We start from the raw sequence: 70,628 nt of genomic DNA, 5'->3' as shown, positions 1-70,628 counted from the left end.
GTTCTGCAGCGGGCCGCGGTCGAACGGCGAGCGGCGCCGGCCGGCCGCCTCCGCCGACGCGAAGTGCTTGTACCGGGCGGCGTTGATGCGCTCGTTGGTGGTCATCGCCAGCCACGCCACCTGTCGGTGACACGGCCACTCAGGTCAGAGTCCTACTGAGGCCAGGTCGAGGTCCAGGGTCACACTCAGGTCAGACAGGAGAAACGCAAGCTCAGACCAGATCGAGGGCAGTGAACACACAGATCAGGCAGGAAGCAGGGTCTTGCAGGGTCAGGATCAGGGGCAAGGAGCAGGGTCAAGATCAGGGTCAGGAGCACGTTGAGGCTAGGTCCCGTTGTTTATGGTCACGCTGCGACTACATTGAGGTTGGGATCACACCTATGAACTCCGGGTAACCTCTGGACGTGACACATCTAAATGTTCGGGTCACGCACAGAGCACGTCATGTACACATAACATAAACAAGCAGCGATGGTGGCAGCGGCGGTACGTGTCCGCACGCTGCAGTCCCCGTCTTCTGCTGGCAACCGCACCGGCTTGCGTCAACCAGCCGCTGTCCGAGCCGGCGTCGAGGCGGTGAATCACAGCCGCCCCGACCCGTCAGCTGCCGCGCAGGTCACGGCCAGCCTGTGCAGTGCGCCCGATAAAAACGCTGGGCTCAGGTGTGCCCCGCCAGCAGCCGCCGACGACCTGACACCAGATGTTCACGGCGGTGACTCACGCCCGCGCTGCGTGCTTTCATTTACAAATTCTCGCAAAGCGTGGTATGTTGGGACTATAGATGAAGATATTCTGGTATCAGTATCAGTACCGTCTAGGCACGAGGGCATGGGCTCAGAGCCTGCAACCTTCGGCTGTCGCCAGCACAAATATCGACCTTTAATGCACCCGATGATGGTTGACATTTCCAGTGCACGATAACACCGCTGGTAGCAGCAGCATCCATACACCCATCCAGTACCGCTGGTACTGATTTTGCGCTGCTGCCCTTGCCGCTGTGACAATCTTGCCGTGTAGTTGAGCACATTCGACAGTACCTGCCTGAACCGATGCTACGGCTCTTCGAAATGCACTGCGGCGGCGACCGTGTGCAGTGCGACGCAACGTAACAATGGGAGGAAACCATCTACATATTACGCCTATGTATGATACTCTTTGACTTTTTGTAGTCGGAAAGTAGTGCGCGCGGTGTTTATCCCCCAGCTCCTACTGGTGAAGCAAAGGGACGGAGCACAGGAACAGCCACGCACAACGCCAGCTCACATGCAAACACACACAGGCGTTAGGCTGCTACTTAATTAGTTACACAGAGTAATAAAAGATAGCTCAAAGGTTAGAGGGCTGGATACACCATCCGAAAGCCTAGGGTTCGACTGGTCGGAGCACGATCTCATCTTCTCCGTGCCTGTCAGACGAATCCGACGTCTGCAATGCAGCAGAGCAATGTTTTTCTTCACGCCAGAGTATGGAGCTAAAGCATCACACACATCTGGTGCTGCCTCAAAATATCAGATGGGGATGGATTCAAGGATTTCTCAACAGAAGCCCCACATCAACAATGTGTCATTACCACGTAGCCGTTAAATATGTGCGCATGCGCAGTTGGAGACACGTGTGTAGAGGCATCTTGACGGATTAACGATGGTCATTCGTCCATCCAGAGCGGGAACAGACTCTTGTGCCGTTCACTATGGGCGCAAGAACCGCCAAATAAATGTCAAGGGCTATATTTCATCACCAACCAGATTAATGGTCACGCTAATTCTTGGCGGCGATACTACGAAACGGCATCGCCGCGATGACGTGCACGTGCGGTCGGACGGAGCCGTGCCCGGTCCGGCTCCACCACAAGCCCGGCAGACGGAGCCCCGGGCGCGAGCGCCGGCCGATCGGCCCACTGACCTGGTACATCTGGCAGCAGAACAGGGCCGACACCCAGACGGCGTGCACCAGCGCGTTGAGAGCGTTCCAGAACACCCACGTCTCGCACGTGGCCATGGTGGAGACGGCTGGCGGCAGACGGCAGAAGGTTCACCGCACACGGACACGCCCAGCCGGGAGGAGGCCGCGCGCCTAGGGTGACGCGCATGCAAGCTTGCCTGGCGACACTGGCGCACTAGCTCTGGTTAGCAATCAAATAGCGTTCAAATGCCCGCAAACAAAACCATTCCTACCCGGAGGCTTTTGTTCACACAACGGTAGAATTCCGACGTCGCCAGGTTATTCAATACGCTAAAGGTCCGTTCATATCTCGCCGACTGGCTGCAGAAACGCTGCAGATTCTGTACTTAGTTAGCTTTACTGCAGTTACTAGCTGTCCTTATTGGCTAACCTGCTGCAGTTATTAGCTTTTGCGGGTCAGGGGTACCCCAGTCATCCCGCGCTCGCACTAAGGCGTTAAAAAGAGCTCAAAGGTGGTAACTGTTGCTCACTTTCGAGCTCTTTCTGCCGACGGCTTGTGGGCCTGCAAGCTTAAAATTGGACATATCTAGTTCGCGACAGCTGACTGGCTGCAGCGTGCTGCAGCGGATTTTACAGCAAGTCCGCCAGGTGCGAACGGAGCACCACCAAAAAGGCAGGACCTGCTAATGTGGAGGTGCTTGCTTGGTAGAGCACCACCAATGATACGCGTCACCTGATTCTCCGTGCCCCCGGCTACTGCAGTGGCGTAGGACGTACCGTTCCAAAAACCCTGCTCCGAAATGGCGACCGCGCAGGCGCGTTGGTAGAACACGCTGCAGCCGTACAGGAAGAAGACGCACATCCCGGCCAAGAAGAGCAGGTAGTACACAAAATATTTGTGGTTTCCGGCACCTGGAGCACGGCACGCACTGTCAAACAGTCGCAGTTAGTTGCTAACATGTGATCTATAACAGAAGACATGACTGATTGAGAAATTTTGATTTAATACTGTGTCGGCATCTCGTTTCGAAACCACCATGGCATTTACGCACACAGATTGTGAGTGACAGAGAATGCCAGTCGATGGTAAAATATAAATGTCCATCCCAGGCAATGTTCCAAATTCACGGCTCACGTGCGAATTAAAACTGTGCTTCATTGTACCCGAAAGATGAAATGCGACAGTAAGCTATACTGAGGGAGAAAAAAACAAAGAGCCGAGTCAGAACAAGAACAACATAAATCTCGAAAAGTATCAGTTCAAATAGCAAACCAATGCCAATTTGTGGCGTTATAACTTAGTAAGGATAGTCCCGTACAGCTGAAAGTGACTGTGAATGGCTAATTTCGGACAATCAACTCGCGTACGTAACATGATGGACGAACAAGCAGAAGCGACACAGAAGAAGCAACAGAACAGAAGCCCGCCAGCGCCCGCACGCGTCACCCCTGCTGGCCGCCAATAGCGTGCGCCTCCAGCATCCATGACACGCACCGACACAGTTGTTGACCCAGGGGCAGTGGTGGTCGAACTTGGCCACGCAGCGGTTGCAGACGGAGCAGTGTTTGGAGCGGACCGGCCGGCGGATGAGGCACGTGCTGCAGAACTGCGCCATGTTGAAGCCCTCCGTCTCCGACAGTGACACGATTGTCTGCAGAGGTGCAAGGCCTCGCCGGTCAGCGGCGGTGCCGTCGGGGCGGTGGGGCACCGGCCGAGCGTAGCTCAGCAACAGTCCCACGCGACAACTGCGGCCGCTGGGGGCGCTTCCGGACGCGGCGCGATAGCTCCCTAACGATTACCCTGTCCAATTTTCGTTTCGATAACCAGAAAAGGCCGGCAACGTTATGTCAGATATCGTGGCACCGTTCTGCGTCAGCTGCGGAGTGAGCATCGTTGCGACTGGTGATGAGGGTGCAGCTGCGTCAACGGTCACCACTGTCCAGCCACGCACGCGCCTAGGAGCAGGGGTCATCTCGCCCGGAGCACCACCGCCCAAAAGGTTGAAGCCGAGCGACCAAAGCCAGCCAGTCTACACCAGCCAGCTGCCGCCTGTCCGCGCAGCGATCAGCCGGCGCGGCCCTGCGCCATACTCAGACCGCGGCGAGCCGCGGCCGGCCGGCCGAGCGGCGTACCTTGCACTTGTCCGTCAGCGACGAGGTCATGTGGCCGGGGTCTCCCCGCCAGCAGCGCACGAACGCCCACCACAGCAGGGACGAGCAGGCGAGGAAGGCTAGCGTGGTGCTAGCACCCACGTACGGCTGCAGCCACACCACCCAGGTGATGTAGAACCAGATCTGAGGACAGAACAGCCCCCGGTGATGTAGGAGCACGTCTAAAGGAGCTGGGAAGAACTGGGTGATGAATGGAACACATCCCAGTGATGTAAAGCCAGAGTTGAGCGGAGACAACACTGTGGTGACAATGAAGTACCACATCTGATGGGACGTACGGACAACCAGGAATGTACGGAACAAAAACACCATAGTGATACAGTCATATCTGAGGGAGGGAGAACGCCCGGGTGATTTAGAACCAGATCCCACGACAAAAAAAAACAAAAACACCCAGGCAATGCAAACCCGGTCGGAGGGAAAAGAACAGCACCCAAGCGATGTAGAATCGGATCTGAACAAAGAGCAATGCTCAGATAACATCGACCAAGTCTGAGGAAAAAAACGTCCAGGAAAGATGCACAGTCATATCTGACGACAGATTGCAACGCCCAAGCCGCACATAACCACATATGATGTGAGACACAAGCACCAGGTGATGTTATAGGATTGTGATAAGTGGGACTGTCGTGTGCGCAGACAGCTGCGGTCGTACGGGACCACACGTGAGGGTAGAACACGGCGGTGATAGGAAACGGGACGCGGAGAGATCTACGAGATGATACTCGTACGTCCAGCCGACGTGTGCCCGGATCTGGGGATCTGGATCTGTGGGGAAGCCGGATCGCGGAATACCCAAAACAACGCCGGGGGGGGGGGGAGACGGGGGCTGATCTGAAGGATAACTATGCCCACGCGATCTGAGGCGTTGGCGGACGGAGCGCTTAGGTGGTGTAGAGCCAAACATTACGGCAGAAAAACCAGCACACCACTTAGGGCCCGGGTTGAGAGCAGCGCAAGACCCGGATGGCGTAACAACGCTGCCAGCTGGCCGACAAGCCGGTGGCGTAGAGCCATCTTCCATCGAAAAGCCTCGACTGGTAGAGAGCTATATCTTAGAAACAACAGCGAAGTGTCAGAAGCACGAGGATGGTGGCTGACCAAACACCGGACGTCCGCCGCTTGCAGAAACGGGAGCAGGGGGACCGCCACGAAACACGAGAGGAATCCGGCGTCCGCCTCCTCCCACAAAGAACAATACCGGCCGAGAGGCTCGATGGCTCTGAAGGCGCCGGGCGCCGGTCCGCACCAGGCGGCGCGTCCGGTACGGATCACCAAGCTGCCCAGCAAATGTACTCTTCAGCCCTCGTACTGCGCACACGTGTTGACGTCATTTAGCCAGGGAGACAAAGCGACTAAAGCATTCTTGACAGTTATGAATTGCTCTATTAACCATGCAGATGATGGCTACTTTACCCACTTTGTTCGTTGTCACGCGTGGTGATGCACTTTATGCATTCACCGATCACTCAAGTGTGTCTCTTCGCCACCCAGCTTGTGTGGAGTACCTCGTGTGGATAAAAGCCTAGCATTGGGCGTGGCCAGCTCCCAACCAGAGTCGGGAGCCTGTGCAGGGCACGCGGCCCGACCGAAGACCGCCGCCGGTGATCAGTGACCGTTATCCAGGTCATCACTCCCTGCCTACTGACCTTGGTGGCCAGGTATATGGCCATCGGCAGCGTCTCCATGAAGTCCTTGTTGAACAGGGCCTGTCCGTAGAAGTGGCACACGATATAGACGCCAACCAGGCAGCCCAGCTTGACCAGCACGTCCATATCCAGGGCGAAGATCTGGCCGACCGCGTAGAACACCAGCAGAGGTAAGCTCATCTCCGCCCAGTACTGCACCTTCTGCAATCAGCGCCAATGGCGGCAGAGGTCAAGTGTGGGCCAGCCTGCATGTGCCATGGGTGTGCGTGCGGACAGTTCACATGTCAAATGGTTACCAGAGCAAGCGCCTCAGAACTTCAGAAGCTCCTAAGTAAGGGTCACAAGATGTAATGAACACTGCCAATGCACCGGACCCGTATTCTGACCGTGACGCCTAGACTGCACGCTCCAGCCTGAATCCTGCCGCTAGCAGAGGCAGAACGCTCCGTGGCAGCGCTGTTGGCCGTGGCTGCGGCCGACTCTGGGGTCCCAGAACGCACCGCATTGCTGGTGAACCGCTTGCAGACGTTGCGGCGCGACTGGCCGGGCTGCTCGAGCGATGTGAGCCACTCCCTGCCCATCCACTGCACCTGGTGTCGCTGCGCTATGTCGTGCGCCGTGGCTCCCTGGCGGCATAAACACACTGGCTGCCGCAAACCGAGGCCAACGCGCCATGCGGCAGTGCACGAGACACTGTCCGCTGACAATACAGGATCAGTATGCATTACCTATGTCAATCCTCATCTCAAGCTCGGAGCTAAGTAAGTGATTAGGCTAATAGGAAAAAAACACGTGGGGACCCGTTCTGACCACACCAAAACGGGTGCGTCCTACTTACGGGTGAAGAACGGTGTCCATGACTGAGTATAGGTGGCGCTGGACATTGGGGACAGCCACGGCGTTTACACCCATACGTAAATTAACAACATTATTTGCAGACGTAAGTGTGAAAGTGACAAGAACCTCTTACGTAAAACGATTTCGGGCATTCCATCACAAGTGTATCAGTGTGCCCCCAATGTGTCACGAATGGCACGCACATGTGACGTTCGTGAAGGACCAGTTTTCATTCATTCCTATCACCACTCACTACAGAAAGACTCGTGCAGCAGTTAGCCATCGAGCGGTGCCACTGTTCGCCGCTCCCCTCTTTGTTCCCAGCAAGCCACAAGCTAGACGACGCTGACTGCCCCACACTCCCGGCCATCTGCTCGTTTCTGTCTCTGTGATGGCTCACCTGTTTGTTCTTGATGCTGATGCCGGCGCCGGCTGGCCTGTGTCGGCTCACCTGTTTATTCCTGACGCTGGTGTCGGCGCCGGCTGGCCTGTGTCGGCTCACCTGTTTGTTCCTGACGCTCGTGTCAGCGCCGGCTCGCAGCAGCGTCTGCACCGCGCTGACGTTGCGCGCCGTGACGGCCCAGTGGAGCGCCGTGTTGCCGTATGTCTGGTCCTGCAGGCAGGTGCTGGCGCCGAACGTCAGCAGCAGCCGCGTCGGGTCCATCCTGCCTCGGCAGACCCGTCAGGTCAGACGCCTGGCCAATGAATCACCAAACACAAGGGCCGCGCCACTGGCAAAACGGCTCATTCTACCAGAGAATAGGGTTCATGGCAATTTTGGGAAACGCCGTTCATTGTGATTGGTACAAGCATAGCTACATGTTGGCGGATGCACCAATACATCCAAAATATGAAACACACAAATACGTACAAATGATATATCTAGGTGGTAGTGCGCGGCCCCCATAACATAAATTCATGAACATCAATGGCCGCGAACAAAACAAACAGGACCCTGGAAACCATGGGCAACACGGAACATCCCAAGCAGATGCTGGTTTATCCTCTCCCGCACCCAAGAGGTGGTCGTGTGATCTGGCCCGGCGCCGCAGTTCGCCCCGCACGCCGCCGCGGCCGTGCGGCCGTGCGGCCGTGCGGCCGGCCCGCCGGCGCACCCACCCGGTGGTCTTGTAGGCGCTCCACATGAGGGCCGTCATGCCGCTGTCGTCGGGCGCGTTGACGCCGGCGCCGCCCGTCACCGCCAGCAGGTAGGCCACGATGTTGGTGTAGCCGCACTGGGCCGCCACGTGGATGCAGGCGAAGCCCTCCACATCACGGATGGTGGGGTCGGCGCGGTGTCGGATCAGCAGCACCACCATGCTCAGGTGGCCTTGCCTGCGGCGGCAGCGGGCGCGTTGTGACCGGAGGCGCCCGCTGGCACGGCTCACTCGGATGGAAAACGGGAATATCCAACCATCTGACATGGCTGGTTCGACTGCGATGAGGTCGTGGATAACACGCCGACATTTCCAATCTAGTTGTGGACTCAAAAGAAGGCATAATGCAGAAGATTTTTGGCAATCGCATCGAAATATTAAAAAGCAACTTCCAGTGGAGCACATCCATTTCAAACACAAGAAGCGATAGGAAAATCGTTGAAAGCCCTGCTGCGTCCTCTCAGCTTTTACCGCAACCTCTGTTACCTGGTACACAAATAATATCGCATTAGTGCTATGGCATTTTGCTGTTGACCCGGACATGTGGTGACCATTTCCAATCACTAGTGCCTACCAGAGACGTTCCCAACGCATGTTCACAAAGCCACCCCCGGCGATCCAGTTTTGGAGCAGCGCTCAGTGGAGCAGTTCCCTGCAGGTGCCAGCCATGGCGGGGCGTGCGGCCCGCACGGCGAACGGCACCGGCGCCCACCTGACAGCCCAGTGGAGCGGCGTGGAGGCGAGGTCGCCACCGCGCGCGTCCACCTCCGCGCCCAGGCCGATGTAGTACGACGCCAGCGGCATCCGGTTGTTGATGGCGGCCCAGTGCAGCAGCGTGACGTCGATGTTGTCTCTCCGATTGACGTCATAGCCGTCGTCGATCAGCTGACGGCATCGCTCCAGCACGCCGTACTGCAGACGGGCGCCGAGAGCGGCCGCGCACGGACGTCAGGTGTGTGGTCGGTATCGGCGTGCATTCCACATACTTGGTTTCAGTCGGACAGCAGGTGGTTCAGGGAGCTCGTTGCAGAGCTGTTTTTGGGAGCTCCGGAAATCTAAGGCAATTCAAACACAGCCTTACATAGCCTGCTACTATTTAGCTGAAAGCAGAAATGTGTGAATATAATGATGCATGAGAACAGGCCCTGCTACATTTGGGTATAGGAAATACACACCAGCAGTATGAGGCAAAGTACACCCTGGTTGATAAACCTGAATAGGATAATGTCAGAAAGTGCTAAATGAAGAGGGTGAGGGGGGGATGAGTCATCTCTTTTGCACAAACTTTCAACTTGTTTTGTGAGGCACAGTGCATGCTCCCACTGTGCAGCACTTCTGACAAATGGTACATACCTGAGTGGCTTTGACAATGTCATATTGGGATTCCTTGCTGGCACCCACAGACTCAGTGGTAGCTCCAGAGGCATGCCCATCTGGCACGTCACCTCCAGCATGAGACATGATGTCAAAGTGACTTTTTAAAGATCAGCTTGCTCAACACCATTGAAATACCAGATTGGAGGCAGATCACCTGAAGGCAGATAACACACAGTTTCACTCTGGGCCTACCTTACAGCATGGGACATCACCCAGATTGCTCACTTTCAGCTATTAACTGGAAGCAATCCTGAAGTCCAACGGCAAAAAGGCCCAAGAGCCAGTAATTAGCACGCGTTCGGGTGCGGCGGGGTTGATTTGCCCCCCCCCCCCCCGAAGGGCTTTTCCGGAACAGTTTCGGAACGGCAGGGCTTAGCTACCCCAGATTTTGCACAGCTGTAGACAATTTAATAGCAGGTTGCTTGGGATCAAAAATTTACGTCTACCTTGCAATGCCGCTGATCTACGGCAGGTCGAAGTCAGGTCATGTATTCAGAAGGCATTTTCCAGGGAATCATTCAATCTAATGCAACACTAGAGAGTTAGACAGAGCCATACATCTTTGAGATACTTTCTTTGGAAACCCAACAATTGGAGGAACAAATTCCATTGCCCTAGGGTCAGGCATGCAGGTCAGACCAAGGTCAAAGCCTATCTGTTTTATTACTCTAGAGCTTGCTGTCTGAGGTAGTTTGTGGTGCTCATTTTGAATTCATCGATAAGAGGAATTGCATTATATATTCTCCATGGACTTGTTTGAGGTCAGCCAAGGTTACTGACCTAATATGACCCACATCAACATTTTATTCAGGAATATGCTGCCTAGCATAATATCTGTCACTTATTCAAATACAACACTCAAAGCAGTATTGTATGATTTGTCACCATGACCTTTGAAAGATCTGACAAGGTCATTGACCTTAAATGAGCATGCAACCATTTGCTTAGAACAGGTACTTAGGTTCTGGGGGCATTAAAGACACCAACCTGGAGTTTGGCCCTATTTGACCTGAAGATCATGGCCTATAAAGCTCAAACCTTGGCACTAGTGAGTTCATGTATGGGCCAATACACCCTGTGAATTTGGTGTCTCTAGCTCTTAGTTTCTGAAATCTCAGAGGGGAGGGGAGGGCACACTGACCCCCATGCAAGGGCATCTGACCCTAAGGGTATCCAACCACCCACTGGGGTGTGTATTAGCATAGCATTTGGGCCTTCTGCCTTTGCATGGCAGAGCTGGGTCCTACCAATTATCTGAGGAGTTCAAATAATATTCTCAGGATCAAATATAGCATTTGTGATCCCAAACTGACCACAAAAGACCATGGAGAGACAGATGATGAGGGATGCAAGTTTCTATCCCATTCAATGTCAGTGACCCAAATAGCATTGCAAGCATAACATTTGAGTGCATGGCCGGAGTTATGTATGTCTTATACCTACTGGTAATTTACACAGATGAGTTCAGAAAATGTGCTTAAAGGATACATAAAATGGGCTTAGAAATTTAGCTTAACCTCACTGACATCAGCACATGTCAATGATGTGGATGTTGATGTTGACACAGTTTGCAAGTGGTGTATATACATACATAATGCAATATATAAACCATTTGCATTGCAACGCAACAAAGACTACCCATCTGCACATTGTGCATGCAGGGGGAGATGGTTTCAATGGAGCATCTAGAGGCCCTTGGTCCTCTATTTGCTTCATACCTCTGGCTCAATTTCAGGTCAAATGGACATCACTTTTTGGGATGTTGCACCTAAAACAGTCCACACAGGGGAAAGGCAGGTGCCAAGAATTATGAGTGTGCAACAAGGGGGAAGGAATGTTGAAAAAGGCCAAAAATTGCATCATAATTTATAGATTGTCTGGTTTTCCAACATCACTACTACCATATTGTACATTTCCAACACCATTCCCTACCAGCACTGGTATATTTGAACTCAGAGCTCAAAAGAAAAACAAAAACTAATAACTTGTTTCACAGCACATTCTGTTATGTCCAATATCCTGCTTGGTGAAACCAAGCCTGCAATATATTTTTTAACAAAGTGCACAGCATTACAAATATACTCATCAAAAGTGAGCATGATATATTTTGTCATGGAATTATCATGGTAAACTAAAATATCCTGGGACATATTTCAACATAAATAATAACTTGGAAATCCAGCACAATCTGACTATATCTGGGTTTTGCACACACAAAGCCAAGGTTATGTGTACCAACATCATGTAGGCATTTGGTAAGGTGGATTATTTTTCTCATGTTGGTGCGCAGTCACCATACATTCCAGTTAGCATATGTATGCTTACATGGATCACATGGATAATTATGCTGTGCATGATTTCATGCAGATGGAGTCACTGAAAATGTCAGCCAACATGAATGATGAGCTATCAAATAACTGGGTTCTAAAAAAATTGAGCCAGCATGTCTCCATAACAACTAAAAGTTGGGAAACAGAGGTTCCAATAACAGGGTGAGTGATTCAGTCAGACCCCCTGATGAAGATGGCCAAGTCTTTTATTTCCTTCTTTGAATGAGCACAGCAAAGCATGACAAAACTAAGGGGCTGTGATTGGCAGAATGGGAAGTTAATATCTTCTATGCAGCCTTATCCTCATTTGGGGCAGCATCCATAATCTTAACTGTTTTCAATAACAATGCTAAGAACCAACGGGCCAACTTTTAAGACCTGGGCACAAGCATGGTGTATTACGATTTTCATCACTTGATACGCATAGTTTTTTTAGATATTCAAAAGGATTGTACGCCAACGGCGGGTCTCGACTACAAGTAAGAGAACTGGGAGGGGCACCAGCCAACACACGTATTTAGATAGATAGAGCACCCAAACTGCGCCTGGGCAAAAACACGCACACCGGACCCCCACCCGGTCATAGAGCGGTGGTCACTACTCCGCCCACCGCCGCCCGGACACGGGCCCCTATCGCTCAATAACGCATACAAACGCAGGCCCTGTAGCTCATAGGCGCAGACGCACACACACACAAACACAAACCTGACAGCGCTAAGATCGGTATTAGTGCGGCATGAATGCCGGTCTGGGGGTGAATACTTCAGAGGTGCAAACCCAGCGAACTTTGCGCCAGCCACCGGAGTGCGGCTTACAGGGCATTATCAATGCAGGACACAGGGGCTTAGCTTTGCAGAACCATGGTTTTCAAATATGTTTTCAGAGGAAGCGGACATGGTAAACCGTGCTTTAAAATACACAACGGATTTCTCCCCGGATGACACACCTTTTTATAGTCGGGGACGATGCCCGAGCCGCCCCAGCTGAAGACTTACAGTTGGTACCCTGTTCAACCGTGGTACGTCAACCCACCGCTTCTTGTACCCATACATGCGTGTGATGTATACCGTCATGCGGTGTTTGGGGCAATGCCGTGCCTCATCATTTTGCTATTCCATCTCGATCCATCTGCATAACGCGAATGTTTCAACTATCGGAGACGTACGTGCGTAGCCCCAACAGCAGAGCAACCAGGAAGCCATCGCCCCGCCTCGTGAGTGCCCCTATGAGGATACATGGGGGTACATGGGAATAATCGACTTCAAAATTGACGCGCCCTCCCTCTGGGACGTCTACATACCTGTGGAACTGTGCGCGATGCGTACTTTATGCTGTGCTTTCGGCGGCGTTATCGCCTAAGCCTTAGACAAGACGTGAGGCCCAAAAGCGCAAATGAACGAGCGAACAAACGAAACGAAACGAACTAGACTGAACAACGGGTTGGCAGCGCAGACACAGAGGAACCACCAAGAAATGGGGGGACAAATCTGAATTTGTTTGCAGCGTGCAGCACCACGTGCTAAAGCAAAAATTGGCCAACAATGGAATAAACGCGTGCTGCGTCCACTCTGGCGAACTTCCCGTCTTTACAACGGGCAGATCATGAGCTTGTGCGGGAATGACCCAATTATATTACAGATGCTGGATCAGGAAGCACCACCCCACTGGGGCAGGCCTGAGGAGGGGTTCGTGGCGCAACTATAGCTGCTCCTGGTACACATGAGCTGCCCGACAAGGTATGTTCGTTCTACCAGGGACAGGGCCTGTGCAGACCTCTGCCATCAGCAGTTATGCAATTTCACAAACGAAAAATGGCTTCACGGCGTGCTCATTCCACCGTTTAGCAAAATGCAGACACTACCTCGCCAGCAGGTATAGCACGAGAACGTCAAAACGCATCACGACCTTCCCAGATTTCAGTATGTTGCAATAAAACGTCATAAGACGAGAGCACCAAACAACAACAAGACATACAACACGGTAACAACATCGGCATTCGGCACAGGAGCAGAACGATGCTGGCACGTCAGCCCGGCAAAACGACCTAATGGACTCTTTGGCATTCGTGTCGCGTCGCCACAGATCTCGGACATTGCTCACGTCTGGCAACCACTCGGTGGCGTAACATGGAGCCGCACGCCTGGCAACACACGTCAGCCTGCCTGCGACACCCAGATTCAACACAAGAACAGTGCGTGCTACACTTGAAAACTGGCCCGTGTGCGTGCTGCGGTCGAGGCGGGACGCCAGGCCCTCGTGACAGTGCATACCCAAGCTCCTCTACCAGCTAAGCGAGCAAGTAGTTCCGGAAGACGGCGAGTTTGAGGCCTGTGGCGCCAGAGCCGGTGCCGACGCCCGGCGGCGGGCAGGCGGTCCCCGGCCGTCGCGATCGGCAGCAGACGCGCTGTGACGTCCCGCCGCCGCGGTCCGTGGACCCCCGCACACCACGACACAGACGCGGCGCACACCCAACGGCACCCACGGACACAGCGGTGAAGCACACACAACGACCGAACGGAATTACGCAAGAACTGGGCCGGACCCGGTCCGAAACAAAGGTTCATTTTCGGTCGTAAGTCCACAAGGCCACAGCCCTGCTTTTACGCTACATAGCGTAAGCCTTCCATAAGGCTTCCCAAATGAAGCTCGCTGCAAGCTGGGACAAAACCAGCGCCCATTCAACACCAGATCGTAGCAAACTCCTTGAGCCAAAGCGCGCCATTATTGAGTACAGGGGGAACGTGATCAATGCACGGGGTAACGGCCACCATGCGAGTGGACACGAAATTCCCATCTCGACGAGGTCTTCCATCTTCAAACATACGACGAATAACACGAAAATGAATCAAACAAATGCGTGCACACTAATGTACAAAACGAGCGAAAAAGTCGTGACAAGTTATTCGTAAGTAAGAACGTCACTGATGCGCGGTCGAACCTGCGAAGTGGTCGCCCACCCGTACAAAGGAGCAAACGAAATAAAACCGAAATATGCGCTGTCAGCGAAGCTTTGGTGAAACCACTTCCAAAAATGAGCCAGACAGTCATGGCATGGGATCTTCCTCATCTGACCAACTCAACAGTCACTGATGACAGCACATCCCTTGCGTGCAGCCCTTCCCCGGTAAGTGTTTGTATCGCAGCGGGAGCTGTACAGGATTCCTTACAATGTGCGGAAAGCAAATGCCTTTTAAGGTGTACCATGATAAGTACAGTCAAAAGTCAAACCGTTAATACCGAAACTTAATAAAAAACTGACCACAACACCTGACACTATCAATGACTCCCAGCACTCGCTATCATCGCAGATAAGTGATCGCCCACTCTACACTATCCCCTACTGACCAGCGAATCGGCAAGGAAAATACTGATCAACCGTTTCGGTGCAGCCAGCGGGACTTGGACGCCTTGCCCCGGACCCCGGCTTGGGACGCGGAACGCTGATGAGAGCTATGACTAGGATGTTGAAGTCACCCAGTGACCGCACACTGTGTCCCACTACCGCTCGATTCTCCACGCAGCCTAGCCGACTGTATGTCAAATGTAGCAAAGTAACCTGAAAAGCACTTCAACACCCGGATATAAAGGTTCCACGAGCTGCGACGGCGCAGCCTCTTGAGGCCAGCTGCTTCGGACCAGCGTTTTGCCCCGTCAACGCCGCCTAGCACTTACGTAATTGTCCATAAATACGCCCCCGCTCGTGCGCATGCAGGAGATCAAAGCGGCACCCCGGGCGGCGCGGCCGCGACGGTCCAGGTACAGTGGGGGCCACCGCGGGCGGCACGACCGGCCCGGCATCGCACCCGCACCGAGCCGCGGCCGCCCGCGGCGGCGGCGGCGGCGCGGCTAGGTGCTGATGACCGAGTTGTGCCGGGAGAGGCCCGGCTCGACGATGGTCGAGTTGTGGCGCGTCTTGCGCCGACACTCGGCCTCCTCCTCCGGATCGACGCGGCTGACGGCCATCGAGAGCGCGGCCGTCTTGTCGAAGTCGATGGTGGCGTACCCCTGGCCGGGCCGCGCGGTGACGGCAGCCGCCGCCGCCGCCGCCGCCGTCGCCGGCTCGGCGCGCCCGGCCGCCTGCAGGTCGAGCACGGCGTAGTTCACGAGGCGCGCGGCGCCACTCCCGGCCGCAATGTTCACGTAGCACCGCTCGGCGTCCTCGGCACTGGCGACGCCCGCCTCGGGCAGCACGTTCACGTACAGGTGGCGCCGCTCGGCCTCCTCCGCCGACTGGTAGTTGGTGTTGATGTCGCACGGCACCGTGTTCAGGTACGAGTGCGCTGGCTTGGACTTACGCTGCGCCGGCACCGGCGGCTGCTTGGCCGGCTCGGCGTCGGGCGGCGGCGCGGCGGCCTCCTCCGACCACACCTCCTCGTTGACGTACACGGCCTGGTCCGAGCCGTCTGCCGAGAAACACCAAGACGGGTCAGAACGGGGACCGGACGCGTTGCGATCCGTGGCATGGCTTACAGATGACAAGTACACAGTTAAAAAATTACGAGTTGCATCTTCGTTAGCATGACATACGTGGAATACATCAATACGACGCACACTGTTAATAGCATGTGAAAGCACCAAACACGAAAAGCGCCACCCCACCCCCACAAAAAAATCAGTTATGACCGTAAACCGGCCTAAGTGATCGCAGCAAACCCAAGCGAGCGGAAAGCCTGCGGGTTGTGTTTTTGTCATGCTCCTTCATTTCGTCACCGGAATCCAGAAATTGCCACGCACAGTCGAATTCCTCTACCCTTTACAGCTAATAATACTACTACTTCCATATCCGTGCTCTGAGCCCTGCGTATTCGTATTGCATGACCTTGTTGGGTGCCTCCCGGCCCCGTCAGTCATCCGTTGGTTTATATGTAATCCAGCCGCGGCACATGAGCGCTCCCAAACTGCGCTAATACAAAGACCTGTTCTTCACAAAGAAAGCTTCGACAGCACAGCATATGATGCGCAAAGACACAGTCGCGCACACTCCTTCCTACACAGGCACGCACATGCCTTCCGAGACAACCGCGCACGTTCCTTCCGACACAGCCGCGCACGTTCCTTCCCACACATTCGCGCACACCCCTTACACAGTCGCGCACATTCCTTCCCACACAGTCGCGCACACTCCTTCCTACACAGGCGCGCACACTCCTTCCCACACAGTCGCGCACACCACCCCCTGTACAGCCGCACACAATTCCTTCTACACCAACACACACACTCCTTCCTACATCGCCGCACACACTCCTTCTTACACCGCCGCACACACTCCTTCCTACATCGCCGCACACACTCCTGCCCACACAGTCGCGCAGACCACCCCCTATACAGCCGCACAGCCTCCTCCCTACACCGTCGCACACACTCCTTCCCACACAGTCGCGCACAACATCCCTACACCGCCGCACACACTCCTTCCTACACCGCCGCACACACTCCTTCCCACACCGCCGCACACACTCCTTCCTACATCGCCGCGCACACGCCTTATGATTCACAGACGATGTCAGCGGTCGACATCCCTTTCATTCCTTTGTCCACACACCGGCGGTGCAGAGTGGCCGGAAGTAAGCCCCTCTGACCTACCGGCGGTCCGCCCCACCCCTGCCAGTGGTCCGCCCTATCCCTGCCGGCGGTCCGCACCACCCCTGTCGGCAGCCTGTCCGCCCCTGCCGGTGGTCCGCACCACCCCCGCCAGTGGTCCGCCTTATCCCTGCCGGCGGTCCGCACCACTCCTGCCGGCAGCCCGTCCCAGCCCTGCCAGCGGTCGGCACCATCCCTGTCAGCAGCTCGCCCCACCCCTGCCGGCGGTCCGCACCACCGCTGCCGGCGGTCGGCCTCGTCTCACCTGCCGGTCCGTGCCAGGCCTCCAGGGCGGCCACGTCGCCGTTGGCCGCCGCCGTGACGTCCCCGTGCGCGGGCGTCTGGCGGCCCTCGTCCGCCGGGTTCTGGATGCACGTCTGCCGCCCCAGGGGGTGGTGTCACACTCGCACCCCAGTCCCGGCAGGGCGACAGAAGCGCACGGACATGCCGGCGCGCACATACACACACACAGACAGCTCAGCGATCAGCTGTCTCGCGACACCTTACACCCACGACTCAGTTGTAAGTTCATCGTTTACTTATCAGCACTAACATGCGTATCGGAACAAATGTGCAGTTCATGTTTCAAGTTGTAACGTTCAATGTTTCCTTCGTAACTGTCGCCAGTTCCACGTAACTTAAATGGCGGGATATCGGCATAGGGGGCACCGTGAACGGCAAGAGCGGACGCAGCAGGTTCGGGAAATACATCGACGATGGCTCAATTCCCACCAAGCGCGCCGTATATCCTAGCCCAGAAGTTGGGAACTTCAACGCTGTACAACACGTCATGGTGCCGCATACCGTTACGAATCCTCCGAACTAGTCCCCTACCGGACTACGGCACAATTATCCATTCATCATTCAGCCGGTGTGTGTAAAATCCTTTCAGCACTTGACCCCCAAGTGGACTATATACTCCCGCGCCTCACTGACCTGCAGCAGCTGGAACAGGGCCTCGGCGCGCTCACACTTGAAGGCGTACACGCCGGCGCCGGTGGGGGCGCGTCGGCCCAGCTCGAAGCTGAACACGCCCTCCGAGTAGCCGTACCGCTTCAGACAGCGGATGGGCCATCGGACGCCCGAGCGGCCTGCGCGCACAGGTCAGACGGTGACCGCATGTCAGCCGGGGTCACAGGTCAGACGGCGCAGTGGTCAGGACACACGGGTTGGACAAAGACCGTAGGTCAGAAGCGGCCGTGGCTCAGACAGCTCGGGTCAGATGGCGTGCCAGACGCAGGCCTGGGCAACGGTCGTGGCTCAGACGTGACCTCGGATCACTAGCCACGAACCTGAAAACGACACGTTCACGTGCGGGCAGCTCGCGGAACCGCGTCACGCGCCAGCAGTGTGACGTGTCACGTCACGGCCGGCGTTACAAACAGACCGCCAAATGCCTCCGCCTCCACCAGCGGCGGACGGCTGATCGCATATTTAACACCTGGGCATGCATCTCCCCAGCAGGCAGGCATTCTATGGCACACGCCCGAAAGGCAGCGGACACCTACCTCTTTGGTGGAGAATAATGTCCCGATCTGTGATCTCCAGTTTGGCCGGTCGCAGCTCCTGACCAAGGTCGTCGATGTTGACCACTTGGAAGATGTTTGGGTGACGGTCATTGATGTCCGCCTTGCTGGACATGCATCCCATGTCCCCCAGCAGTGGTCAAGAGGTGCGTGTCAAGGTCATTGGTAACCATTGCTCAGGACACACATCTTGCACATCCCTGCAAAACATAAGGTCAAGGATTAACGACTTGAGCTATGTTTCTGGGGCGTCATGGACTTGTGGAATATTTCAGATATCTACTTGTTTCATTTTTAAAAAAATGACCGGATAATACGCACATGCTATCGACGGAATTGTCTCTCTCATTTTGTCACTGATATTTGGATGTTGCTCCCTAAATAATTGCACTTTTCATGTGTTGCATAGTTCTGATTTGGCATGCAGATGACACATATGCATGCCTTCCAGCATGTGCATGACTCCCCAGCCCTCCTATCCCAAAAACCTCAGTCCCTATAATGGATGAGTTCCACTCTACAGCCAGGGATCAAAATAAATTTGTCATCATGTTCAACAGCATTGAGATTCTTGCCCTGTCTCACCTCATTCCCCCTGCCATGGCCTGGTGGGAGCTCACTATGTTATGCTGCCTTAATATATTCTAATGATTTGATGTGATTAGCCATGCGAAGTTGTCCTCAGCTCCAGAACCATTCTATTAACCAAACTTGTTCCCTTTTTACCATAGTAGGCCATGTTCGACTTATGTCCAACAGACTTGGTAACTGATAGGTAGTTAACACCTTTCCATAGATGTACCCAATCCCATCCTAACATTCCCATCCAATCATAACATTTTAATGGCTTCACTCAGCCTGCTCCTCTTACAAACCATCATTAATGATCTGTCCCTCTATCAACCTGAAGCCCATGTCATAAATGTGCTGACAGTCCTCATATTTGATTTCTAGGGAAAACCTTCCACAGCTCACTCTACTACAGAAGAGGTTCCAGTCTCTCTGTGAACCTCACCTTAATTGTCATGGCACATGGTTTATTTCCATGTGGTCTTACTACTATTTGTGCACAAAAAGCCTATGGTAGATAATGTCAACTTTGGCATCCTTATACCTGCCATGTGAGTCATTGCTTTTGAGTGGAGAGTCATATAATGACCCAGCCCCTGTTATGCACCTTGCACAGCCCATCCTCCCATAGGTCTACATCTGCCCAGGAGCCACTGGTAATGATTTGGAGAAAACACAGCATGCCACCAAAAATAACAAATTTTAGAATGCATACCACTGTAGCCTGTTGACATTGGTAGTAGCATACTCATTTCATGTATGATGTAACTTGATGTATTCATAAATGCAGTGCTGTTCCATGCATCTTGTCAGGTTACTTTCAAACATTTAAGTTAAGTGTAGCAGCACAAGGCATAGAGTTTCATTCTGCTTCACAAGAACTGATTCAAAAAATACATTCACCACATTCCATTCATGTGCACCTGCATCTATTTGACATGATTCACAAAAAGGCCACTCCTGAAATTATGAGACCCAATTTCACAAAAACCAGTTTCAGTGACTCATGTTCAAAGTTTAATGCACACCTTTGTATATACTGTATGCAAGTTAAGTAGATATGCATGCTAGGAGTGGTCATGGGTGTGGGACCATGCTGCAAGTACAGGATATTATTATGTAGCAGTGGTTTTATACTGCTTTTAACCCAGTCCTAGCATAAGAAAGAAATCCCAACACCAGTAAGATTAGTAAGCCAGCAATGCAAAATCTTCTTACTCCATACTGCAGCTTTCCAGATCCAAAATAAAACCTGAGTAATTTAAGTAAATATTATCATTTTTTACTTAGAAATCACACATGATATGCCTTCAAAGAGGTATATAATGATGGTAATGCATAATGATGGTAATGCTACCACAGACTATCCAATCATAGAGTTCACACCCAAACTTCATACAACTCTTGCATGCCTCTCAGAAACCTATAAAAAGCTCACTGGTTTACAAAATTGATACACTGCACCATGTACCTACAGGACATTGGTACCCTGAACCCGACTTCAATGAGCCAACTCAGTGCCGGGTCAAATTGCAATGATTCTGCAAATTTATGGTGACCATTTGGCAAACCCTGGGCACCTAGATCTATGGAAACATGTGCTAAAATTGTCCCAGTAATGTTGCAGTTAAGCTAAATATCTCTAACACACCATGCATGTTTTCCATTTTAGGCTACTGAGACTGATCAGCAATAATTATCTTACATTGATGCAAAAAGGGCAGCGATTGAAGCTTCTAGTGCACATGCCTAACTAAAACATGTCATAAGGCAACACAAGACAGAGCAAGGTATCACTAAATGGGTGTGACGCCCGTAAAAGTTGTATGTATTTCAGTGCATATAATTGTTTTCGTCCACCGGACCAAGTTTTTGCAAAACAGAATTGTTAACGCACGGTAGCAGCACAAGGAGACTTATTTTAAATCAAATCCCGAGGGGAAGCAACACGCACCTACTACATTCACCTGACAGCTGACAAGTGACAATAACCCACTCCCAACAAAGATGACCCTGATCTCACTTGATCTCAGCCTGCGCATTACGAAATCGGCGACGAACCGCAGCCGAAAGCGACAGCAGTCGCAGTAGTAACAAGGAGGTGGCACAAATATTGTAAGGTCGTGTGTGTCTTAAATGACAACGACCTAAAGCCATTCCAAATACCAAAAACGCATTTTTCCGTTTAACAAGACCTTCATTCTGCAACATATCAAAACTAGCTCAAATACAGCAGTAAACTGGGACAAGTACTATTTCATGTAAAGCCCGCATCAATGCTACGGTGTAAAATACTATCCCTTTAATATGCCCTTGGAAAGAATATCGAGCTTTTGTTTTTTGATGCATTTGGTTTTTGTTTTGGCAGCAGAATATTTGGAATACATTCATGGCGCAGGTTCAATTGCTAGCTGACATACTTGAGGCCTCTGAAAGCCGTATCAGGCTGCCGGGTAGTATGAGGAGGTGGCACTGTGGACGACGATTGGGAGTGGGGTAATAATTGGAGATGCGGTGCCCTGTATCTTGAGGACCTGTGCCCTATTAACCGGCAGATGAAGATTCGAAGCGGGGTAGTGAGAGCAGGATAGCTAAGGTTTGAAGTGTATGGCAACAGGGAGAGGGTCTGGGAACGGTTGCTTTTAGGTTGTCACGCGTACTTGGTTTTATTGCCCTTTGAAGTGTCAGGTTTCATTGCCATTTGCGCACATTTTTCCAGCACGATTTATCATTTTGAGTTATGCAGTTATATTTTATGAGGTGTGACATCTGTGACACCCATTCTTGGGATTCTGAGCAATCTGGAGCCTTGAGACCAATCAGGTGGGTACAACAGGTACAACTCAGTGTCATGCCCAAGGGCACTGTGATGAAAAGAACCCTCACTGTCTGCATTGTGAGCACAAGCTCACAGCTGCTCATGATGAGCTGCTGACAGTGATTTGCCTGGTATAAACATGTTTTTCTTTTGGATCTTATCTTGCAAATAAATGCAAAAATATGAACTGCTGATACTGGAAGCAAGGTTAAAAACAAACTATTAGTAGAAGTTACTTTTTATAGAAAATTTTCATCCCATTGAGGGTTTATGGCTACCAGGAGAGGCAATAGCACTGACAAGCTTAAGAAATGTTCTTGGTGTTCTCTTGCAGACCTTGGTGACCAGCACATTGCCAACATGCCTGGGGAAGACAACAATAGTGTGCCACAGAATGACAAGTCAGCAGTCATTCATGAAGTGTCTGACTTTGACTGGAGAGTAAAGGTGGGCAGCTAACCATATTTATGTGGTGGTTATCAGCTCTTGATGCCTGTTTACCTACCTCCCAACCTGAAAATTAGTTATAATGGTATGATGCTCATATTTTCCCATGTTTAGGAAACCAGAGTTTGGGTGCGTTTTCTAATGGCATCATCGGCTCATCGTTCATTTGTGAAATGGTGCTGATACATGCAAATAATTCCAGGTTATACTGGCTTCCAGCTCAGCTGGTATGATGTATGAGCCCTCACCTCTGTGAATTTCAAGACAGCAGGGGGTGAAGACATTACTTTGGAGCTGAATAAGAAACAACTGGATGAGATGATTGAAGCTATGGATGCTGCAATCAAGGCTGCTTCTGAACTGCAGTGATGACATTTAGCATTGTGATCAGCATCTACAATTCATGTGTACAGTGTGATATTGTTGGTAGTACTCTTTGGCTATCTGTGTTTGCTAAGATACAACTAATGTTGGCTTCTGGTTTGACTGCATATAATGCATACTGGTATAGTTATGGTAATTACATACACAAAAAAGTGTGGGAGCATTGGGACCATGTCCATGACTATGCTACAGTTTTACAATATTGCATGTGTCTACTGCTGTGATAAACTGTAGGTGTTTGTGCCAATGAAAGGTTGAAATATCAATTATTGTTGAAATCAGTCTGATCACAGGTGCAGCAGTAAGTGAACATTATCTCAGACACAATGCAGAGAAGGGCAGGCAAAGTATGGGTCAGTGAGTCTGTTTTAGCATTGAGCAGAAAATATTTTGGACCATAAGGGCCAGTCCTGCCTATATTGAGTGAGAATGTTTGCAGGTGGCCTGGATCTTTGCAGTCATGGCTTATGCTGCTGTGCAGTTCTCAGCAATTAACATTCCACTAGCACTATTCTGTAATGGAATTGTGACAAGGCATTGTGGAGTAGAATGCATAGAAATTATCATTCAGCTTGCTCTTTTCACTTAAGCATTTGGATAGCTTATCAAATTTGTTGAGATATTTTCAAGTCACTTGTGTCATGTGTTGAGCAGACATTGCAACATTACTGAAGTTTCATGTCTCCATTTGACTAATGCTGAAAGCTGAAATTTACCAATGGCAAGAAAGGCGAAGGAAATGGAAGAAAACTTGACAACAGGGATCGCTACCCATGACCAACACCTGACTGACCTGAGAGATGGAAATTGTGCGGAAAAAGGGGTCAGTGTGTGTGACCGGCGATGTGTCACCGAGCTCGAATCCTCTGCTCCTGGAAGTTTCCGAGGATTGATGGTAAATCTCGGCAGCCACGGAAGACCATGAACTAGGTGGTGTCTGTGAATGTAACGTCTGCGAACGTTGCGCTTGGTCAGTCCAGTCTGACCCACACCAACGCCGGAAGCCGGGCGCCGAGGCGGGCCTGGTGTCGCTGACCTGGGCCCCGGCCTAGAATATGGTACGCTGGGCCCAAACCGTGTGAGTCTTGACAGTGAACGGCATGCAGGCGTGTAACACCCAGCTCACCCAGCCCAGCTCAGACCAACATCCTATGTCTCCCATATCTAACTTTGGACGTGAACTGTACCTATGAGTCAATGTACTTGCATCAGGAACTTGTGTATGATGGGCAAAGAGTTACGGCTAACTAGTTGCAAGGTTAAATGTATGCCTCATGTATCGGTAAGAATGTTGTATTTGCACGGAGTCTTTGTGTCATCACGTGAATACTGCTTCACATGTCACCTCGCTAGTCCCACGCCGCCACTTGCGGCGTGGCCTAGCGTACTGTTACACGTTGGTAGACACACGTCAGATCTACAATCCGAAAGCGAGCATTCATATGTGTATTTTCAAGATACTGGTGGCATTGCAATTTGACATTAAAAAAAATGAACAGCACACAAGATTTGAATCCCCACTCCTCGTCAAACATGCCAACGCCCAAGTTTCTCGTAAGTTGATTTCCAAGCTAATGCATGAAATCAAATTGGTCAGCATGAGACGGCGAAACACATAGCTTAGCGGCAACTTGTGGCTGCGCACGTCAAGAGCTTGCAGCTTTTCACGCATACACACAGGCGCCAAAACCAGTGTTACACCGTGCAACACAAACAATAAAACAGTTGCACCCTCACTTCACCCCGCACCCCTACGTGTCGGAGTGTGAGATCACGAGCCACGATATCACGAAGTAGAAGAGGAAGATGGGATAGACTCCCAGAGCCTTGCGGGACGCGGGCTGGCTGTCTCCCAAGAACTTGACGGACGCTGAAACAACGCCGCGCGAAGTTCAGACACGCATCCAAACCGAATGAGTTTACATTCATTATCAATCTTCTATGCCCCGATAGTGCGAGTCTACGAGTCCCTGGTACCATTTGTTACCTTCGCCTTTATCGTTATTTTTTGTTACATTTACCTTTATTGTTATATTGTTATCCTCGCATCTGTTATCGTTACGTACCTTTAGGTCCGTAATGTTTCACATTACGGACACACGTCAACAGTTTCACGACAAAGTGGAAAGACAATGCCTGCAACCAATGTGCAAGCTGCTTCTATACATGGGCACTAAGTGACCTCTGATATATATGTACTATATATATATATATATATATATATATATATATATATATATATACACCTAAAACGGATGCTTAAACGATACTGAATCTCTGCCCGAACTGCGCGCATGCCGCTAAGACCGACCAGAACGCTTACGATCAGTTCAGAACACGCTCGAAATGTCGGTAGATGCACGACGGCTTGCACGGCGACGACCATGAATGGTGCCGCTTGCAACGTTTCATGCCGCGGACGACGGCAACGCAGCCTGAGCCCGGCAGATTTACCATGAAAACAAAATCATAGCAAGGTACTTTTAGTTTTCTAGTGGCATGAATTGCTTTCGTCTGCCATAACGTGCCTGGGATTGCAACAGGTCGTGAGGACTCACCATATGTGGCCCAGCCAAAGCCGACGCACGTGAAGAGCAGGCGGAGCACGAACAGCGCTGTCGTCTGCGGGAACAGCAGCACCAGCCAGCACAGCAGCAGTGCCACGATGGTGGGGAACAGGCAGTAGCCCAGCACGCACACGCTCTGGAAGAAAGAACTGCCGCCCAGGAACAGTCAGGCAACCGGCATTAACACGCTGGGCGCTGTTCAGCAGGTAATAGCAGCCAGACCGAAGAGTTCAAAAGAGAAGGAAGGGGCCAGTCTTTTTTCCAGACGTGTTCGGAACAATTTTGACCAGTTTGGAGGGCAGCGATGAAAGTTTGGGTACCTGAGCTAGCGCACGTTTTCCACAGATGAAATTTGAAATTCCTGAATTCGACGGATCAATAATTGTGATCTCTTTCTCGAGGTGACATAGGTGACAAATTTCTAAAAAAAGACAACCCTTATTCTGACAGAAAATGTCCTATATGCCGGGTTTCAAGACTCCTCTTCCGATTTATACCACAATGAAGTGTATTACTGTCGTTCTGTTTACCAATGGTCATGTTATCTAAGGTCCAAATAGGCCAAACCAAAGCCTTTGTGACCAGATTTGATCCTTTCAGGGTCGCACGATTTAAACCTTGATAGAATATATCACGGCTTTGGAAGTGAAATGCATCACTTGTGCGATTCTCCCTTTGATTTCAAATTACTGGTTATGTGCAGCCAGCAAAACCAATCCAGGAAGCCAAATAACATTGCACGATGGTTTCATAACGCATAATTTTCCAAGTAATTATGATAACAATTGTTGGTGTATCATGCAAAACCAGCATGGATGGAGACAGTATTGCATTCATCTCAGATGCGCTTTAGATGCGAAACATCCACGGTAAATATGAAACAAATGTGAGCCAGATTAACCTTAACGTGGCTCTAGAAAAAAGCAGTGTTTTTGCCACAAAGCAGGGTCACCACGGTTCAGCCGGGCCACGCGACGTCATGGGTTACGTACCGAACCTAACACGGGTCGTTGGGCTCGCGTGGGGCACGCGGCCCGGGGCAACCGGGAGTCCGGCGCGCACAACGTGTGCTTGTGATGAGCAGATCCAAGAAGAAAACACCATCCAAGAGGCGATTACTTAAACAAACGACACTGAGACACCCATGACGTGGCAACCAGCACCGCCTGAACCAAGCAGTGCTTTGACGTGAGGATGACACGAGGATTAGGCACGTCGCTACAGCATCACAACAACCAGTACCGCCTGATCCAAGCGGTGCTATAACGTGAGGATGACACGAGGTTTACGCACGTCGCTACAGCATCACCAGGTTCCCTTCGCGGTCCATGGAAGCCTGTTGGCCGGCCAGAGCGGAACTCACATGGATCCGCCCAGCAGCTTGGTGTTGAGCGTGACCACGGCCGAGCCGATCCAGATGATGACGAACACCTCGGCGAACTCTGGGCCGCCGTCGTTGGCGGCCACGCCGGCGGCGGCCGGCTCCGGCGCGCCTTGCAGCATCACGGCCAGCACCGTGCACAGGATCAGCGGCCCCCAGAGGTCCCCTGACGCCGGGCGAACGGCGGTCGGTTACACGCCGACAGCCGTAGGGGACCCACTCAAACACATGACAGGCACGAAAACCGCTGACAACAGAAGAATGCCATAGGGCTCCCAAAGCTCGAGAAGATGAAAACCACAATTTTTGAAAAAGACGAACCAGAAATCGCAACGGCACCCTTTCACGCAGTGAAAACACGATATCTGACAAATGCAGAAAAGCAATCAAACATTGCCAATCGATTTGGGACGAGCTGAATACCTTCAAAACGAGGCATTCTACTATGCAACACAAATATTCAACTTATTTCAAGATGATTCACTGAGTCAGCGCAATGCCTTCGAAACGAAATGCCAGTCGAATCGTGTCAAGTGTTTAATACGATGGCTTACATTCCTTTAGCAGTGCCTTCTTCTCCCGAGGGTACATAACGTGCCAAAACTTCGCTCCGACCGCCTTCAAATCACGCATCTGAAATGTCATATGACGTGGTTTACTGATATTGAAAAGTACTCAAACGCACAAAAAATGCTCCGTAGCCAAAGACAGATTATCAATTAGAAGCATACTGGACCGATGGATAAATGGGGTTTTTAGGACTACCAGTGAATAGTCATATGACAAACATGGCACACAAAACGTTGCAGACATTGGCGAAAACCAAGAAAAAACAATCATCTAGACACACAGTGTGCGTCGCCCGATATCTTAAATACGTCAGCACGTTAAACTGCGCGAGGCACGTTTGGCCAGACCGCAGCGCGCTCGACCGCCGCGCCAAGCAGTGGCCGGCAGCGGGCTCGGCGGCTCTCCCAGCACGCACGATCGTCTGTCGGATGGGCTCGTCCAGAGTGTTGTACTCCACCGAGCCGTCGGCGGCCCGGGACGGCTGGCCCGGCACGTTAATCTGGCCGCCGACGTCCGACGGATCCATGCTGGACTCCTCGTACATCTGCCGGCCAGAACAGCGACACAGCTCGTAAATCACGAGTAGTACGGATCAAAACAGAAAGACATGTTTTTGTCACTGTTACTGCCCACATGTGAAGCACCGGGCTGGTGCGTCGTTTTATTATCAGTCATATCGCACGCAAATCAGTAGGTAACGAAGTGCGTGCAAATGAACACTCAGTTCCATGTTCACACATATTTTGTCCGTCTCAATGTAAAATTGGCAGCTACCGATTTTCAGCCCCAGCTTCATGTCAAATCGGTAGGTACCGCACTACGCGCAAATGAACACTCGGTTTGATGTCCGTACATATTTTGTTCGTCGAAATGTAAAACTGCCAGCTACTTGTTTTCACCCGCAGCTTCGTGTCAAATTAGAGCAGCAGAGACAATTTGGGTCGTTTTTCATACTTACAATAAGGAGCTAACGATAGTTCTAGAAACTACTAACATAACAGAGCATGTGTGCCCGTCACGAATTAGTGTCCCGTATGGCTTTCGCTACTACAAGAGAACGATGGATGACGTCTGGAAAAAATTATGAGTCAATATGCTACATATTTGAGAAACACGAAGAACTGGAGAGCGGTCTATCTTGGACCTGATTAAACTCTGGATGAATATAATTGACTCAACCAGAGGACATTTGAGATTAAAATCAGAATTTGATTCAAAGTTGCTTCTAAAATGACAATTTGAATTAAACATTTGTTTGAGAAAATTGCTATATGTGATACTCACTCTGAATCTGAGCCAAGTCAATCATTTTTTAATCTGGGCCTCAGTAAAAGCTATTGGATTCAAAATAAATGCTGCCACATCAATGGGTAGCTCACATAATGTCTAGTTTTGGGCAAGGAGCACTTCATTACATCTTTGGTCAAGTATGATGATACTACAGCAAGGCTTGAGAGCTTTGATAGGATGTGACAGCACCAGATTCACATTACTCACCAGAAGGTCCACGCTCATCTCTTTTCCAGGATCAACAGCCATAATGCAGATCGTAGGACGATTGTAGCTTGCTTTGTACCCTTCTCTGTAATTGGGCTTGGCAAATGGGCTGTGAAAGAAAAAAAGATTACCAAATAAGAGCTGCTGATAAACTGTGTGCACTTGGTAATGGGTGTCTACAAGGAAGATACAAAACACGAGCAAGAAACAATTTTGATTTATATTTCAACAATGTTTGGCAGCCAATACACTACTCAGGTAGGTGACATCTCAAGTGTTTTGGGAGAAAAAATGGTGAACATTTCATCATCAGGTGCATATTGGTATGCTATTGTGGGCTGCAAACCCCTCATCTAGGACAGCTGATACTCACAAATTGTGAAGGTTTGGCAGGCATGCTTAGATTTATGGATTTAGATTACTATGATCCCAGATAAAAAAAATACCCATCTTGAGGAAGCCTCACAGCTGCTGAGCTTTGCCCCATCAAGACAATACAGACTCCCAAAAAATATTTACATAAACTGGAGAGCTGTGAGGCTGGAGAAAAATAGGACTATGGCTAGAGAACACCCAGATACAAGATGTTCTGAGCCATTCTGGTTTGTGTGGTGTTGCAATGACTTCAAGAAGCCTGACAGAAACCTTTGACACGGGTATGTGAGGCAACAGGGTTGTTAATCACTAGCAATGAGGAAGGCCCAATGTTCTCTGCAAACTCTTTGCCAGCATTTTCACAGATGAAGGGACTAGCCATTTTGTAAGACAAAGTCAAACTAAATACTTCCTGGAGAATGGACTCCTTCATGCCACCTGTGTTCCTCCAGACGAATTCCTGAGGAGCTCCTGTATGACTAGGAGCCAGTGGATGTGGAGTACTCAGACCTCAGAAAAGGTTTTCATTCTGTTTTCTATTACAGACCACATCACATATAAAGAAGCATGAAGAGCAGTCAACCTGGTTGAGGATGACATTAAGGTGTGTATCATGTTCCAAAGGATGGAGAGAGAAGAATTTAGAGAGAAGAAGAATAATTACATTGAGAATTTCTGAGGCCAACCAGATACTGATGGTGGTGAAGTGATCACTTGCCAACATTGATGATTTTACACTGTCAATGCTCTACATGACAATGGGATGTTAATTGCTTAGCATGATGACATCACCTGGGGTATATAATACAAGCTGCATGAAGAAGGGCTGGAGATGGTTCATCAATAACCTATGCATCTTGCCTGCAAAGTGAGGTGCTGGTCATATGTCAAAAGGCCTCGACTCCCCCAACCACCCTGGCTGTACCACTATCATTGCAGAAGAGACATGGTTGCAGTGCTCCAAATGTTTCAGACGGGTGATATGCCCCTGTGGTGGATAAATCCCAGACAAGAAACACCCCTTAAGTGACAAGAGGATGCCAAAGGAAGCTGTAAAACCTCAAGCTTAGACTCTTGTCCATCAGTACCTGATCAGCACCAATGTTGTAAATGACTGGAACACTTTCCCATCTGCACTGGTATTATTGACATCAGCTGAATGAACAGCTTAAACCTTGACTTGATTTACACTGGGCTGCATGCGTGAGATCCTATATTGGTGACTTCTCTTAAATGAGATTGTTTCTTAAATGAGATTGTTTGAGTACCTGGACCTGAATGGAAGCTTAGAGACCATGATCAACACACCAGCAGTATTTTAAGTTCCCATCACATCACAGGAGGTTTTGCCTGCCCAATATGGCAACCTAAGGCAAGAAGAAACATCATCAGTCCCTTACATTCAAAACTGGCACTATCAAAAGTACCTCAACCACCACCACCATCACTTGGTCATAACCAATGTTTGTCAATCAATTGATGGTTATGTGGTTGTAATGAAATATTATAATCAAAGGTCAAGGCATGAACCAACCCTGGAACACCACTGTGTTAAACTCAGACCAGGCTAAATTGCTATAGATTTTCCAAAAAAACATTGGCTGAAGAAGTGTAGGAAGTATTTTGCTTGAGACAAGTTACGCAACACCACAATTCCTTGAAACACTGGCACACATCATTGCCACACAAACATTGGTGCATAGAACTTGGTGGCAACCATGCTTGATGATGATGATGATATTGGCACTTAGGGGTGCACTGACAGCTTTGGCCACCATGCACCCATAAGTCGAAACGAAGTCAGCTATTTGCAGGGACATTTGTAGAGCAGAAAATCCTACTGCCAACAGCATATTGTTAGTTTTGTCAGTCTGAATGACAGACATGTGGAATAATGAGCCACACTGCATGGCTTTACATGGCATATCCCACTTATGCTAGGCATTATATGTCCGACTGGCACGTAGGTACTTAACACGCGGGTACACAAACCGTTCATGCCGACATGTTTATGCCAAAGCCTTACCCACGTACCTACAACATTTCTCACCTTTGCGCCAACCGACCCTGTTCACCACGGCGCTGCAGACCGCCTCGCCGTCACGGCAATACAACACCCTTGTCGTGTGCCACCGTTTGCCGACCAAAAATCCACTCCAAAGGCCGCCGAAAACCACCCCAGACAAACTACGATACAGCTTGGTAATTGGTTTCAGTGTATTGAAAGCTTATCGCAAATCCGAAAGGAACACTTTTGTGCGCAATGTTATGCCTCAATCATTAGGTCTGTCCAACATGGGCTAGAAAAGACTCATTGGTGGGAGGACTCTACCGTTTTCTGCTGCAGAATTTGGGCAGTCGTCTGAGCGAGCATTTCATTGGTCAGTACTGTATATCACGCCAAACGTTGGCGGCTTTTTTGTTATTACGAACAAATGGTCTACCGTGTAATATTTTTGTCTTTTCTTGAGTACCTTACATTTGTACCCGAGGGAGGGACTGAAAGGCCGACCAAGGCTGCTGACAGCCCCATGTTCCGAACCTGTGGTACTGTTGACGTGAAACCTTCACTATTCGATACCGCTTGGTCGGTAACCTATTCTTCGCAGAACGTGGTGACCTTGATCAAGCGAACGACCCCATGCTCTGAGCATGTGGCACCGTCCGGCAAGGAACCTTCACCACTCGACGCGACGTAGTAGATATACTGTCCTGTTCAGAACACGGCGACTTTGGGTCAGGCCAAAGGTCACCAAGAACGACCCGGACCACCAAAATTGGCCGCAGACAACATCCATGCTCCGAGCCTATGTCACCGATTACGGTGAAATATTCACCAATGGATGCGCCATAGTCGATATTCATTCCTTCTCGGAACACGGTCCTGGGAAGAATCGAGTTAGGTCAAAGGTCACCAAAACCGGCCAAGAGCACCAAAATTGGCTGCAGACAGCCGCATGCACAGAGCATATGGCCCCGGTTGGCATAAAACCCTCACCAATCGATGCGCCAGCCGATACCCTATCCTTTCCAGTACATGGTTACTTTAGGTCAGGTCAAAGGTCACCACAAGTACAGAAAAACGAAAAATATGGTCGCCGGCTTCCATTTTGGGGATCTTTGTTCTGCTTAAAGGTCACCATGTTCTGTGAAGGATAGGACATCGACTAAAGCCGTCGATTGGTGAAGGTGAAGGTGCCAAAGGCTTGGAGCATGGCGTCGTATGCAGCCAATTTTGGTCGTGTCAGCCGTTTTTGGTAGCCTTAGACCTGACGCAAATGTTCTGGTAAAGATAACTAATATGCCGACTATGGCGCATCAATCGGTGAAGGTTTCGTGCCAATCGGTGCCATAGGCTGGGAGCATTGCGTTGTCTGCAGCCAATTTTGGTGGTTCTGACCGATTCTGGTGACCTTTGACCTGAATCAGGGTCACCATGTTCTGTAAAGGGTGGGCTATCGACCAAGTAGCATCAAATGGTGAAGGTTGCATGTCAAACGGGGTCATTGGCTCGAAGCATGGGGCAGCCAACAGGTTTGGTCGGACGTTTAATCCCTCCCTTTGCCCGAGGATTCTGATCTCGCTGCACAAGGATATGAATGTGGAATGCATGCTTCACGACGGTGGGGATGAGGTTGGAAGACCCACCTATACACATTGATGTGAGCACGGCGTAAGGAGCGTGTTCTTCAAATTTCCTTAGAATAACATTTGCATTCTAAATGTTGCCCCGTAAGTGCAATTTTTTACATTGTATCATCCAATGACATTTTCGGTTAGTAATCTCCGCGGGTTTCAGGTTAGGTTGACCCTTCTAATCAAGTGTTGCCCTCCGCCCCCCCCCCCCCCCCCGCCAAACCGAGACTCAAAGACGGGGCGATTTGCATGCCGGTACAAACTATAACTGTTCACCAATGAGTATGTGCTTCCTACCCGGAGCGTAATTGCCACTGGAGTCGATGAGATTTGGACGCTACCTTTTGAACAGCTTGGGCTTTTTGGGATGCCACAGCAGCACCGTTCTTCTCTGGAACACGTCGGGATGGTGGTGGTGGTGCTGACGCATCATACCGTCAGTGAGGTCCGATTGGTCGGAGAGTCCATCCAGCGGCCCGCACAACGGTAAGAGCGCCAGATTTTGTCGTGCTTGAAGTGTGAAGCTGCTCACGCGACGCCATCAAAGATGGTGGCAGCGGTCAAGACCTGCTGGCCTTCTCCGTGGGCAACTCTGAGCCGCCGGGCAGCGCTCCGCCGCCATCAGCGCCGCCTACATCCAACGCACATTCGCGGCATCTGCATTTCGCCACATGCCCGTCGCCAGTTGTTATGTCTAAAAACAACCACCCACTTTCGATGTGCTATCCCGAGTCAACGTTTCTTTGGTACGATGTTCAGAGCATGCCTCCTGAGATTTCCCTTGTCATTGTCCGTTCTATGGGCTGCAAGAATTGAGCAGGCGAGCGAGTCGAAAATCGTCAGACATAGTTTATTCGAGGACATGCCTTGATGGAAACTCCCCGCAGACACCGACTTCCGTGCTTTAAACAACTTTTCAACACCAATAAAATAAACCCAAGTGATAACATCAGGTCAAAGCACGGAATGTTGACGAAAAACACTGAAAAGAACAGGTCACCAGGCGATAAATATGCAATTGTTACACCGCCAACGAGCACCTCAGCAAAACATACATGGATATTGATGTGCGCCCACACATTTTTAAAGTAGCTCTGACGCGTAACATCGGAATGTATGCGGTCGGTAGGCCCGACTCATCACCCCACCACAATACACACAATCTCGACGCATAAAACACAGACTCGGTAACCGTTAAAGCTCGCTGCCTCCGGATCACGTCGCATTTAGCGCACACAACACGAGACTTCATCACTGCCGGTATTGCGCTCGGCTTCACGATGGCCGGGGAGCGTGCGGTGCGCATTAGCTCCCAGACGGCCACCAGCCGCGCAGTCCACCACACAACTGGCCACTGTCCGCTCGGCTGGCGGCATCCGCACCCCCCCCCCCCGCGCCCTTCCCCACAGCTGCCATGATGTGCGACAGATCCAGCGGTCGGCGGTGACCTGCGACTGGCCCCTGCTGACGCGGCCCACCGACCGTCTCCGGCTGAGCGGGCGTCCGCTAGCTAAGCCGAGCCGAGCTGCGTCGGCATCGGCCGCCCGAAGTCACATCCAGCTCGACAGCCCGCCGCCGGCCACCTCCGGTTTCGCAGCGCCCGCCCGCGTCTATCGGTCATCAGCGGTCACTAACTCAGCAGATCGCTGATCTCGTTAGCTGACAGCTGTTTTGATTGCTGGGCGGGCGCGCCGCCGTACTGCATGGACGCCATGGCGCCAAGCGGCGGCCGCACAGCGCCCATGCCCAGACCGAGCGCCGGCTGGGGGCCGCCCTGAGCCCAGCCGGCCGGCTGGGAGAGCGGCGCGGGCAACGCCGGCCGGCCGAACCCCGGCGCGCCGATCATCGGGCCGCCGCCCGGCCGGTACCCGGGACCGGGGCCCTGGAAGGACTGGAAGCCGCCAGCAGAAGCCTGAAAACCGCCGCTGGGGCCCTGAAAGCCAGCATTCGAACCCTGAAAACCGCCGTTCGCGCTCTGGAAGCTTGGACGGGAGCTCTGGAACCCGTTAGACCCCTGAAAGCCGGGACCAGACACCTGGAATCCGGTCCTCGGGCCCTGGAGTCCGCTGCCCGAGCCTTGGAAGCCGGCGCCTGAGCCCTGGAAGCCGGCGCCTGAGCCCTGGAAGCCGGCGCCTGAGCCCTGGAAGCCGGCGCCTGAGCCCTGGAAGCCGGCGCCTGAGCCCTGCGGGCGGGCTTGCGGTGCAGCGGCCGCCGGAGGCAGCGCCATCATGTTCAGGTTGCTGCTGATGAGCGAGTCGGTGAGATCGCGCGGCCGGCCGTTCTGCGGCGGCGGCGCCGGCGATGGCGCCGATCCAGCGCCGGCGGCCGTCAGCGGCGCCTGTCCGCCCAGCCGGGCGGCCGCCTCCTGCTGGCGCAGTCGGCGCTGCTTCTCCTCGAGACTGAGCGGCTGCGGTCCGGCGGCGGCGGCGGCACCGGCGCCGGCCGTGGACGGCGCCCCACGCGTCGCGGGCGGCGCTAGACTCGGGCCTGACGTGAACTCGCCGATGCCGAGCTCGCCGAACATCTGACGAACAGTGACAGCGAAGTCAGCATGAGGCGGGCTGGGATGTACTGGGCACGACGTGGGGCGGGCGGGATGTGCTGGGCGCGACGTGGGGGGGGGGGGAGATGTGCTGGGCGAGACATGAGGCGGGCTGAGATGTGCTGGGCGCGGCATGGGGCGGGCTGGGATGTATGGGGCGCGGCCTAGGGCGTGGGCGAGGCACCGGCGGTCGCAGGGGGTGAACAGGCCCAGGCTCTTGACGTACGCCCCTCCCCCTCTCCCGACTAAGCGTCTGGAAGCGAAGCCGTCCGAGTCATGCTGCTTCCATCAAAACTACCCATTTGAAACGCAATTCGAATGCAAATACAGTTCACTGCCTGCTCCGTCGCACACCGCATCCCACGCCAGACGCTAGCGCAGTGGTCAATGGGATGATCAATATCAAGCGTGCGCCCCTATCTGCGCAGGTACGTCGAGGGCCGGCCAGGGTCGGCGAACCCCTACGTGACTTTGACCACCTGTGACTGCGCGACTCGGCAGGCGTTCGCAGTAGTTCGCAAGACCGGAGTGCAGGGCTGAGCGGCGCAGCCATCGCGTGAGACTGCCACCCGTCCGGCGGTCTCACCTTGTCCATGGCCGAGGTGGGACCGGCGGCCGCCACCAGCTGCCCGGGCTCCGGCTGCGCCAGCGACGCGTTCAGCGCCTTCCTGCAAAAGGCGCGCCCGCACCGTCTCACAGGTACTCCAGGACAGGGACAGCGCAATTGGGTGCTCATACGGCGAACGCCGCTTCGGGTCACGGGGACTCCTGGGCAGGGGTGGTCCGACTGGGTGCCCACACGGCCAGCACCGACCCGGGTCACAGGGACTACAGGACAGGGACCCGACAGTGGACAGGTTTTCCGACAGGGGCGGCCCGACTGGGTGCCCACACGGCCAACGATGTCTCGGGTCACAGGGACTCCAGGACAGGGGCGGCCCGACCAGCCAGGGGTGTCCACACGGCCAGCAATGTCTCGGGTCACAGGGACTCCAGGACAGGGGCGGCCCGACTGAGTGCCCAAACGGTCAACAATGTCTCGGGTCACAGGGACTCCAGGACAAGGGTCCGACAGGGGACAGGTGGTCCGACAGGGGCGGCCCGACTGAGTGCCCACACGGCCAACAATGTCTCGAGTCACAGGGACTACAGGACAGCGGCGGCCTGACTGTGTGCCCACACAGCCAACATCGCTCCGGATCACGGCGGATGGACTGAGCGGTCATACAGCAAACGCTTAGCGCCGGCTGACGATGGCACTCGACGCTGGACACCGCCGCCTCGGTTCAACGACTGAGCGTTTCGCCCGGACCACATCATTATAGTGATTGGACCAGCCAAAACATTGTTTTTGAGCGGCGTGGATGGACCGTTACTGTTTGCTCGTCTTGATGCATGTGGTATGTTTCTTTTTGCCGAGACTTTTACACTGTAATACTTCTGCAGCTTTTGTCTTAATAGGTACTCGCCCAGTAGGAGACGAGCATTACCTGACAGCACTTTTATTACGGCAAGTCCACAGCGCTGGAGCGGAGCACGGCAATTGTTGAAGGTTGTAAAACTATGACAAGAATTAATGCTCTGTTCGCTCCATAAAATACAATTCGACTTCTTTTTGGTGGGTTGATTCCTTTAACATCCAGGCACACAAGCCACGCAGGGCGCCTAAAGACAGTGCCTCGGCCGGACAGTGCCCACTCAGCCGCTGCATGCGGTGGAAAAATCAGCAATGCTCCCAACCAAATTGGCTCGGCAAAGTGTAGATTTCACAACATGAAAAAACCGCGAGTGTTGTTTTTATGCAGTAGCCCGTGTGTGACAGTCCAAAACGTATTCTAAAAATATCATGTCCCAGTACAAATGGACAGCGTTTGGCTATATTCCCCGCCTTGTCTGCCAATATGCTTACCAACCCCTCAGTAGTTCCACACCTAACTCCTGGATCCCCCCCCCCGCCCCCCCCCCCCCCCTGGCAGTGTCGGCTGGCTGACTCACTGTTGCTCGTCTTTCATGGCGTTGAGCTGCGTCAGCTTGTCGCGGTGTTCTGTCTCGACGCGCTCCAACAGGTCCCGCACCAGCACCATCACGGCGTCAAACTGAGACACGGCCAGCCCGTTCTCAATGGCCAGTGGCATCAGGAACGGCAGCACCTTGGTGGCCATCACCTCCTTCGTCATGCCGAGCTTGTCGCTGCTCAGGGTCACCTTGTAGATGCCTGCGAACACGAGAGGTCGGGCGACGGCGGTAAGCGGGGCCAGTTAAGGAGGCTTCGGCAGTCGCGCGATTATATCATAAGTGGGACCTCACACAAGGGCCAGACGAAGGAGGTGATGGCTACAAGTGTACCAGATGGGCACGTGCGTGACGGTTGCCTGTGTACCAGGTCATCCCAATGGATGCGTGCTAACACCGCAGGCAGCGATCTCGAGACACGCCAGGCATTCGCTCCGATCACAGGTCATCCAGCGGGTCACTGCAACAATGCCAGCTTTCACATTATTCTAAGAGATCTCTGCCGAGTGATCTCCTTAACCGGGTGCCGTCGTTCCGCAGCTCTCGCTGAGCGCCGAGCGCTCGGGCATCGGGGTCGCGCAGTGAGAGCGTTCCCCCTTCCCCCCTCGCAGTCGGCCGTCGGCGGCCACCCACCGACGATAGCCATGACGACCGCCGGCTCCCGGCTGGGGATCTGCGGCAGCAGCGGCAGCACCTCGTCCAGCACCAGCCAGCGGTCCAGGTGCGGCAGCAGCTTCCCGAGGCAGACCAGGCAGCTTACGCGCGTCTGAGGTCGAGGCACATGGCTTCAGGGGAGCGTCAGAATGGCTCTGACGTGGACAACGGTCACAATACGGCTTCAGAAGCTGCACACGAGGTCACGATGGGGACATAACCACCCTGACGGGGACACAAAGGCCACAGCACAAAAACATTGGGGAGGACACGGGTCACAGTACGGGTCGAGGACGCGGGGTCACAGTATGGGTCGAGACCATGAGGTCACACGAGGGGCGAAACAACTCTGACGGAGACACCGGGGGTAGCAACACGGACACCCCGTACCTGTCCAATGTTGACACAACGCAAATTGCGTGAGTGTAACGCATCACCGTAATCTCAGGCGATTCGAGAACATGGCCCACGATCCGCAGCATTACGCACTCGTAATTGTGGCAGTTATATCCCTGTAGAGGTAGAGGGACGATCACGAACAGCATGCAACCACGAGCAAGCTCTGCTGCTTGCTGACACGACTCTCACCGATAGGTAGCCGTGCCTTGATTCGGTTCTCGCGACGGGCACCCCACCCTCGGCGACGGCACTCATCGACAGGCAGCCGTGCCTTGATTCGGTCCTCATGACATGCACGCCACAATCGGTGACGGCGCTCACCAACAAGTAGCCGCGCCTTGATTCGGTTCTCATGACGGGCACCCCACCCTCGGCGACGGCACTCACCGACAGGTAGCCGTGCCTTGATTCGGTTCTCATGACAGTGCACGCCACAGTCGGTGACAGCGCTCACCGACAAGTGGCCATGCCTTGATTCCGTTCTCACGACGGGCACCCCACACTCGGTGACGGCACTCACCGACAGATAGCCGGTGCTGAGGCAGAGCTGCTTGATGCGCGGCAGCAGGGCGTTCTTCATGCTCGGGTAGTCTACCAGGCTGCCGACCTTCGGGATGACGCTGAGGCACAGTTCCTGGATCTGCTGCGTGTTGGACTCGAGAGCCCGGTACATGAGCGGCAGCACGTCGGCGCGCACCGCTTCCGGCGGCGTCTTGCTCAGCAGCAGCTCCAGACGTTGCATGAAGATCAACAGGATCTGCCACACACACAAGAATGCCGCTGGCGGAAGTGCGACATGGACGGCCCGCACAGCTTCCGTCTGGCTTTCTGACGTCACGAGCTCAGATGATGCGTCGTAGGGTGTTGTGGAGCTCCATCAAGGTCATGCCAGCGAGCAGATGATGGCGCAGGAGAGCGTGAAGCTCGTCCTGCGTCTCCATAGCTGGTAAACTACATAGCTGGTATCATAAGTACAACTCGAAGCTCTCCCCAGACAACCTTGCGTGCGTTTGCCTTGCTTGAAGTCACGACCAACCAAATAATATCAAATGAAGAAAACATCACAACAGTTGCTTGTATTTGGTAAGGGAAAAATTCGTCAACATATGCTTAACACCGGAGGAAGGAGCAAGTCCTCCACGAATGGTAACATCAACGAATTTCAATGCAGGATGATAATTACTGAATGCGAACAGGTTTACAGACGAGGGCAGGCCCACCCGGCAGCAACGCACCTGGATCGGCTCCTGGATCTTCATGACGGGCGCGAGCAGCGGCAGGATGTGCTGCACGTACTCCTCACGGCTCGAGTTCTCCGCTATCAGCATCGTGTTTGGCAACACGAACGGGATCATGGCCGCATTCACGAACTCCTTCGAGAGGCATGGCAGGATTCTGCAAGCGGACCATCAGTATCACAGTCAAGTCAGCTCAGCTAGCTTGATTGATTATACATCTTGATGAAATACCAGCATCACCATAGTATGATACAAACTTAACATCTATTTCTCAGAATGGTGGCACCATTTGGATCGATTACCACACCAAACGTCTCGTACGCTGGTTTATGTATCCAAATATGGTAGGTAGCGTTGTTGGCGTCAATCAAAGCAGACCAGATGTCACAAATGCTAAGCATCTGAACAACGCTTTACAGCCATAAGCCATTGTGAATCACCCATGTGAATCAACACTTCACTCTTAATCAAACTCCGACAGAACAATACATGTGAATCATCTCTTCACTTTTCATCAAACTCCAACAGAAGAAAAGAGATAAAACGGCGAGGGAATTATTTAGACAGTTCGACGCTGCACCAATGTAGCGTGTCATAACATAACTGGGTTTCTGGACGCTACACTCACCGATTGAGACACACCCTGTGTGGCAGCTTGGGAATGATTTGAGGCAAGCCTTTGTAAAGCTGGGACTTCTGCAGGTTGTCCCATTGAAATAGCGAATCCAAGTAATTCAGTGTCTTCACGCCAACATCGTCGAAGTAGGCGATCTGTAACAGTACGGGCATGATGTATCATTACACGCGAGACGTGGAGGCGACAGAGCCTTGAACGTCGCTGAGAATCGACGAATCCACGCAATACATCTGGTGTCACAATGGACCCCCACAATGCATGTCCTGGTAAACCACTTGGTACAGCGGTCTGCATTGGGTAACTAAAATGCACACAGCCTCGATTCGTCAAGCAGTGTACATCTCAGCACCGCTTGGCAGCAGTGGGCATGGCCTAGGCGAACTGAAATTGATGCCCCCTTCTCCCCCCCCTCCACCCCCCACCCCCCACCCTCTCCCATAACATTGGTAGGTATTGCTCTACAGAAATGATGGGTACTTCTTTGGTAAACTAGAGGCCACTTTCTCGGTGGAGCAATGGGCATTGCCTCGATAAACTGGTGGGCATTACGTCAGTGAACTGGTGGGTATTACCTCAATGAACTGGGTAGTATTACCCTGAACTGGTGAGCATTACCTTGGTGGACTAGTGAGCATGACCTCAGTGAGCTGGTCAGCATTACCTTGGTGAACTGATGCGCATCTGGCCGCAGATCGGGCGCCACGCTTCAGCATCATCTTGACGGTCTCCCGCAGCTCGGACGGCACAGCCTCCAGCCGGCTGGGCGGCATGCGCTTCAGCTGCACGGAACGACCCGAACCACAGGATGGTGGTGAATACTCAGCCAGTGAATATCTGATAATCTCTGTAACTGTAGCTCCTACGATTTCCACAGAGGGCTTTCTTTGTGGACGAAGTCTAGCTGTGTTGGCATGCGAATACATTTTTTCAAGTTCTTTCTCAAAGCTAAGCTTCCCGTAGTGACATGCCCGTTATCGCGGCGTTCGTTTAAAAGGAGGCTCTGCGCACCACTTAAAAAGCTCCCAAACAGCATTTCTTTTGGCCTTATGCACCCGCGACCAGAGTACTAGCTCGGCAAAGTATACGGCTTCATTAGTTTCTAAGGCCTGGCATACCTCGTCCGCTATGGAAAACCGTGAAAATGTACCTTGGTCCAGTTCCCTGACCTGAACGCTGCCAGTACGACAGGAATGTACGCCCAGATCAGACAAGCCTACCGCTGCAGAGGTGTACAGCGAGCGTCCTACGCTCACCTCGTTCATGGCCTTCTTGTAGGCGTACCAGTCGGCGGCGCAGTTGAAGACGGTGCCTCCGTGGGTGAAGATGGCGTACGCTAGGCAGGCCAGCGCGTACATGTCCGAGTAAGGCGTGAAGGCGAGGCAGAGCGCCGCCTCCGGGCACGTGTAGTCGAGTGACGGCTGCGCCAGCGGATGCACGTCGGGGTCGTACTCCGGCACGGGCCACGACGGCTGCCCGTCACAGGTCAGCAGGTCAGCGGTCAGGTCACCTCCGACAAACAGATGGCGGCCTCGACCACAGCCCCGCGGCGAACAGTCCTCAGGTAACATCCGAACGGGAGCCAGGGGAGCATGGGTCGGAGCAGCACGCGTGGGTCCGCAGCCAGACCGACGACAGCAGCTGGAGTGGGGGAGGCCGTCGGTTACGAACCGCATTAGCTGCTGCGGAGCGATCAAACGTCAGCCAACACACATCACACGCGAGGTCGGCGGCTCGTCACCGCACAGTGACCCTTGCGCCGGAGACCAGGTACCCGGACGGCAGGCGACACGTCAGGGTTTTGTCACCGCACGGTGACCCCTGCGCCGGGGACCGGGTACCCGGACGGCAGGCGACACGTCAGGGTTTGTCACCGCACGGTGACCCTTGCGCCGGAGACCAGGTACCCGGACGGCAGGCGACACGTCAGGGTTTGTCACCGCACGGTGACCCTTGCGCCGGGGACCGGGTACCCGGATGGCAGACGACACGTCAGGGTTTGTCACCGCACGGTGACCCTTGCGCCAGGTACCCGGATGGCAGACGACATCTCAGGGTTAGTCACGCACAGTGACCCCTGCGCCGGGGACCGGGCACCCGGACGGCAGACGACACGTCAGGGTTTGTCACCGCACAGTGACCCCTGCGCCGGGGACCGGGTACCCGGACGGCAGGCGACACGTCAGGGTTTGTCACCGCACGGTGACCCTTGCGCCGGGGGCCGGGTACCCGGACGGCAGACGACACGTCAGGGTTTGTCACCGCACGGTGACCCTTGAGCCAGGTACCCGGACGGCAGACGGCACGTCAGAGTGCTCACCGGCTGGTCAGCCGGCGCTCGGCTGGCCACGCAGAACTCCAAGCCGGCCACCTTCCAGGCGCCGGCCCGGTTGATGACCACCGATTCGGGGCATAGGTTGCGGTGCAGCATCTTGACGTCGCCGTGCAGGAAGGCCAGGCCCTGGCCGAGCTGCCAACCCGGCGACACCCCGTCAGCCGCAGATGTCCCCGGCCGGCACGCGGCCGGCGGCAGCAGGCGCAGTGGACGCTCCCGCGGATCCGTCCAGGCGTTACCCAGTTTCATATGAATGATTTGCAAAATTCGCAGAGTAAATTTGAGCCCGAAGTTATCAATTATGTGACAGTGTAATCTCACCATTCTGAGGAAAGACCAAACCGAACAATCCAAACTACTATATATTTTGGTGTCACCGCTGGGTTAGTTTGCTTTTGCTGCCGCTCTTTACCACTTCATTCAAAGCGTTACATTTCGGAGAGTTTTTGTTTACCGAAGACGTGTTCCATGTCAAGAATTTCTGTCGTAGTCATAATTGGAGCTTTAGGTGCGGTAACAAGAGAAAAATAGCTTCTAGACAAATCTGTCAAACCTAACCGGTACAGAGGAAAGCGAAACCGCCATTCTATCACTCAGGATCACGGTTCAGAGCATTGTATCATTCTGGCAGTAGTACAGCCTCTTTTGCTACATGATGGCAACGAAGCGAAGACAGAAGGGAGTGCTATGGTTATGTCGATGACACTAGTGCATATGCCGTTGAAGCTAGTCGGCTCCGAAGACCGCACAAACGTGTCCTATCAATGCAGTGGAATATCCGTATTTCATGAGCTTGGCGGGCCGACATCCGACTTCTGGCATCATCCAGGTGTGAAGGGTGGGCACCGTGGGGAATCGAACCCCGTACCCGTTTTCTCAGACGCGCAACTAAACCACTACACCATCGATAGCCTACACGGTACATATCGTACCGGAGCACATGCACAACCGAGAACGCTTGAAAACTGACCAGGCTGGGGCCTCACGGGGACTGACCATTGCAGCTCACAGAATCGATGACTTTGGAGCAGTTTAAATTCTAAATGAACGTGAAAAATCACTGCAAGGTGGCGAACGTGTTCGTTCAGGGACCATGCCGAAGAACGGGCTGCATATTGCAATGTTGGTATCGAAACCTTGAAAAAGAAAGGAAACAAAAAACAGACGGAAATGGCACACCACTCTACGCATGCCACTCAAACTCCGCGGGCCCGACCACTCAATCACGGCCAAACAGATAACGAGGCACGACAGCTGACATCAACCTCATGCCACACCCCAAGCCCCGCCGCACTCGAGACCCCTCTCTGCGTCCACCGAGCGCGTCGCTCGGCTCCGTCCGCGCCGGCCGGCCCCGCGGCGCCACTGACCTGCAGCAAGCCGTACTTGACCTCCACCTGGTGAAGCTTGTGGTCGCGCAGCGCCGCCGGCGTCGGCGTCGGCGTGTTCTCCGTCTGGCCGAGCACGTTGGCCAGACTGGCGAACACGGGCTCCGTGGCGAAGGCCAGACTCTCCCTGAGGACCATCGGAATGCGTTAGTCCGGCCTCAGGTGACACCACGTGGCGCTGTCGGCGCTCACCGACATGGGGGAACGGGGTCTCTAGAAGCCTACCACGGCAATGACAACATTTAAGCATTAAATATCAAACCTACGGATTAACATATGTGAACAACTTGACCATGATACAAACTGAATCGCTGCCAGTTATATCGTACAGCCCAACACAGAGACGTACCCGTTACATGATTTCATAGCAACTTGCCCGAATCACATTCATTTACCCAGGAGGAGATGGAAAAGGGCTACACAGGCTAATGCTGGAATGCAATTATACAAACTCTGGACGAAGAAATTGAGGACATATGTGGCAACTGGCAGAGAGACTGCAAGCATGATACTCGAACTTCCTCCCCCCCACCCCCCCCCCCCTCCTGTTCAGAGCTATTCTGCGTTGTAACAAAGTGCGTCATCCCACTTCGGCGCGGCCATCCGGCTGACCTGGACTCTTCCATGGCGTGCTGGACGGTGAGCACGCGCGGGTGCCGCAGCCGCGTCAGCTGACTGACACCCTGCTTGAGCGTCTCCAGCATCAGGTCACGGTCGCGGCGCGCCCACTGGTCCATCAGACGCTTCTCCAGCACGAACACAGACGCCTCCTCGCGCGTCGACTTCTTGACGGCCGAGTACACCTTCCACATGAGACCTGTCGACAGCGCCGAGCACAACGTCGGACGAGACCGCGATACTCATCACTGGAGCGTCAGCTCGCACCACAGCTACCGCGTGCACCACGCCAAACCGGCGGTGGTCGTAAGCCAACAGCACGCTGCCGTCGCCGCCAATGGAGCCTTACGACGCTCTCAGCTCCTGAGCCCGCCTTTCATCCAGGCGGACGCCAGGCACCCGGGCAGGAGGGGCGAGCACCGCAGAAAGCCAAACCCTGTACCCCTGGTTTCCCAGAGCACAGCTCAATCACCAGTACCAGCACCCCAGTGCCCCATCAATCAGCATGTAAAACATCTACATAAAAGCATGTTGCAGTACCAACACAGAATCACAAAGACAATGCCTCCTCACTAGAACCCAGCAACACATACCTAATGGGTATTAACAAAACAACATTAACACCATCCTTTGGATTATATTTACAACAACATGCATTTGGTATGGAAGACGAAAAGTTTCGACAAGAAATGAGTCAGCAGCGATGCGAGCCGTCCAAGGACATCATGACTGGTGGAAGGCTGCACACCCACACCGGCCGCGCCCTATCACCACCGCTGTCATCCGCCCGTCAGGCCAGGGACGTCAGAGCAGTGGAGGAGGGGCAGCACTGACCAGGGCCGGCACTGGCGATGTGCTGCGAGACCTCGTACTCGCGGGTGACCGGGTTGCCAGGCAGCACGCCCGACACCTGCGACACCGCCTGCGACACGGTCGACCTCAGCTTGTTGAGCATCTCCATGGTGGCTGATGTTTAGCCGCCTGCAGCGCAGGCGTGGGTGCTGATGCCAACAAGCAGGCCGTCTGGTGATACAGATGGGCTGGACCTGCATGATGCAAGTGGTGAATTTCAGCATATAAACATTACTTGCTGATGTTTTGCAGCAGTAACATGAGATTCACCTACATCTCATCACTACAGAATTCATATGTGCTATAAATATGTAAAATAGAGCAAGACAGTTTGATGGAGTTCCACACAGCACATAAGTTTGAGAATGACAACAACACAAATATTTGCAAAATTTCTTCTGGCATTTACACACACCACTTTCCTATAATCTGTGGCCAGTTAGCCAAACCTTGGGCAAACAAATCTACGGGACAAAGGACCAAACATAATACCTACTTTAATAACTAGGAGCATACCATTGGCGGTGAACAGCCCAAAGAACACAGAAAATGTTGGACAGCACAGTCACTCTCTGGAATCTGTGAGACACAACCAATCATGCAGAGTACATCTTATGACCTTCCAATCACAATAAAAGCTGCTGATTGCTGACCTGATCATACATGCTCATACAATTTGATATTGCAAATCAGGGACTTCAAATATTTTAAACAAGCATGATAAAGATCTTGAAAACAACTTTGATTATAGTTATCTATTTTTTAGTGATCACAGCCGGCTCACAAAACAAATCAACAAACATTTTGGAAGATCTGTTCTGTAATTTGGCTGGGCTTAGGTGTGCTTTGAATATGGTCAAAAACTCATAATTTGAGCTATTTTGTGAGGTTCTTGATCCAGCCATGAGTCTAATGAGTATAGGAACAACATAAAAGAAGCACATTACTTATGTATACCACCCCCAAACATCTATATTTTGCATCCCTTGCTTCCTCTCCCACTGAGAAAACATTACAGAATGTGCATGGTGGTGCTAGCACATCCTGGCATAAAAGTTAGATCCCTGATTATAAGGATTTATGAGAAGAAAAATGCCTCAGACCTAAATAATCAATTAACACCAACACAAAATCATGCAGCAATCAAGTATAGAGCAAATATGGGTAACACCATGCAATGGTAGTGAAAAGTGGCCTCACACTAAGGGTTCACATCTTTTTATCTGATTATTATTGTATTTTTCTCAGGCCAATTCATGCATCAAGTATGCTGACCACAATTTATACACCATGCACCCATGGTGTGTGTTCATGCATGCTGATCATCCAGACCATCTGGTCATGCACCAGGGCCAGCCTGCAAAAAAATAATTGATTACAGGGTGCTTATATGTCAGTGCTCTATGCCTGTAGCATGCAAGCATCAGTCTCAGGCCTGGTCAAATAGCCCTGAATTTTCAAATTTTGTTTACCTGGAAACATGTCTTTTGAGTATTTTTCCTTTGACACCCTTAGAAACACTATACCCAATTCCTCCAAACATGAGCTTGCATATGCTGATATTGGTGGTGAATGCACACTAAACTATGGACTCCCAGACTTACAGTGTGCATATGCTGAAACTATTGCAGGAATGTTGCTGTTACTCTGGACAGTTCTGATGTGACAGATAGCTTCTCATCTGATGCATATGCCCTAAAGTAGAAATCATGATGGGCATGTATCTGCCTGCCTACCTGGTAGGTGTTCAATGGCAGGAAAACACCACGTATGTCATGTACCAGTGAACTCACTGACTCGTGGCTGCACCGCCTGGTGCCTCCTACATGTCTCTGCTGCTACTTACTGCTACCGCCACCGTCGCCCTTACGGCGAACAACTGAAAACTTACCAATGGCAGACCCGGGTCCCTCGACACAAATTCTTCACTTGTTAACGCTTCCAGCTCCTCATAGACACAGGGTATTCGTAAATCCGGATATTTACCTTATATGGGACCAACCAACGTCTGCACCTGTGTATCGTGGATACCGCATATATGATTCACAGCCGCCCTGCGTCATAAAGCGATATTTCGCGCCGAGACCGTCCACTTGTAGGAGCAACTCTTCGATCCTCGATCCGAGCGGAAACGTGGATATGATTCCCTTCTAGACGCCCGTGGCTTGAACGTGGCCGACTGATGATGCAGTGGCTGCTTCAGATCATCTTAGTTCAGAACGTTAGAAAATAGCTATTTGATGCCACACAGGAGATACCAGGGGACCAAAGGCCCATCGTACGTTATTTCTGACCAGTTTGCTTTAGCCTGGGCTAAAAATCCGCCTTTTCTTATTTTCCCACCAGCGCGGCTCATCCAATTTGTTAAATGCCGAATCGTACATCGCGCGACAAAGAATCATATCACTCGCCAACGCATGTGGGATTTCGTCGTCCACTGGTCATGCCAATGTTTGACCACTGCCTACAGGGCCATGCAGTCACCATTTCATTGACGAAGACTTTCAGAGGTAAGATCTACGCTTGATGCAGAATCAATATGATCCATCCTCTCAAGCAGTACTCGTAGGAGGCCACACAAATTGGTTGACAATGGTTTATTGTTAACACCCAGACGCCGTCCGATGTCAAACAGCAACTGTCCAGGGTGAGTCGAACAAGCGGCGGCGCTGCGACGGCTGACCTGGGTCGGCAGCACATCCCACCGACTCCGGTTATGCCACCAATGTCATTTCGCCTCGGCGGGAGACACCTTCACCAGGTCACGGCAGCCGCAGCATGCCTGCGGGCTGCCGCGTCCGGAAGGAGTGTCTGGGACACCGGCGCGGTCTCGTGCGATTGCCCGGGTGCTTCTACACCTTCTTGCAATCACGACGCGAAAGCGACACACAGAGTTCGAAAACTGCCGCATAGGCATACATCACTTAGCCTACGATGAAAAGTGAGAACACGTACGCTGATGATTATAAGACACGCTACTTGCCGATTTCGCTGAAATATTTCCACCATCTGGTGGCAAAAATAGTACTACAATTTCGCCAAACAATCGCTCTAAGCAGGAAAATGCAATGATCACAATTACATGACATTTCCTTGCGGTTTATGCAATACTTTCTCTCATGTAAGTGATGTGTTATCACACTGTTTTATTGGTAAACATGGCATTATTGCAGCCCAAGCACGACCGAAAAGGAAAGGATGCGGTTCAGGAGTGCAGCCATGATTTCCTTGGGGGGTGGGGATGAAAAGGGAGCTGAGTTAGTGCGCACCACGCTATTTTTTCCTTTCGGAAACCATCTATGGTCAAAAAAGCAAGCCTGAGGGCGCCGGGGGCCTGCCTCCTCCTTGCCTGCGCCCCTGGTGTGGCTTCATTGGTATTAAAGCTTGACGGCACTTGAACGTTTGACGGTTGACGGAAGACCAGACTGACATTTGGGGCAGCACATGTCATGCTGAGCCATTGTGCATGTACCGAATGATTATCAATAAGTTTGATAACTTTATCCATCCGAGATGTCCACTGCTTAATTTTAATCGAATGGCAGCGAACTACCAATCGGCAACAAAGGCTTGGTCGAAACGAACCAATTTTTTTTTCGCGCCACACGCCGTCGCACGCTGCCAGGCTGTAAAACAAGGTAAAACGTCTTACCAGGACAAGGCCCGCAGGATCGGGATACGAGATCAGCGACTAAGGAAAGGCCGTCCAGAGAGCAGCGCGTCCTGCTGCTCTCCCAAGTCGCGGTGGGACGGTGAAGCGTAACACGGGGGTGAGCGGAGCACACTCGGGGCCGGTGACCCTCGGTCACGCCGCTGACCGAGACAGGACACCTGGCGCGGTACGGCCGTATACCCGCGCCCAACCCCCAACAAGCTTATCTACCGACCGACGGCCTCTGCCGCGCCCGGCCCGGCGGAGGTCCAGCGCTTAAGACGCAGCCGCGGGCGGCACACCCGGCGCACTGGGACCGGGCGGCTGACCTGACCCCAGCCCTCCTCAGAGGACTTCGTCCAGGGCGGTGCTCCGCGCTACGGAGGAGCAGTGTTCTCAGCCGCTCTCGTGTGGCACGGAGTCGGTGCCGTGAAGAGCGCGCCGCGCCGTGCGCTGGTGTCCGACCGCCGACGCCTCGCCGGTCCTGCAGTGTAGGTGGGCTGCGTGGTCGGGCCCAGCCGGCGGCGGACGCCACTTAGCACGCCTGCCGTCCCAGCTGCGCGGCCGCCCGGAGCCGCCCGTTATAGCTCCATGTCGCGCGCCTCGTCCTCCGAGAAGTCGGACATGGACGACTCGCTGCCGCTGACCGAGGACGCGTCGGCGTCGGCGGGCTCGGCCGGCGCCAGCGCCTCCTCCGTGGCGTAGCGACGCACGTACTCTGCCAGCAGGGTGGTGCTGATGGGTCGGCGGCTCGGCCGCGCACGGTCGGCGGGAGATCCGCTGCCGAGTTGCGGCACTGGAGAGGCGGTGCACCAAGCCAGCTGAGATAACTATCGACAACATGTTGTGATTCGGATTCGGCTCAAAGGCACTGATGCTTAGCATTTCTGTCACGATGGGAAAAGAGTTAGCACATTTAAAGAGTCTGAACGGGTTTAACAGGCTGCACCAGATTACATGCATTCATTTCTTCTATTCTCTTTAACGCTGGCCACATTGACAACGCATATACTCACCGATGACCTTTTTCTTGTACTCTTCAGGCTTGTGCATGTACAACGCTGCCGCGTCCCCGTTTAACGGATCTATCGGGTTTGGGTAGGTAAGCAGCTGAGGCAGAAATGATTCGAAGATGTTCGAGAGATCTGGAACGGAAAACAATACATGCCGTACTCCGCATTTTTTGGCAGCCAGTCGCAGACATGCTTGCTGCAAATAACTAATCGCTTTAAGTGGCTGTATCAAAGGCACTGAACGCCAGCGTCACAATCACCAGGCCCGGACTTGATGCGACCGGCTGTCCGAAAGTCCATCGACGCCTTTAACCCAGGGGCGGCGCCATCAGGTTGGCAGGATGGGCATTCGGTCCATCCGGTTGTCATGCCGGGCTGTGTGAGAAGTAGCAATTCTGTGGTAGGGCGACCCAGCTATGATTGACAACGTGATGGAATAATTGAGACGTGGCTCCATTTCTGAAGGGATCAGGTATGGTTGTGAGTGAAGGTGCTGCAGGGTTGCTGTGGCGAATGATGATCTTTGGTCATCACAGGAGCATCAGGAATGGTGTCCTCGTGATTGAGAGCAGGCGCTGGTAATAAAGAGCTCAGTAATGTTGACACGCTAGATGAACATGACGGTTGGGAATGCACTAGCATCAAAGGATGCATGCTTATTTCCAATATTACATGTGAAAAGTTGTTCACATGCATTTCAGAGATGTGGCAGATAACTGTAAATAAGAAGGCTTCACCAACACTGCAGATGCTAAGAAAATAGAAAAAAGACAAAGTACTGTACAATAAGGCACTGATACTACAGAACATAGCATCACAAATAACCTCAAAATCAGAACTAGTCCAACTGACATACCATACAGGGCTGTCCAGGCCTGGTTGATGACATCCAGGCAAACAGTGCCAGACACCTCGTCGATGTTTGGGTGGTACACCTTGTTCATAAAGCCAATGCTGGGGGATCTGAACGGGTAGTGCTCGGGCAGGTGCACTCGCACCTTCCACACCCCACCCTCATATGGTGCTGTGGAAGAGAGACACCAGTTGGTCCATCTGCGCCAGTGGGGTATGGCACATGCACAGGTGATCAGACTGCACCACTGCAGGACATAAGAACTTGTCAGACTGGCACAACTTAGACAGCCAAAGGCTGAGCAGGATCAACTCCAGCAGCAGGCTAGTGGGAGGCTTAACTCATGCTGCATATGAGATAAAGTACATTCACAATGTGGGGTTGTATCAAAAGCTAAATATGTTGGGCCACTCCTGAAGAACATATTTTACCAAAAAGGAACAAGTTCACGAAGATCCACAACACCCTTCTACTATACTTGTACTAACGTGGGGTTCATCATCAGTCATGCTCTGCTTAAAAGATGGCAACCAAAACCTTCAAATGTTCATGAGCTGACAGAATAAGAACAAACATAGATAAGTCAGTCCACTTACTGCCTTTTGGTCCATAAAACTTGACTGAAAACTCATTGAGACCTCCCATTATTGTCACTTCATGCTTGCTCTCAATCCTGAGCTAGAAGTCAAGGAAGGACTTCTCATGCTGGCTTGTCATTGTCAAAATACCTAGCACCATTCATATCACACATAATGCAAATAAAAAATAATCATACCACATGATACCACCTGCAACTTTGGGACAAACTTACTAACAAAGCATGTATGTTTACCAGCACAAAAATAATGCAGCTATAGCATCATGCAAGAGAGCAATGTACATTCCAAAGCATTGTCCTTAAATCCATGTAATTTAACTACCAAAGCAGTGTTTAAAACCTTGATAGATATAGACATGAAATGTACTTAAGTTCCTGTTGCCGCATACTTCAGTCCCACAGACTGAAATCTCTTGCAGCCAAAACATCAAGACATTTCAGTTAATGCTTAAACCTTGCGCACTGCACAGTTCAACCACATTTCTGCCTACCCCATCCGCTGATACTGCAACAGATGTGAAGTAAATAAGACAAACTGAAACTTCGTATAACATGCATACTCGGCCTAAAGCTCTCCTACATAGGCCACACCAGCTAATTGTTTTTGCTGGTCGCATGTTATGCATGCTTCAGAGGATACAGTTTGATGACGTCCGTGTCCATTCGCTTTTTTCCTGCGCTGGGAGAAGACATCTTGACAGAGTCCCTCCAGCGGTCAAACGCCAACCACTCTTTCTGGGGTTTCTTTTAGGCAGCGCGACACTAGCAGCACCCAAACGGAAAGTCCCAAACACAATGGAGAGACGATTCCAGGGTGCGATGCGTACTGAAGGGCAATGAAGGCTACCTGCTCAATCACGAAGTCAGCAAGATACAAGACCATATTAGGTCTTGTTTTTTTCTTGAATATCGTTAGAATATTCATCTCTTAATTATGTTTTGTACTTACTTCTTTAGTTTTTGCATTAGAAGTGCTTAATGTATTCAGACACCAGTGCCTTATCCGAAGAGCGTGGTCGTTATTGGTGATGTGCACCGGACCTTTAATGTCACGTGACCAACCAGCTGGCAGAAGTAAACAATGACCAGCCAGCTGAAGCAGGTAATTAACGTGGGAAATACGAGGTTACGACACGGTTGCTGTAGACCACAGGCGCAATGAAGTATGCATGGTGTCACCAACCAGTGGTGGATGCAGAGGGAAGTCACAGGGCCTTAGCCCCTTGGGCCCTGAAGGGGCTCATAGCCGGCCGCACAGGTGCAGTATGTTCGACACAAAACTTATCCAAACTGAGTGTCTTTTGGCCTTCAGTTTGCCAACAGTCGCAAGAGAAAGTGACATCCCACGAGCAGACAAAAAGTTGATTGAAAGGGTAATAACTGAGATGGTTTAAGGCTCATTACGCTGTCCAGAGGTCCTACGCTGTTGCCTGGAGCATAAATGTCCACTTGTCGAATCAACCCGAGTGCTAAGGAGCCGTCCACTGTGTTCCACTGCCTCACTTAGGAGCCTTCCTCAATAGTTTCTCCCAGCCAAATATCGTTATTTGCTTGTGTTTTGGCCCTTTGTCGTGGTGTTCTTGTCTATTTGTCCGTCATTTTAAGCAGTCGACTTGCGTTCACATGTTTGGTTATGGCGCTTTTCGTAAATTATTCGATAAGAAATCCTATTTCCGTAATAGTTAGAAATTCGTGCAGCTTATTTTGTGGTAAAGCACAAAACATTATTGGTGATTGAAGCTTGCACAGCCCGCTCAGCACTGGCAGAGCCAATTGACTCCCGCTGTACTCGGGAATCGTGTTCACGGACGCCAGATCTGAAAGGCTCGACGACAATATTCCTCCTGGCTTCCAACGCCGCGTGGCCAGTGGCGTGGCAGGATCTGGATGGCGTTGCTATGGCGTTGTGCATGCCTGAATGCCCTTGAAGCAGTCTGCAGGAAAAGTTTGTGCATCTTCGCGGGCGTGTAGCTCAGAAATTAGCGGATTTCAGGCCTTGAGAAGGACAGAGCTGCGAACAGTGCGGAGTGGTCTTCAAGATGCTTACATCACTCCAAAACCCCATACAAATGTGAAACACTCCCTTTCGCCTGCCCGGGCACTCTTGATCGTACAGAGGCCCGCTACAATGGTCACAGGCTCTGTATATTGCTCGCAGGACCCCACGCTGTTGTCCGGAGCGCTATACGTTCATCCGCCAAGACACTCTTGATCGCTCAAGGACATTAATTCATGTGGCCTGGTATTGGTTATTTCTGTTTGCTCAGAGGGTCCTGCGCTCTGACCGAGGCCCTATTTGTTAACTGCCGGGGCACTCCCGATCGTTCAGGGGCCCACCACATTGGTTTTGGGTTTTCCTCGTCTGCTCTAGGCACCTCGGATCTCACTCTGTTGCTTGAAGTCCCATATGTGCTTGCGAGCTCCAGGACATGTCGCCTCCTCGTGTGTAAGGGCCTGGCCAGAATATTTCATGAACACAAGTCCGAGATCCACACGATGCCGATTTCTCTTGGCGCCTCAGCCTTAGAGCAGCAGTTAAATACGCGTTTATGAATCATTACGCGCTGTTACCGAATATAATTTTACGCGCCCCTGACGTCGTATGTCATTTCCGTTGTTTATTGAATTTGTGACACTTGTTATACTCGCGCATCACGTTCTGAACGCATTTGGAATGTTAGGATATTTTGTACACCATCATAACAGTCAAAGCAAAAACTAGGCGTCATCAGCCATCAGCTGATCCCATCTACCACCCGGCTAGCCGTAAATAACTTTGGAATTAAGTGTTGCGCTTAAAATGAAATGGATTGAATGGCATTAAGCAGCTAACTTCAGTTAATGTTGTCTCATATGTTCTCCGAAATAATGAACTCAAAATGACAGTATCCACTGTGATTCGGGAAAATGAACATGCTCCATGCGTGTGCATATGTGGCACGCTTCTTCTTCTAGGGCTGCACACAGAAATATGGGTTTCCGCATGACAAATAACATACAAAGGAATATTTGAGCAATAATGAAAAATGGTGAGGATGAGCCTGTTAAAACTGTGTGTTTGAAACATGTACGTACTTGCAATAAGACATAAATGCGCTATTACGCCATCCTAATTCGTTGGTGTTGTACGCCATTGGCGAGCGCATAATTGCGCGTAGTGATGTATGTCACATGTTGTAATTCTTTTTAACTTCATCCGGGCTTGTTCTTTACTAGCAAAACAACGCTATAAAAATACCCCAAAACATAACTTTGACATATTGACCTGACCTATTTTGACATATATATATATATATATATATATATATATATATATATATATATATATATATATATAACCATCGGCCGCAAAATTTCATATGAAGCTCATACTTTGCCGTAATGCTGTCCACCTAACGTAAAGGAGTCATGCAAAGGCAAATGCAACCGTCCCAGTTACTAGTATTGCAGTAATGGCTACTTGCAGGCTCCAAGCCATATATTCGAAGTGGCCGTTTCCAGACATTGACGTTGTATGGGCCTATTGAAAGCAAGGCACGAAATGCTCGCAAAAAGCAAATACATTGCAGTGCAAACATCTTCGTGATCGTTCTCGAATTCAGCTTCGGTCGGCGCAACGTGCGGCGCTGGCATGGGGGCAGGCTCACGTCCCAGTACGACTCTCGTGGTGACCCAGCTCGTGGACGACTCGTCAGTGAGAACCATTCGCCTATTCGCTTCATAATGTCAGACTGGTTACAACCTGGCCGCGTCGTAGAGACCTACTGCACGATAAAGGCCATTTGGTGTCACCTGGATAAGGGCCCGAAGCAAGAGCTGTGCGCCGAGCAATCACTACACCTCTGCGATGGTAGATACAAAGGGTTAAAACTACTTAAAGTCGTGCATAGAGTATGAGACTTTGTGTGATTGGAAGCATTGTGGCAGTACTGTCAGCTGGCTCCGCGACATCGTGCTCGGTCAAAGAACCTATCTTAGTTGTATTATGCACCATATTGAATCGTGTCAGAACTTTCATCACCCAAACTTCCACGCGACAGTAGTTCTATGTGATACAACTTCTGACATGAGAACTTCAGCGCTCGTGCTGCCACCAGTTGTTTCGCCGCTGCTACTGCTCGCTCCCCCTCCCCCTGATCACTTTTGTCTGGAACCAGGATGTCTGATGTAGTTATGATTGTCGTTAGCGGGTTAATTGTATGCGAATAATAGTGTCTCTCCCGATCAAGTTACCAGGCAATAAGTTATTGGGTATCAGGTTAATATCTCTATATCAGGAATCATTTGTCTAAGAGAATGCACCATTTCAAACGTAGTGGCGTGTCTATGTAAATGACCATACGCTTCCCTTGTGACTTGCATAGCCCATTATTTATCAGCTATCAGCACTGTGTCTACCAACCAGTCTGGTCAAAGGCATTGACCCTGACCGGTGCTGCTTGTGTTGGGGGAGGGGAGACAAGGAACGCAGAGCGATAGGGTTGGTGCAATCTCTCCAATTGTCTTTAGGAGGCATCCCACGAATTGTGATGCGAATCACGATGCAGTTTTGACAGCGAAGTTCACAATCCTTTTTCACATGACCCGGCAAGCTGCATTTCGTTCCAAGTGAGTAAACTGGAATACATATTGGCCGTGCTAGTGTGCGAGGCAGAAATGTTGTCATTGACGTTCTGCGATGCATTCTTAATGGCTTGTGCGCTGTTTCATTATTAACAGTGTGTGAACCCGTTCATTCTTAACAGTGTTTGCACCGATTTGTTCTGAACAGTGCGCACACCAGTGCATAAAAACACTCGCTCAATTGGCAGGTTAATTTGACCCCCGCCTGAAGGTTTTCCAGAATGGTACCCGAACATCGCGGGGTAGACGCGCTGGATTTTGCATAGCTGTGGACAATTGAATAGCGGATCGCGCGGTTTGAAAATTTAGATGTATCGCTTAAGGTTGCTGAACTACGGCAGGTCAGTCCGTCCATGGATTAAGTAAAGACAATTCCCAAGGAATCGTTCAATCTGATACACCCGAGTGTTAGACCAAGCTATACACCCATAAGATAGCTTGTTGGGAAACACAACAGTTAAATGAACTAATTCCATTGATCTAGGGTCAGATATAAAGGTTAGGCCAAGGTTAGACAAGGGCCTAGGCGAGTTGAGTCTACCATCTTTTGAATGCCGCACTAAAAAGATGGATGTTGCAAGCTTATATAGTGTGTCAGAGCATCCAACCTTCACTAGTAGCTAAACAGTGGTGCATTGCGTTTAAAGTTCACGAGAATTGCTGAAATGTATGCCGTCATGAGCTCACCAAATCCAAGGCTATCAAACGAGCCCCAAACCGCGCCTCAAATGGTGTCATCGTCGGCGTGGATTATGGCGAAAAGGCGTTAATTTTTGGTGTCTATTCCAAACTATTAATACACGACTATATTTTAGGTGGTAATGCGTCTTAGACAACTATGCAGCACGCCTACGTAGTTTGCACAGCCCGATTTGGTCCAGTTTAACAAGCGCTCGGGTGTGGGGGGGGGGGCCAAATTGCCCCCCCCCCAGGTTTTTTCCGGAATGGTTTCCGAACAGTGCGGCTACGCCGCGCCAAATTTTGCACAACTGCAGACGACTGGATAGTGGATCATGTGGTATCCCAAATTTAGATGTACCTTGTAAGGTCGCTGACCTACGGTAGGTCATAATCAGGCCATCGATTCAGCTAAGCCAGTGTCTAGGGATTCGTTCAATCTGATGGAACATGGCAGTGTTAGACAAAGCCATGCATCCCCGAGGTACTTTCTAAGGCAACACAACAATTGAATGACCAAAATCCATTGACGTGGGTTCAGATATAAAGGTAAGGCCAAGTTCAAAACCATTTTTTTACACTGTAGAGCTTGCTGCATGGGGTAGTTTCTGATGCTCATTTGGAATTTATTGATAATAGGAACCGCATTTTATATCTTCCATGGACTCCTTAAAGATCGGGACAGGCCGCTGACCTAAAATGACCTAGGTGAGCATTTTGTTGTTAGGGGCATGTTGCCTAGCGTAATCTCTGACGCTTATTCAAACACAAAACTCAGGTCAGTCCTGCACGAGTTTGGCTACCATGCCCTGCGGAAAGTCAAACAAGGTCGCTAACCTTAAATGAGCAGCAGTGAGTTTTTGTTCACCACAGGTATCCGGGTTCTGGGGCACTTTTGACACCAATCTTGAGTTCGACCTTATTTGACCTCATTTTACCCGAAGATCATGATCTACAAACCCAACATCTGACACAAGTGAGTTATCATGCAGGCCAATACACCTTGTAAATTTGGCGTTTCTAGCTCTCTTAGTTGCTGAGATCTCCGGGGGGTTAAATTGACTCCCGAGCGAAGGGTATTCAACCGACAACCCGGGCAAGTGTTAATAGTGTAGGCATCGATCTATTCTAGTGTGGGAATCAATCTATGCAGCGTGTGCACCGATTCATTCTTAACCGTGTGTGCATCGACTCATTCGTAAAAGTACGCGCACGGATTCATCACCGATTTCTTCTTAACAGTGCATGCACCGATTCACTCCCAACAGTGTGCGCACTCTTAACACTGTGCGCTCGTGTCAGCATGTCTATTACTTCTGAAGGTTTGAACTGGGGACAGCATGAACGACGTCAATTCCACTGACATTTGCACAGGTCATTCGAGAACAAGGTTATATCATGTCGTATCTGGCTGTTCACGTGGCATCGGCTTACAAAACCAGTGCGTCACAATTATGTATTACAAATACTGTGCCAAGTCGCTCAGTTGATTACCAAAATATGTTGTATGAGGCATAGATATTTGCATTCCGCATCCGCGACAGGCTTCCCCATTTAGATATCTTAACAGCAAATAAAGCTAATAGAGACGCATGAAAATTATTAGGTAGACAAATATAAAAGAGGCAAATTCTGTGCTGCGTTCTAACCTTTTATCACATGGGATATTGAATAGGCAGGAGTCGGTAGCAAGCAAGGGAGAACCAAGTCCAACAAGCAAGTGACGGAACAATATCTGCATCCCAAGTTTCAAAGACGGAAATGGGTAGCCTAAATGCGCCTTGTGTAGGACTTAACTGAGCCATTTTTTGCGGAAAGTTAATGCACTGATGGTTGTGGAACTAGGTTGAATATTGTTTCTATAAAAATGATCCGAGGAAAAAGGTGCAACGTCTAAGGGGAGAGTGGGGAGGGCTGTATCAGTTCGAATTACGAGCTCCCTTATATCATAATCACTGAATAAAGGACCAAGATGTTACACTTGCCGACAACCTTTTATGTAAGCTTATGGTACATATGTAGTGGTAAAGTCTGTAGAGCACGCCTCCGTTTATCTATAATTGCCCTTTTGATTAGCTCTCTGAAAGTAATACGGCCTGCCCCACCTTGGGATATGTTGTACCACATGGCCGGGAAGCTGCTCTCATGTAGTTTGTTTTTGCAGGTTTTATCGCAAGGAGGTTGAGCCCGTTACGACATGGAAACAAAATTCGTTCGTCTCTGCTATTCTGTAATCCTTCGTTATCGCGACATCACAAACGTTTTTAACTAGCCAGCGTCCGCTCTACATTTACTGCTATTTCGGTTTCTCAGGTAGGCAGCTTAGGTAAGAATTGAAATCTACATAGGTGCTGTAAATTTAAATTTGTATTTAGCAGTCATGTCAGTTAATCGTTGATAGTAGATCAGTCCATGACATCGATGTCTGTGCAATTGCATCACTGATACCATATGTCACATGCACAGCTGATGAAACATGTACCGCGGGACGATTAAAAAAATGGAGCCTTTTGAATGGATGGATTCCTGGGATCACCCCTCACACGAAGTGGCGCTTGTTGTGTGAGCCCTACCCCTGCTATTTGATCGTGAAATTCCAGGTCAACGAAAATTTGGTGGCAAAAGTCAAACGTGCGACGGTGCCTAGCACGGTCCGCCCTGCCCTCCGGCATCGACTGACCTTAGCGCAGCCGCTATTACCGGCCGCAGGTCATAGAGGCCACGGGCAAAAAACGAGCTCCTAAAGCGATCGGGTCCCAACCTGTTTCAGGTGGGTGGGTGAGTGGATCGGAGGGGCGGCGCTCCAGTATTTGCAGAAAGCTTGTACCACCCCTAAATCCTTGGCTATCAGATGCCAACTATTTTGTCGCGTACGCAGGACACGTGCATTCCCACCACTCGGTATAACATTCAGATTGGTCTAGTTACACAGCCAGACCTATATGCCGTGAGGCCTTAAACACACAATTTCCACCGATCGCTAGCTTTCAACAATTTGCAAAAAAGTGCCTGTCGTGCTCACCCGAAGATAACTGTCCGCAAGGCTACAGAGTAACGCCGCCCGTATGCAGCCGGAAGTGCACTGGAAAATAGAGGGCGCTACTGTGCGTCAGCTGAGTGACCCAAAGTTGCCACCCACCACATCGATCGAGAGGAATGATTAACTTTGAGGACGCATTCAACTGTCGGATCATTGTGAATATTACTGATTGATTTTTCATTCATTTGTATGCTTCTTTGGTGGTGGTTAGTCTGCTACTCCTGTGACAATATAACTTAGACCAGATGGTCATTTGCACCAACAACCAAAGACTTCGGTCAGTCAGTGCCAGATGGTTTAAAACTGAATGTGGTTCGGACCCCACTGATCAGATGGACGTCGAGTGCATTCAGTTAATGTAGTGTGAATGCATTGGGGAGGTCATTGAGGTTTAAGTGAAAGATGGGGCGACCTATGTGAGATCGCTGGCCCACATTTCGAATTCAGAAGAGCCCACATAGCAACTCGGCTTTGTGGAAAGTTGAGACAACGCTCACGTTGGACATTTCAGCAAGCAAAATTACGACTAGGAATTGACCCGAGAAAATAACATGCTGCTCATTTTCACGCTGTCTAATCGTACGCAATCCCAACTCAAACCACAAGCCATTGTTCTGATAGTACCAAATACCGTGCCAAGTGCGATTTGGGACTCAGTACCAACCGGATACAGGTGTTGATTACAGGCTGTAATTCACATGACGCAAACCATTTGAAAGTGTCGCACACATGCACATTAATGTACCGTGATAGGACAAATGTCATCTCATTTGCAGGGTTTCACTTTGAGGCGGAGGACAGATGTGTCGGGCGCCTGCGGGTACGGGGTTATAAGTGTCAGACGCCTCTGGGTGTGAGGTTATAAGCGTCAGGCGCCTGTGGCTGCGGGGTGGTGTGAGTGGCATGACGCCAGTGCAATTTTGCTTATTTTGGGCCTTATGTTTTGACGGTCGCAGCCCAGCCAGAAGTCGTGTTCAGAGTTCTGAACTCCGGCAAGGTTGGCCTCTGAGCCACTGCCGCCGCTCCCCCCCCCCCCCCCTCCCCCCGCCGGAGACAGTGATCCGTAACTGAAGCCGTAGCTCCGGTCGGCGGCCGGACGAGGTGCGCTCAGTGCGGTGGGGACGGCGGACCATCCTTCAGGCGGGCCCGCCCTCGCCGATGGCGTGCTGACAGCGGGCCGGCGGCGGGCCGGCACGCGACGGCTCCCCTCCCCCGACCACCGCCTCGCCGGTGGCCCGCGTCCGGCACGCGACCGACCGGCCTGGATCTCATCGTCGCGCTCGACACAACATGGCGGCGGCCGGCGCCGGCGGCGCGCCTGGCGCCCCATTCATCGTCGGCCGGACGGCCGCGCCGGGGGTGACTCTTTGTGTGCGGTCTGCCACGCCAGGCAGGCCTGGGAAACGCCGTGGCGCAGCTGGTTTCGGCGATGTCGCACGGGGCCTCCGGGCGTACTGCTCTTATAGAAGACTTGTCTCGTGTCATGGAGGTCGCAGAGCATTGACTTAAGACTTATTTGACATGGTATACTGCAGTTTGCATTTGAGCGTACCACTGCCACACCAAGACATTACCGTGGATCAGGTCGGCTGTTACATTGTGAGGATGTTACATTGTGACTGTTTAACAGTCGTAGCAGCTAGGCGGCCGGCGCAAAAAACTTGCTGGGTGCTGGGATTTTGATTACGACCTGACGGCCGGTGTAATGAAAAGGCTGGGTGCTGGGATCTCAACTGGGATCTGCTGTTGGGATCTCAACATTTCTGGGTGCGTGAGCGACAGAACTGATCGCATTGTAAGGTGTGAAATGATGAAAAATGCCGGAAAGACGAGAGCTTGCCTGTACATATTTCACTTCCGCTTGCATTTTTACGTAGGTGGCAATCTCAGCCTCGTGATTTCTAGCTCAACTGGACTTACTTTGTGTTGCCTGACTGAAAATGGCCGACGAGAGGCGGATGTCTCAAGACAGGCAGAATATTTGAAAATTTGGTTATCGCGCTCTAAAGAAGAAGAAGGTTGAAGGAAAGCCCACTGTACAATAACGTATGGATAGTCAATATAACTGGCACCCAATTCAAAAATTCATTTTTTGGAGATGTTGCTCGGCGTCCCGAATGCTTAAAATATTAACATTAGGGATATCAAGCACGCCTTGAGAGACTTTGAATTTTGCTTAGGTTGTACATTACTGAAGTAAACACCACGAATGCTTAACAGTTCTGCGTCTTGGGGGCTCGCAATCCAACATGTTTGTTTCGTTAATGGATGGCTCAAAATATCAACGGCAAACGCGAGTGATGCTCATGCATATCTATAACGTTCCAAAATTCAGTGAGATGCCCCGGCATACCGAAGGCATAATACCAAAGCCATAATACCCGGCATAATACGAACATAAGCACAGTTCGTAACGTCTTATACTTAATTGTCATAATGCATCGTCCGGTTTATGCTTTTAGGCAACTCAGATGCCTACTTAAGACGCTTCCGTCAAACATTTTGTCGTGGTGGACATATCAATCTTAAACAGGGGGGGGGGGGGGGGGGTAATTTCCACCACAGGTCTTCCAAAGTAGCCAAAGGTTTCAATGTTTTTTCCCGTGGTTCGAGGCCTTTCCCAAAGTTGTTATGAACTGCTGCGATAGATAGTTGTTTTACATGGGTTGCACTGGCTTTAGTTCAAGAGAAGTAAAACCAAAAAATAATAAACAGGGTTGTCAGGGTGAATGGATTCAAGATGAATGGCTGGTATCTCACTGGATCCCCAAACGTGCACGGACAGCCCCACTAAAACTGTTAGTGGGGCTGTTAGTGCGTTCATATTTCAATCGGCTTGCTCGAAATACCCGCCGCCCTCCGTGACCACACATTATCACAGTTCTGTGTGAGATCAGTTTGACCAGCGGTCCGTCACGTGATCCACCCTCGTCACGTGGTTCACCCTCGTGACGTGGTCCAGCCTCATCGCAGTCGATCAGACGCTCACGATCTGCCAGTTCCGTCGGCTGTCTGTCGTTTGTCTCTTGCTAACTGGTCAGCCGTCTACCACGCGGTCCCCTCCGATACCATCCTCATTACGATGGTCTGGTGCCCATGAACCCGCGTTGACTCTGATTCTTCTGCCATGTGTTCTGTCAAGTCGTTTGTCCTTGTCACGGCGGCTGTCAAGCTCGTGTTTAGTTCCGAGTTGCTCCCGATCCGAGCTGTCCGTCACCTAGTCCGGGCTGGTCGCGGTCCCGGCCTCGTCTGCGGACCGCCAGCGGGCCGCTTCCCGCCGCCAGCGGGCCGCTTCCCGCCGCCAGGTAAGCGGCCGCCCAATTACAGCCGCGAAATATGGCCTCCGCTGACAGGCGGAACGAGCGCTGATTGTCCACCGCAGCCGGCGCCCCTCACCGCGGCTGCGCAGACTGGCCGCAGCCGACCGCCCGTACGCGGGCCCCGTCTGGCCGCAGCCGATTGTCCTCACGCGGGCCCCGTCTGGCCCTGAGCCGATCGTCCTCACACGGGCTCCCTCTGGCCATATCTCACCGCCCTAGCGCGGGCCCCGTGCACCGGCGCAGATCACCTACAGTCCACCAGCGGCGTGGGTTTTGAAGTACCTGGACGTGGCGGGGCCCAGAGGAATTGAGGCCGAAGGTTCCAATATTTTGGATAGTTTAGACCCCCGTGGGACTTCTAAAACATAAAAGGATCACGAGATATTGAAATAACATAGCACGCCCAAGATCTTCCTCGATACTAAAAAATTGGCCCTAAGCGACGGGGAGGGACCCTTGGCTAGAAAGATCCCCTATGACCTGCTTTGGCCCTCTCTTGGGCGAACTCCTGGCTACGCCACTGCAGTCAGCCACCCTCACGCGGCCCCCGGCGCAGGGTACGCACACCGCCGACAGCGGAAGCTCGCCCAACAGGGGGCGGGGGGGGGGGGGGATCAGTGCAGTAGCGCCAAAACGGTGGGACTGGGGGATGGTTTCCAGTACAACAGGTGTGTGACTCGTCATGCGTTTGCAATTTTTGGGCTATTGAACAAAATAATTGAATGAGAAAGCACTGCTCAAAACCGTTAAATAGCCTGGTAAAATTGCGCTGAGAAAGTAAATTCTAGGACTTCCTCAGGATAGTGCCCATAGCTGGAACATGGTTCTGTGGTAATAGATCAGAAGTATGTTGACTTTCTTTATGTACACGCACTGTCATCAGCCATGGCCCTATGACTAATTTGTATTGGGGTAATTGCCAAGTCCCATATCACCTGTGTTGTAACTGCGATGTTATCGCCTTCAATCACTAGATACATATGTGCTGGGGTGTGTCTTAGAGCTTAGTGGGGGACGGGGCATATGCCTGATTTCCCCCAGGTCTATGGCGTTTTCACTATCTATCATGCTATGCATGCTAGCGACACTTGGCGGCCTGGATCCCGCATGGAAGGCTAACGAAAGTGAGCAATGCAGGGGGAGGGGTGTCCAGGAGCTGCAAAGCTCCACCAATGACAAAACTGCTTATACAAATGAGGCCTGGCGTGACTACGGAAAGCGCCATACCTTTTTACCAGCAGCGGATCTATGGCAATGAGGGTATGTGTATTCCACCGAGCCCCCACAGTGCCACGCGTCAGTAACAAATTTGGTCGGCAGGTGCAAAGCCGTCTGGCTAACGAGGCAGCCCAGTAGAGCGATATCGATTTAAATCTGGGGAGTCCGGCTGCCATGACCCCCGCCCCCCACCCCACCCCCACCCCAATCCCCTGGTCCGATTCGGGGTAATGCGACGGTGTAATGGCCGTAGGCGAGCATTTTGAATCATTCTGGAAGCGGAACTGAAACAGCAGAACTCTCCAAGCCACTGAAGAGGTTCCACAACTGCTCACTGGATGCGCAAGCAGCTGCCTTCCTATCTGAAGACGCCATCAACGGACATAGAGAGATTGGGTTCGCGTACCAAAACTATTGATTTGGATGACTGGAAAGCCGTGATTTTTCCTGCCGGTCCATATGGGACTATTCTGTCTCCAGGAATTCCCTCCATGGTCCAATGATTTGACATCGTTTTGGCCTTAACACAGGCCCAGTGCTCAGCACGCGTCGGATCTCAAGGTGCCCTTATTATGCTAACGGGATGGTCCGCACCGTAACGGCGGTTTGTCTCGCATTATTCGCCGCATCACCGCCAGCTTTACAAAAAGCGTTACGAAAAACGCGGGTATAGCCAGATTTGTTGGCTTGTATCCAGAGGCAAAAACACATGAAGTTTTTTGGCAAAGTTAGTCATTTTAAGCATAGCCAGCAGCATTGCCTTGGTCGAAGGACGGAAGAAATATTCTGAACTATTTTCCTGCGGTGATGGGGCAGTTGAATGGTGCAACAAAAGTGTCAGATCAGAGCAAAATGTGCACCATAAGATATCCAATAGTTATTACGCAAGAGCCAGTCGTCTTACGCCACCCCATCTCCTAGAACGACGGGTCAATTGGCTGCGTTCTTTGAGGTAGCGTGCCAAAATCAACAGCCTCAAACACAGATGTGAATGTTCAAAACAAACCAGAATGAGCTGACGCGAATTCTTACATGAACAGGGGTTGTAAAAGGTTTGAAAGACATGGGTGCGCTACAGCACCTGTCGTCCCCCTTGTTGAAGGAGCCAGGAAATCAAACAAGAGCGACGCAAATTCTCAAGAGGTCGCAAGAAGTGGTCTGACCTGAAGTTGTCCTGTGATGTTTGCCTGCAGCTTTCCCTTCGACATACTTTCCGACCACTCGCTGCGCGGTGGCGAATGGCGTCAACCTGTGGCCTGGCGTCCATCGTCGTAATATTCGTTCACTGACATCGGGCCTCTCCAGGACTCAGAGCATGACGCAGACGGTAACCGGCATGATCACGTGCTGGTGCTCACCTCCGCCTTCATCGCGCTCCACTCTGCTTTAGCACCGTGAAGTGTCCTGCCTTACGGCGGCACCGCAGCCCGGGTCTGTGTGACCCCGCTTGCACCAGCATGCGACGCTCGTGTATATGGATGAACCGGCGCCCTCCGTTCCTAGTGGTGCGCCGCCCAGCAAACGGCGGCCGCCTCGCCCGCACCGGCTCCGGTGGGGGCGTGGGCCGTCTGGCGGATCTGTCTTCAGTGCCTGTCCCCCCCCCCCCCCCCCCCCCCCCGGGTGTCGGGTCCGTCCTCAGTGCCCGCCCTCACTCCTGGTGACGGGTCCGTCAGTGCCTACCTCCGCCCCTGGTGACGGGCCAGTCCTCAGTACCTGCCTCCACCTCTGACGGGTCCGTCAGTGCTCGCCTTCACCCCTGGTGACGGATCTGCCCTCAGTGCCCGCGACCACCCCTGGTGACGGGTCCGTCCTCAGTGCCTCCACCCTGGTGACGCTGACGATCACCTGTCCCCCCTGGTGACGGGTCCGTCCTCAGTGCCTCCACCCTGGTGACGCTGACGATCACCTGTCACCCCTGGTGACGCTGACGATCACCTGTCCCCCCTGGGGATGGGTCCGTCCTCATTGCCTCCACCCTGGTGACGCTGACGATCACCTGTCACCCCTGGTGACGCTGACGATCACCTGTCCCCCCTGGGATGGGTCCGTCCTCAGTGCATCCACCCCTGGTGACGCTGACGATCACCTGTCCCCCTTGATGACGGGTCCGTCCTCAGTGCCTCCACCCCTGGTGACGGGTCCGTCCTCAGTGCATCCACCCCTGGTGACGCTGACGATCACCTGTCCCCTTTGATGACGGGTCCGTCCTCAGTGCCTCCACCCCTGGTGACGCTGACGATCACCTGTCCCCCCTGGTGACGGGTCCGTCCTCAGTGCCTCCATCCCTGGTGACGGGTTCGTCAGTGCATCCCTCCACCCTGGTGACGCTGACGATCACCTGTCACTTGCCAACCACGCAAAGCCGATTAGCTGTAATGCCTCCTTGGTTGAAATGTTGCGGTCAATGAGAGCCTCAAAGTTGCGGCCTTAGGTGTGCCATTTTGCAGCGCTTTCTGCAAAGATGACAGGAGACACATTCAACTGTTTGCACTCCTGAAGTGATTAATCTAAGCCGTAAAAGCTATGTTCGCTTGATCTTTGTGACGTTCAATCTGATAACAGCTTTTTGACGGAGAACGATCGTCGCTTTACGACTTATGAGGATGAGGCAATCCGCTGGCATTTTGTTTTGTATGAAAAATATGATCTAAAGGACACGCTCCTGTTAAGTTAGCCACCCTCAGCAGCCATACTAAGTGAATAACCATTAATAAGATTGCCGCCACCAGTCATATTGTCGGTCAAATAGCATGTGGACCGATTGAATATATTTCGTGAAGCTCAGCAGAGAGCACATCACGATCAGGGGCGTACCTTCGCGAATGAGCTGTGGAGTGGGGCTTAACAGTGCGAAATGGCCCAACCAGTCCTCAAAATATGCCAACAAACAGCTTTATCCTCGGATTTTGCCCACGTTCTTCCTAACGTTGGGAGGGGGTTAAAGCCCGAGTTAAGGGGGCTAAAGCCGCTACCCCAACTGAATACGACAGCGTAGGCCTGACCACAATAACCTGACCACAATACTCGTCCTGTAACAAGTCTCCAAGGGCCTTGGCCCACTATGATGTCACTCCCAGACCCGTCTGCAGACTCTGATGACAGTCCAACTCCGATGACGGGTTGCCCTCTGGAAAACAGAGCCGTCATCCTGACCCCATTGCCATGCCCCGTTTTGTCAGCCACACAGCGTACCGTGCCCGTGGACAGGTACCGGCTACAGCCCTGTCCTGAGGCGACCTCGGTACCGTGCCCGTGGACAGGTACCGGCTACAGCCCTGTCCTGAGGCGACCTCGGTACCGTGCCCGTGGACAGGTACCGGCTACAGCCCTGTTCTGAGGCGACCTCGGTACCGTACGGAGCCCGTCGATAGGTTCCGGTTACAGCCCTGCCCTGAGGCGACCGTGGTACCGTGCCCGTGGACAGGCCTCGGTTACAGCCCTGTTCTGAGGCGACCCTGGCACCGTGCCCGTGGACAGGACTCGGTTACGGCCCTGTTCTGAGGCGACTTCGGTACCGTACGGAGCCCGTCGATAGGTTCCGGTTACAGCCCTGTCCTGAGGCGACCCTGGTACCGTGCCCGTGGACAGGCCCCGGTTACAGCCCTGTTCTGAGGCGACTCTGGTATCGTGCCCGTGGACAGGCCCCGGTTACAGCCTTGTCCTAAGGCGACTCTGGTGCCGCACCGTGCTCGTGGTAAGGCTCCGGTTACAGCCCTGTCATGAGGCGACTCTGGTACGTGCCCGTGGACAGGCCCCGGTTACAGCCCTGCCCTGAGGCGACCCTGGCACCGCATCCTGCCCGTGGACAGGCGTCGTCTACAGCCCTGCCCTGAAGCGACACTGGTGCCGCACCATTCCCGCGAACGGGCCCCGGTAACAGTCCTGTCCTGAGGCGACACCGGTGCCGCCCGTCCCAGCTAGCCGTCACGTTCCCATGATTTGGCCTGGCCGGTAATCAGGGCCTATCGGTCACCGGGCCAACCCCCTGTCTCATTAGGCGGCGCGCCCCCGGTCGACGGACGTTTGGCTTCCTGGCGGCAGGTGCTCTGTTTGCACAGCGCCCGTCCAGGCGGGCGGCGCCGATCTGCCGCAGGTCGCCGCCGATCGGACGGCGCGCGGCAGCCGCCGCTGCCGCTGCGGCCGGCGCGCCGGCAGCCGCTGTGACAAATGGTCGAGGCGGTGGCGACCGCGCGCCGCCCGAGGCGCTGTTTGCTTTACACGTGTCGTGGCGGCCGCTGGCAGCGCGGCCGCGGGCCGTTTGTTGGCCGGCCCATCTCGCCCGTCCAGCCATCGGGGCGGAGCGAACGGCCCGGTGGCCGCCGGCGGGCGCGTGCCGGCTGACGGCCGTCACATTCCGGCGCTGGAGTGTGCGGTCAGCACGCAGGCGGCGGCGCCGCGCTCGCCCGCCGCCGCTGTCCCGGTCACAGGGCGACACGGGCGGCAGCAGAGCGACGGACGCTGCTGGGCGCGAGGACTTCGCAGGCGATGTGTCGTCGTGATGGCGCGGTGCAAGCCATGCAGCATTATCTACGGAAGACCACTGCATATAAGTCGAGCGCAAAAGGGGCTACGTTGCCCCATGCCCTCCCCACAGAGTACACCGGTGGTCGTATTTGTGACGGTCATGAACTCGTAAGACGTTTTGTGGCAATCTCTGAACATACAACGATTTGATTTCAAAATAGCTCAAACACCCCAAATGGGGTAGAACTGGATCGATTTCACACCCATTAAAGGACCACTTCGGCCGGCACGGGCCCACTAACCAGAGGAGCCCACAGTGAGCCTCAGACACCGCTTGTATGCATGTGACCAGCCGCCCCCCTCCCCCCTCCCTTATCTGTCCAGTGACAGCTCTGGCGCTCAGAACAGGTCTGTGCGCAGCTGAACCATTAATCAGTGTCGGCGGTCAGCGGCGTCTGTCTCTGTGCGCGTGAGCTCAGCCGAGGCAGTACTCCCAGCTGTCGGGCTCCCCACAACTCACGCAAGCACATCTTGATGGCGCGTCATCGTGTCGAAGCCGGGTCCCGTCTGCAGGATGGATTGAATAGGGGACTGGCCTCAAGTCCGAGCTTGTGCGGGAGATGACCCTGAGAGTGACCATTGCGTGTACAGGAAGGAATGCTGCAATATTTATGTGAATATAGCAAATCGAGTGCCTGAGGGCAATATGAAGGGTGTCTGTCGCGGGCGCCGGCCTTAAAAAGTGCCTAATAGAATCCAGTGCCCAAGCTAAATGCGGCCTTAGGAAGCCCAGGAAACAAAAGCATTAGCCGGAATGGAAAAGAAATGTTAGCGCCAAGGTAACAAAACTTGAAAAACTCCCCTGTGTCCCGAAAGCTGTGGGGCATGTATGGTCCTTACAGCGCAGATCTGTCCAGTGTCCAGTCTGGCCAACGTACTGTGCTGCGCAGACCTGTCCGGTGTCCAGTCTGAGTACTGCACTAACTTGTCCAGTCTGACCACCACTCCGTGCTGCGCAAACCTGTCTAGTGTCCAGTCTGACCACCGTGCTGTGCTGTGCTGTGCAGACCTGTCCAGTGTCCAGTCTGACTACTGTGTAGACCTGTCCAGTGTCCAGTGTGACTATTGTGCGAACCTGTCCGGTGTCCAGTCTGACCACCACGCTTTGCTGCGCAGGCCTATCCGGTGTCCAGTCTGACCCCTATGCAGACCTGTCCGGTGTCCAATGTAACCACCACGCTGTGCTGCGCCGACCTGTCCGGTGTCCAGTCTGACCACTGCGCACACCTGTCCGGTGTCCAGTCTGACCAATATGCGAACCTGTCCGGTGTCCAGTCTGACCACTATGCGAACCTGTCCGGTGTCGAGCGTGATGGCGGTGCGGCGCCGGGCGCCGGTAATCCGATCTGACGAGAGGTAATATCTGCCATTGCGCCGCGCCGACAGAGACACTTGGCCAATGATTTGTGGCCTTGTTATACCTGTCTCGCGACGGCAATAAAAACAATGGGCGGAGATAAAAACGCTTCGCGCAGATAAAATCAGCATCCACTTAGGGGGTGGGTTTTTGCGCGCAGTGACGCTCAGTAATGGCTGCGAAAGACGCCGTCCTCCGCAGTGACAAATACCAAGGCGGCCCCGGTCATGAGACGAAAGACGGCGCGTTTAACACGTGCACCAGTATAAACGAGTCGGGCCGGCCGGCGGCAAAAAGCGGCGCG

At 52.3% G+C, this 70,628-nt stretch overlaps 4 protein-coding genes, 1 long non-coding RNA gene and 1 pseudogene across 5 annotated transcripts in view; 1 reads left to right on the top strand and 5 right to left on the bottom strand.

The window, feature by feature from the left end:
• The window catches only part of LOC119092298 (palmitoyltransferase ZDHHC17), a 13,438-nt gene extending 1,381 nt beyond the window's left edge, over positions 1-12,057 (bottom strand). Inside the window, exons 1-12 of the mRNA XM_037215267.1 lie at positions 12,001-12,057; positions 9,071-9,248; positions 8,430-8,629; positions 7,680-7,895; positions 7,063-7,225; positions 6,224-6,349; positions 5,724-5,924; positions 4,036-4,197; positions 3,398-3,554; positions 2,680-2,814; positions 1,903-2,009; positions 1-120 (exon numbers count right to left, since the gene is read on the bottom strand). The exon at positions 1-120 is cut by the window's left edge and continues 84 nt beyond it. Coding sequence (XP_037071162.1) covers positions 1-120; positions 1,903-2,009; positions 2,680-2,814; positions 3,398-3,554; positions 4,036-4,197; positions 5,724-5,924; positions 6,224-6,349; positions 7,063-7,225; positions 7,680-7,895; positions 8,430-8,629; positions 9,071-9,178 — 1,695 coding nt within the window. The 5' untranslated portion in view covers positions 9,179-9,248; positions 12,001-12,057. The remainder of the gene's footprint in view (positions 121-1,902; positions 2,010-2,679; positions 2,815-3,397; positions 3,555-4,035; positions 4,198-5,723; positions 5,925-6,223; positions 6,350-7,062; positions 7,226-7,679; positions 7,896-8,429; positions 8,630-9,070; positions 9,249-12,000) is intronic.
• Positions 12,058-15,270: 3,213 nt separating this feature from the next.
• Positions 15,271-21,135, bottom strand: LOC119092296 (fibroblast growth factor receptor substrate 2). The gene is made up of 6 exons (XM_037215266.1): positions 21,055-21,135; positions 18,513-18,730; positions 17,941-18,095; positions 17,270-17,381; positions 15,494-15,827; positions 15,271-15,439 (listed from the first exon to the last, which is right to left on the bottom strand). The coding sequence occupies exons 2-6, from the start codon at positions 18,652-18,654 to the stop codon at positions 15,271-15,273; spliced, it is 912 nt and encodes a 303-aa protein (XP_037071161.1). The 5' UTR covers positions 18,655-18,730; positions 21,055-21,135.
• Positions 21,136-21,843: 708 nt separating this feature from the next.
• On the top strand, positions 21,844-22,609 carry LOC119092644 (uncharacterized). The gene is made up of 3 exons (XR_005093517.1): positions 21,844-21,923; positions 22,253-22,365; positions 22,568-22,609. It is a non-coding gene; the product is annotated as an uncharacterized LOC119092644 (long non-coding RNA).
• A 1,559-nt stretch (positions 22,610-24,168) lies between these two features.
• LOC119092643 (protein YIPF6) lies at positions 24,169-31,400 on the bottom strand. The gene is made up of 7 exons (XM_037215605.1): positions 31,190-31,400; positions 28,765-28,873; positions 27,683-27,811; positions 27,252-27,330; positions 26,680-26,863; positions 25,308-25,465; positions 24,169-24,619 (listed from the first exon to the last, which is right to left on the bottom strand). Exons 2-7 carry the CDS (start codon positions 28,804-28,806, stop codon positions 24,501-24,503), a joined length of 711 nt encoding a protein of 236 aa, XP_037071500.1. The 5' UTR covers positions 28,807-28,873; positions 31,190-31,400; the 3' UTR covers positions 24,169-24,500.
• A 3,005-nt stretch (positions 31,401-34,405) lies between these two features.
• LOC119092295 (SCY1-like protein 2) lies at positions 34,406-47,490 on the bottom strand (annotated as a pseudogene).
• Positions 47,491-48,543: 1,053 nt separating this feature from the next.
• LOC119092614 (ubiquitin-conjugating enzyme E2 H) lies at positions 48,544-52,382 on the bottom strand. The gene is made up of 5 exons (XM_037215575.1): positions 52,205-52,382; positions 51,563-51,639; positions 50,970-51,137; positions 50,117-50,245; positions 48,544-49,818 (listed from the first exon to the last, which is right to left on the bottom strand). The coding sequence occupies exons 1-5, from the start codon at positions 52,255-52,257 to the stop codon at positions 49,682-49,684; spliced, it is 564 nt and encodes a 187-aa protein (XP_037071470.1). The 5' UTR covers positions 52,258-52,382; the 3' UTR covers positions 48,544-49,681.
• Positions 52,383-70,628: the final 18,246 nt, after the last annotated feature.

This window comes from Pollicipes pollicipes, unplaced genomic scaffold, assembly GCF_011947565.3.
Source record: "Pollicipes pollicipes isolate AB1234 unplaced genomic scaffold, Ppol_2.1 Scaffold_3447;HRSCAF=4054_pilon_pilon_pilon, whole genome shotgun sequence".
NCBI lineage: Eukaryota > Metazoa > Arthropoda > Thecostraca > Pollicipedomorpha > Pollicipedidae > Pollicipes > Pollicipes pollicipes.
This window is presented reverse-complemented; position numbering and strand designations above follow the sequence as displayed.

Coding starts and splice junctions, on each gene's coding strand:
- LOC119092614 (XM_037215575.1), bottom strand. CDS start 52,257: ATGTCTTCTCCCAGCGCAGGAAAAAAGCGAATGGACACGGACGTCATC. Junction 51,640..52,204: donor GACACGGACGTCATCAAACT/GTATCCTCTGAA, acceptor CTTCTAGCTCAG/GATTGAGAGCAAGCATGAAG. Junction 49,819..50,116: donor GTACAAGAAAAAGGTCATCG/GTGAGTATATGC, acceptor CCCTGCTGGCAG/AGTACGTGCGTCGCTACGCC.
- LOC119092643 (XM_037215605.1), bottom strand. CDS start 28,806: ATGGCTGTTGATCCTGGAAAAGAGATGAGCGTGGACCTTCTG. Junction 25,466..26,679: donor AAGCTGCTGGGCGGATCCAT/GTGAGTTCCGCT, acceptor CCTGGGCGGCAG/TTCTTTCTTCCAGAGCGTGT. Junction 24,620..25,307: donor CTTTGGCTGGGCCACATATG/GTGAGTCCTCAC, acceptor GCGTTGTTTCAG/CGTCCGTCAAGTTCTTGGGA.
- LOC119092296 (XM_037215266.1), bottom strand. CDS start 18,654: ATGGGATGCATGTCCAGCAAGGCGGACATCAATGACCGTCACCCAAAC. Junction 15,828..17,269: donor GGCCTGGCACGGACCGGCAG/GTGAGACGAGGC, acceptor GTTTCTCGGCAG/ACGGCTCGGACCAGGCCGTG. Junction 15,440..15,493: donor CTCGACCTGCAGGCGGCCGG/GCGCGCCGAGCC, acceptor CGTCACCGCGCG/GCCCGGCCAGGGGTACGCCA.